The following is a 72089-nucleotide window of genomic DNA, read 5'->3' on the forward strand; positions in this document are numbered from 1 at the left end:
GCACTGCTGTGATTTTCAAAGTTTGTGATTTATCTTTAGCATGCAAAAAAGATATACTTATAAATTACAGGACAAACCAGCACTGTTTGTTGCTCAATATGTCAGATTTAAAACATCATGTTCACCTCTTTAAAAGAATATTTACTTCCTCAGTATATACTAATTAGGGCTGCCTTGTATAAACCACTGCCACTGTAATATGTTAAAGACCTGACAAGACTCAATTCTACAATCTAAGTTCTCTATGCTTTCTTAACATGTCTACAATTCCAGCACTCAAAATGGAAGCTGCAGACCCTACAAGTTCCACCCACATGATTCTGTTTACATCCTTGCTGGTAGGCAGTGGAGTCCCTGTAATAGGCGTGTCCTTTTAATCCTCATGGCCTGCCTTTCGAGGAAGAGTCTTGCTTATAACTGTATCTAAGGAGAAGAAAAGAGAGAGTTGTGTGGATTATATAGATCCAAAAGGTATGGTGTGTAGCTTTCAGATCCAGTATGTAATCTACAGATTAAATGTGTCTATGATAATGTATGATCTTCACATGAGGCTGCAACTGGTGCAGCATGACCGAGTTTAGAGCTCAGTGTACATTTGTATGTATGTATAACTTTATTTATAAAGCGCCACAAGGGTACGCAGCACTGTACAATCTTACAATATACAGAATTACACACAGGGAGGATAAGTGTTATAATAAATAAATACAATATAGGTTTATCTTTATTTATAAAGTGCTACTTATGTATGCAGCACTGTACAGTAGAATAGATTAATACAACAGGGGGTTATTAAAATAATAATATATAAATACAAAGTATGAAAATAAATACAGGGTACAGTTGCAATAAGTTAAGAATCAAAGAGACAAGAGGATTGAGGCTCCTGCCCTGTAGAGTTTACAATCTAAATGGGAGGGTAACTGACTGACACAAATAAGAGAATATATTGCTGTTTTTTCAGTGTCCATTTCTGTAAAGAGTCTCTAACATCAAAGCAAAGTATGTGTTTCTACCTGTACAGTAGGTGCAATAACCATGTAAACAATACTGAGACAGATGACAGTCCGCAAATAAGGGCAAGGGGGGCACTGCCCACCCACCATTGAATTTAGCCCTCAAACAGGGGAAGCAGAACAAGAAGCAGACTCCAGGAGTGCAGGGGGCTGGGAGCATAGGAGGCCAGGAAAGAATGTCATCTACTATGTGCCCAAGCAGTACTATTTTATTTTTCTTTTTACGGCAGTGTGTTACTCTGCCTGTGAAATGAAAGCAGTGTAGGGAACAGAGCAGGGGGGTGGGACTCCATGCTGCTTCATTTGCTGCACAGTCTCTCTCCCCCCTCCCCCTGGCAACTGTCGAATTAATACAGGAGTGGGTGGTTCTTACAGTGAGTGCAGACCCACGGGACGTGTTAGTATATGTAATGCTTAAAGGCAGTCTGTACAAAATGGCAAGTACTTTCATTTATACCCAGGGAAGCAGCTCTAGCCATGGTGCCTGACATTGTCATGGGAAAGTACACACAGGAGCGATGGCTCTTTTTGCAGTTATGTGCAGGAAAGCAGCACAGAGTAGGTCAGTTTCTCCCTGCACAGAAATGAGAGTGGTACTGTGGTTTAGAAAAAACAATATTCCTTTTCCTAAACCACAGTAACACACTGTTATGCTTTTATTCTTGAGTGTCTTTAAATAGTGTTTATCAGAACTAGGGGTAGGCCCTGACCTAACCTAACTTTACCTAACTCTAGTGCCGTACCCCTTTCCCCCACTGCAGCGGCCCCGGCAACCCCGCCATCCTGTGTGCGCGCATTGTGCGCTCGTTTGTGTATGCGCGCGTGCGCACACTGGGGGGCTGGTTGTGGTGGGCCAAACCGACCAGTTTACCTAGGGCCCAGCACTGGTGTTTATGTATTGTCAGTGCAGCAGCATTATTGGTGAGGACAGCATAATGCTGTAGGGGGCTATTTAAAAAAAAGAAAAACCTTTTATTTCCACCAACAGGAGTGCAGGCTTTATTAGCCTGTACCTCTGGTGAGGGAAGCAAATTTAGGCTGATAAGTTCCCTTTAGCAAATGCATGCTGCTCATTTGTTTTCAGGTTCTGTATCAGCCCAAGGCAACCACAGTCCTTTAGCAGGGAAGATCTGTGCCCCCGAAGATGCCCCAAGTAGCGCCCCATCTTCTTTTCTGCTGGTTCACTGCACATGCTCTGTGCTTCTGTAAGTTACTGAGCTTAGGGACCGACTCAGTATGCTGTATATAGAGAATATAAATGTCACAATACAAGGCTGATTAGTAATTTATTAAAGGAGAAGGAAAGGCTAAGTCACTTGGGGGTGCCAAAATGTTAGGCACCCCCAAGTGACTTAAATCGCTTACCTTCTACCCCGGGCTGGTGCCCCTGTACGGAGAGAACAGCACCAGCCCGGGGTAGCAGCGAACGCTTCCTTGGTCGCTGCGCGCGCATGCGCAGTAGAGTGAAAAGCCGAACTTTAAACAGAGAAGTCTGCGTTTCACTCAACTGCGCATGCACCTGTCCTGGACATTTGCCAGCAGCGCGAATAGGGAAGAAGGAAGCGCTCGCTGCAGGTACCCCGGGCTGGTGCTGTTTTCTCCTAACAGGGGCACCAGCTCGGGGTACAAGGTAAGCGATTTAAGTCACTTGGGGGTGCCTAACATTTTGGCACCCCCAAGTGACTTAGATTTTCTTTGTCCTTTAAATTGCTTACCTTTTACCCCGGGCTGGTGCCCCTGTTAGGAGAAAACAGCACCAGCCCGGGGTACCTGTAGCAAGCGCTTCCTTCTTCCTCTTTCTTCTGCCGGAGAAATCCCTGGGCTGGAGCATGCGCAGTAGAGTGAAAAGCCGACTTTGTTGTTTAATTTCAGCTTTTCATTCTACTGCGCCTGCGCAAGTGCGCGAAACAGGAAGAGGAAGCGCTCGCTACTACCCCGGGCTGGTGCTGTTCTTTCCTAGCAGGGGCACCAGCCCGGGGTGCAAGGTAGGTGATTTAAGTCACTTGGGGGTGCCTAACATTTTGGCACCCCCAAGTGACTTAGCCTTTCCTTCTCCTTTAAGATTCTCATTACATGGCAGTTACAAAACCAGTGCAATTTTGCAAATCAAACTATTAACTCTTCATTGTCCAAGACAGATGTTAATGGTACAGGAATAAATCAATACTCACAGAGACATGCAGATATAGCAGAACCCACTGAGGATAGCAAAGGAGGGAACCACCGGTTTATTCCACCTCTTGGTAGAGTCTGGGCAGGGTAAAGTACCTGTCAGCTTGGCACCACTTTGGAAGGCAGTCTGGATAGTGAAGTCAATCCCCAGGTTGATAACCTTTAACTATTGTGGGTCCTACGGCTGGGCAGAGATCAGGGTTTATTCTAACCTGTATCCTGTCACTAGCCCGTGGCCCTGAGCTAAGGCAACATTGCCTAGTGGAAGAAATACTTCCAGCTGTCTTTTAGTTGGGGCTGAGCTGCCCTAACTATATAGACCTGACTGAACTCACTCCTCCTGGAGGGTGGTATAACAGGGACTGCTATTCTGTCTATGCCTCGTTCACGGGGCCCTGTCCCCGACTTCTCCAGATAGGATGTTGGTATCTGGGGTGATATTGCTGTACTGGGGCCTATTTCTGCCTCCAGGCTCAGTGGAGCTGTTGTTGGATAGCAGACAGGCAGCCAAAGAGGAAGCCACACCTCCTTGCTAAACACTATATGAGGCTGCAAGGGATGTGGACAACCATATGGGCCAATAAAGGATAAGGTATAACTATAAACTATTACAAAGGCTTCTGCCCAGTAACAAGGGAATGTGTGAAGGGGTAGGGATATCACGCCATAGGGCATTTAACCCTATGGGTCCCTACAACTGTTTAAACTTGAATAATATGCATAATTGCATACATAGAAATTGTTTTTTGCCAGATGTAATTTAGTGGGAAAAAATTTATTATCAGATTTTCTTATAGACTTCAAAGTATCACCTGGATAAGTTTTCCTCATTGAACTGAATCAGGAACAATGTCTGTGCCTCATGTCACTTCCCATTTTTTATTTAATTACAGGCATCTTTAAAGCAGAATAACACTTGATGTTTTTGAAATAGTTATCTAGTGATCTACACTGGAAGAAAATAGTTCTTTCTGTTTTCCTGCTATGTGTAGAAATGAGTACTAAAGGGACCAAAACAATTAGATTATACTTAGCTTTTATTGGTGAATAAATGGTTACAAAAAAATTGTGACAGTATATGGGAAATAAAATTTGTACACTTGCATTAGAAAACCCACAAGTCTACTAGTCCCTTAGGGGATACCCACAAAATTAAAAATTAAAAGTGTGTAAGTTAAAGGGGACATGAAAAGCTAAATAATAAAAGTCCTTTTCAAGTTAAACATGAAACTCAAATTCCTTTTTTTTAATAACACATCCATACCCATTATAAAGGCATTTAAAAATCCCAGCTGTCAATCATATATTGCCTGCCCCGCCTCTATGCCTAGGCATAGAGGCGGTACAGACAATACCTTTAGCTTTCCATTCAGCACTTCCTAGATGTTACTGCACTTCTCACTTTTCCCCTCCCTCCCCATCACCTAATTATGTAGCAGTGTCCACAAAATGGCAGCTACCTGCTTGCTGTAATTGAATAGTTCCAAGACTGAAGGAAACAAGATTTATACTATCTATATAGTGTAAATGAAGTTTATTTTGCTCAACTAACATGTTATTTCTTATGGTAACAGGTCTCCTTTAAATTAATCAAAATGTTACTCAATATATGCAATATCTATTTCCTTTATTGCCCTTTTAATTCATACACACACTTCCCTGTATTTAAAAACCAATTGGTTTTAATACTTAAAAGATCACCAATCACAGCTTAAAGGAACAGTAACACCAAAAAATTAAATAGCTTTAAAGTAATTAAAACATAAAGTACTGTTGTCCTGCACTGTGTTTGCTACAGAAAGACTAATAAAGTTTATAAAATTACCCTGCTGTGTAGCCATGGGGACAGCCATGCAAGCTGGAGAAAAGGCACAGGTTACATAGCAGATAAGCTCTGTAGAATATAATGGTGTTTTATCTGTTAGCTGCTAAGTAACCTGTGCCTTTTCTCGTTTGAATGGCTGCACCCATGGCTACACAGCAGTTTTGTTTATATAAAATATAGTCTTTGTGAGGCAAACACACAAGTCATACCAGTGCAGGGCAACAACATATTATATTGTAATTACTTTCATACAATTTCGTTTTTTAGGGATTCTGTCATGATTTTTAAGATATACTTTTTATTTCTAAATTACACTGTTTACATAGCAAATAATTCACTCTACCATCAGCCATCTCAGTGCATTGTGCCTGATTCTGAGCTTTCAGAAGGAGACAGTGCTACACATTAGAACTGATTTCAGATAACCTATAGTTTCTCCTACTCCCATGTAACTGGAGGAGTCCCAAGCCAGACTTACTATTGAGTGCTATTCCGATAGCAGCTCCCTGTAGATATCTTGCTACCTTCCTATTGTCCCCCTCTACTCTCCTTTTACATTTACATTCTACATACAAAGTATAGAGGAATACTACAAAGGGTACCAGCTGAATATTTTGCATATTCCTTGCTTGGGCAGAGTTGCCTCCTCTAAGGCTATGCTATCCTCATATACTCATGTAAAGAAGAATGAAAGTAAGTGCTTTTGGACAGGGCCCTCCCTGCCTCAATTGGTGGTTTCTTGAATGCAATCTGTTTAATGTATACGCCCATTTTTTAAAGGGCTGTGGAGTAAATTGGCTGGTTGGGTGCAGGTCATAAAATGGCAATATTCTGTGCATTAGGGATGGGTGTGGGTTAAGGTTTTGCAGGTTAGGGTCAGGTGTAGGTTGAGTTTTTTGTGACCAGCACATTACTGCTGCATATGCTCAGTGTACTCTGGACTGTTTTTAAGAATCCAAGCTGATGGGTCTTATTTTTCATAGAAGCTAATGCTGCTGATTAGTAATGAATTTTGATATTAAATGTACTTTTTGCTATTATTTAATGTAAATCTAAATTAACTGCTAATAAGCCTTTCATTGTAAATTTTATACTGCACTATAATATTCTTTTATATAAGTTGGTCCTTAAGCTCAGACACATATCTTCACTGCTTAAGGGTTGTGGTTACCTTGTGCTGCTGCAGAAACCCAAGACATATGACAGTCATTTCAGAACGTAACCACAAGTACAGTCATGCAAAGTTGTGTATGTTTGTTAGCATTCATTATAGGTACAATCATGCTGCTTGCATTGTCATAAAGCATGCACCATTGCATCTCTTCTACCTTTTCCTAATTCCAGGGATCTCACAGTGGGTTGTGTCAATAGGTACAGCCGACAGAAACTGATGCAATAGCCAAGTGTTGTTAGCCGCAGCTTACATCTAATTTGCTACCATACAATTGTGTTCATTTTGATGTGGCAGGCATAGTGCTGGAATTATGGGGAACATGCTGCATTATGGGTAAAATTTTGAGTCCAAAATTGCACATTACACTCTATGCATGTGGTTGTAAATGGATCACATAAGCCCTGGAAATTGCCTTGTCCTGCATTTTCTGATGCTTATGCATTTTTTTTTACTAGCAGAGAGTGGGAAACAGAGAGCCAGTGTAAAGGAATATTCTAACAGTTTGTTGGCTGTGCTGGAGGAGATTTACACCAATAAACTCTTCAGTGTCCAGCCTAATGTGTAAGATTGTATGCACTGCTTTGTTAACTTGAGTGAGTCTCTGTACCTTCCACATCGACCCACAGGGAGGAGTTAAATATACAGCTATTGCATTAGCCTTATTATGAACACATACAACCCAGGACTACTTCTGTGGGTTTCTGGATTTTGATGCCTCTTTTTACAGTAGATTTAGGTAAGCTTTCTGCTTTATGACTGAAACAATTAGTAATGACATACCCTGTCACATAACAGTAATGATGCTGATCAAGTATTTTATTAGGCAAAGCCATTTGTGCAAAAATTAGTGTTTCTGGCCTTTTGGTAACCTAGTTTTAGTCTTATAATTAATACTAATAATTATAATAGTATTTTCCTCTTCAAACAGTAAAATACTATTTTAAAACACATTGCCTATTACCAGCTTCCTTGATCCTAGAACAGGCTTAGAAGAAGTTTCTTATAATGTGCTGCTTTTTTAGGGTGTACCAGGCCATTGGGAGAGTTATCAGAACCCCTGTTGTTGGTTGCAGACCCAGTCTCTCTGCATTGCTGCACATGTCTCCTCTTGTGGGAAAAAATGCCAGTGCTGCCTAAAACTGACAATTTTGGCAGTATTAGTATTTTTCGTCTGGCAGATAAAGTGTGACATTAGCCTGAGTTGTTTGCCTTATTTCTGACCATTTATACAGCTAAAACCTCAGGTTAAACTTTTTCTCTCTATTTTTGCTGTACTTTATAAAGCTCGCCTTTCACTCCTAATTGCAAGTTAGATGCCTGTATCACACTGTGCACCTTTGGTGAGTTAATCAAGGTTGGCCTTATTGCCCTTGGCTAGTGATGAGCAAATCTGTTCACCGAAAATGTAGCAAAATGGCAAAAATTTGCAAAAAACATTGAATTCAATAGGACAAAACATTGCTCATCACTACCCTTGGTACCTCTGGCTACCTTAGCCATGTAATTTATGGTAAAGGTTTTTTTACCCCTCTGCCTTCCAATGCTCGTACCTGCAGTCTCATTGGGCCCAAATGTCCCAATAAATGGGCAGTTTAAACCTCCCTCATCCTCCTTCCTCTGCTGGATAATTGATTATCCCTATGATTTGGTAGTTGTAACAAAGATCCAGAGCAGATTCTTTAGTTCTGTTGAGTCCTTTCCTAGCCAAGATTCTAATATCCTGGTTAAAATAAAGTCAGGTAAAAAATAGGTTGTGCAAAATAAAAATGCTTTCAATTTAATTGTAATCTATACAGGCTGGACTGAATGGATGTCTAACATAATAGCCAAAACACAACTTCCTGCTTTGCATCTGTCTAACTCATTAGTCAGTCTGCGACTAGAATGGGGGGGGGGGGTCGCATGGGACATAACTGTTCGGTTAGCTAGACCTGTGTGCTCAGGATTAAAGCCAAGCAACTGAACAATTATGTCTCATGTTGCGGCCTCCCTTCAAGTCACTAACTAGTCAAAAGTTGTGTTCTAGCATTAACATTAAACATTCCCACTGGCCTTTATAGATTACGTTTTTGGCTAACAAACAATGTTCAAATGATTTATTTGGCACTGCCTATATATTTATCCACTAAAGAGTTCCTTTAATCACTGGCCTGAACCTTTCACCGTATTTCATTCTATATGTCCTGACCTTTGGCTTGTTCAGGATGAACAGTAGCTTTATTCTTGGTTCTAATCATGTTCGTAACCCATATGCAGATGGTAAATGGCACATAGCCTTTGAAAAACACTAATAATCCTTCTGTATGGTGGACTCTAACTACTGGTAATCTACAACACAAAGACGTTGCAGGATCTAAACATGGAGTATGTTACATTTACATTTGCCCTGTTTAGCTCAAGAAAAAAAACCCAGAAATGGTTTGTTAGTAAAACAACAGGCAATAACCTTAGATTTGGTAGTGGTATCTGATGCGTATAACGATTAGGGAATAGGGATTCACTGAACTCATGTTAATCAAGGGGTATTCTGCCCCCTTAAAGGCAAAGTTTCAAAAGATGGCTGGCTCTTTTAATGTTTTCAAGCAAAACCATTGCCCATTAGATGCCTCTACCAAATCTGAGGGGGTTAGCAAGAAAAACAATAGAAGGCATTGGATTTCACACTGAGAAGGGCGCTGCCTGTGTTCATTGAAATGAGGGCAAAATAACAGAAAAATCTATGGATCAACTTTGCATCAAGTGTTAAATTTAGTACCTTTGTAATTTCTCACTTAAACAGCATCCAACCCTTTACTGAAACTAATGTATCTGCCAGTACAATTGCTTAGGTTAATGGCACCCAATGCGCAGCCTTCCACTCCCTAAATGTGCATGTGCTGACAGGCATGGAAACAGCCTATCAGCTCACATGTTCAGGATGCAGAATGCAGTGGATTGTCAGACATTAGCCTTAGGGGAGAGAATTCTAGAGCTTCTCAGCCCCCCCCCCCCCCCGAACAAAAAAATATTTGCACATCCTAATATAAAAACCTTCTGCTTCTTTCTTCTAATCTAAATGGATGCTCATATTTTATACACAATTTAGGATCGCCTAGTGAATAATGCATAAGAGGGTTTATTGTATGTCCACTGTATATTTTTGTTCCATTCTATCCCTTGAAGTAATGGATTTAACATTGTTTTCCAACATATATTAGCCACACATTTTTTCCTGAAGCTCCTGCTTGCTCCATACATGGTAATTCAGAGCTGTCCTTCTCTAAAATCTTCGTTAGGTATGCACTGAATTCGGGATTTGGGCAAGATTCTGCCTTTTTCAACAGGATTCGGATTCCAAGCTCCTGGCGGAACCGAATCCTTAAAATCAAGTGACATTTTGTCACATTAACACGGAAGTTGAAATTTTTTTTGCTGTGCTGACAGTTATGTTTGGCACTTCCTTATCATTATTTGCATATGAAAATTCTAATTCCTTTCAGTATTCAGGCAAATTTGGGGTTCGGCCTAAAATAGTGGATTCGGAAGCACCAATAAACACATTAAAAGTTAAACCAGTTACATAGTTCTGTACACTATTCCTATACAAATGCAGGGGAAATAGTATGTGCCACAACTTGCCTGCAATTTACCAAAATTGATGCCCTGTTTAGCTTAAGAAACCAAGATTTTTTTGTAATTAAAACACAAAAAAGTACAGCATAAGTCTCATGTTGAGCAAATGGGCATACTGCCCCTTTAACTATTCAAGATAAACTGCAAACAAGGTTATATCATTATCCATAAACTTATTGTCAATTATTCCTTTTTAAGACAGATGCAATATTCTGATTCTATCATGAAATTGTTTTTCTCTACAGAATGGTTATCAACTTTTGTCCTCAATGTGGGCAGAAAGCAGAAGAATCATTTAAATTTTGCCCAGCCTGTGGTTTCAAACTACCAAAGGAAGAAGTTGTCTCACATCATCAAACTTCCCCTGACAATGTTGCCCCAAAAGTGACAGGTATCTTTTATATGTATCATGAATTTTCTGATGTCCTCAATTCTGTTAACATAAACAAGGCCAGAACTAGGGGTAGGCAGAAGAGGCATGTGCCTACGGCACAGCAGTGGGGGCAGCCTCTTACCTCTTCTGTCTGCCTACCGCTGTTTGGGGCCTTTGTTCCCCAAATGCCCGCTCCACAACTAACCTTGTTCCCACTCTGCCATCACCAGGAGAGGGTGTGAGATGGCTGGCTGGGTTGCCTGGGGAGCTTGGCTAGCTTGGCCCTGCACTGAACATAAAAGCTGCATTGTAAAATGTAAAAAAACATAAACTATTTAAAAAAAAAAAAAATTATAGTATTTTATCTTATAGTTCCCGCAGCTGACTTCAACACAAAGAAATATTTTCTTTTGGTTAGATTTAAGGTCAGAGGATCTCCAAGTAGGCCCTAGCCAAAGACAATTACCAGTGTTGTGCCTAAACATATTCATTTAGACCTTCAATGGTTAAACTGGAGAAACAAATTAATAAACATTCTGCCAGTGCTAGAAAACCTTACAGGATTCTGTTCTCCAAGGTCTTGAATTAGCCATGTGATGCCCTGCTCTAAACCCTGGCTAATAACAGACTGATAAGTGCCATGTGGGGGAGTGGAAGGCCATGTAGGTTTTCCACCTTTTCTGGAATAAAAAATACTGGCATCATTTTTACTGGTCAGGCCGGTAAAATACCAGCCAGCTGGCAACCCTAAGGCCATGTAGGAGTGACTTAGAGTTCACATCATAGGTGATGTGGAGGTCACAGTTATCTGATGCCTCTGAAATATGTGATAAATAGTCAGCTCTTCTGCCTATGCTTTGGATTTACTTTGGAGGACCAATTTCGGTTAGGAATTTATTCTGTTTTTTTCCCCTTACCTCCAGGGCCAAGAAAATTTTATATTGGGTACAGTGCGTTTTTTCCTTTTATTTTAAAAACTGTTTGTAATTATTTTACTGTATGTCCTTTTTGTAATATCTTTTTCTATCTATGCAGGGTTATGCCCTTTATAATATTACATGTAATAAGTTTTGTTTTTGATGCTGTAAAAGAACCCTAGCCTAAAAGTGTGTAACTGTGTGCCTGAACCCTTTGCATTCTGTTTGTTTAATAAACACTTAAAGGAGAATGCAAGTCAAAATTTAAAAAGCATACTGCCCAATAATCCTCTATTTTTTAGTAAAAACGCCACACTTTTGGCTCACCTAATCAAATATTTACTCAGTCACACTTACTTCACATTTTCTAGAACAGGCAGCCATCTCTAAAAAGGTATTCTCCCTTCCTTTCCCTCCTTGCTTCATACTGCACATGTGTTTCATTCCCTCCCCCCCGTCCCCTCTGCCAGATCCGCTTCTGATTGGCTGGTGGGCATGTGTAGCACAGAACAGGAGACAGGATCAAGTTACACACATGCTCAGAGAATAGGAAGGCTGCCGCTGGCAGCCTACAGGAAGGACAGAGAGATTTCAGTGATGTCACTGGAGTCTTCACACTGCTGTAGGCTGCCAGCACCATATCTCAGAGAAGCAAGCAGGGATCTGGGAATTTAGATATGCAGTAAGTACTTAAAAAGAATGCCTTTATACTTACTTTTAAATTATATTAACCTTCAATTGTCCTTTAACGGCTGGTATTAAGAGTGTGTGTTTTATTCACATAAAACCACATGAGAGTGCTGGCAGTGAGTAGTGTGGCTTTTGGTTGGTTGTTGGGGTGTTGTTATGCTAGTCTAACCTGTGTGCAAATTGAGTTAAAGGAGGACTATACCCCCAGGAGCTAAAAGCCCCCTTAACTATCATTGCCTTGACCACCCTCACCTCTCCCTTATCGCATAGTTTGTAAGTTTAACAACTGTCCCTATTGCTAACCCCTAGCTAAAACAGCAGAGTAGCACAGCAGTGTACCCAGCCCACATCTTCTTTGCAACTGAAGACACTTCTGGTCTCACCGATGACACGGACCCTGCTTGCGCATGCACAGTTTAAGCAGATTTCCTGCTACCACCAACTGTGCAAGCAGGGTTCGTATCGGCGGAGAGACCTGAAGTGTCTTCAGTTGCTAAGAAGATGTCGGTCAGGTACACTGCTGTGCTACTCTGCTGTTTTAGCTAGGGGTTAGTGATAGGGACAGTTGTTGTTATACTTTTATGAATCTTACTAACAAGTGCCCTGGCCAGGGTGGGGAGTTTACGGTTAGTAATGTCATATATGTAGCCTTTACAAGAGCTATACCTTAACACAGGAACATAGGAACAATGCAGATGCCAAATAGCTTCAGATGGAATATGTGCCATGTAATCTTGTACACTAGATGATTAATTGCCACTATAAATCTCCTCTACTGCGGCCTACTAATCTCCTGCAAATACTTTCCCACCTGCAATAATGTAAATCGGCAGTGGGAAAACACTGCAAAACTGAAAGCATTGCTTCAGTTTACCATGCAAGCATGAAGTTGCTTCACGAGGAAACCATCCTCTCCCTTCCCACAGCTACAGTACGTTGCAGGCTTAGAGATAAGGAGGGTAAATTTGTTAATGTGCTTCTACTCCTCCTGGAATTTCTCTGAAGCACCATGATGTTGGAAAATAAAAGTACAAAAACATAGGCATTTGTTAATTAAAACTATAGTTAAAAAAACATTTTAAAGAAGTATATGAAGCATGAGCCCTGTTCATTTAACTTGTGTAAACTGCTCCCTTTTAGAGTGGCTGGCCATGGGAAAGCTTTACCTGCCATTGAAGTAGTGTTATACATTCATTTGGAGGCAAATGTAGTTACATCTTATTTTCATTTTTCCTTTAAGAGACCACTTTAAAACAGTCACCAGCAACTCGAAAGACTTCTACAAGAAAACGTGCATTTGAAGAATCTGCTGTGAGTGGGGCTGGCACCCCAGAGAAGCTGAAAATAAAGCCAGTTACTTCTCCACTTAGTGGACATGGACAGAAAAGTAAAATTTGTATTTAATAGCACTATTTCCAAAATTTAATACTGTTATGTAAGTGCCTTTTTTGCTAGTGTAAACTGCCTTTTTGCTAGTCGTATGCAACCTGTGGTTCCCACTATTCATCTGTTGCTAAATACTGTTACGTAGTAACAGTAAGTACTACACATAACCTTACATTCATAGGAGAAGGGTGACTTTTTTGTTTGGGGAGGCTAAAGATGGACCATACACATAGACTGACCTAAAACTGTGAGTGGATTCGCTGCTGGCATAAAAAATGGACCTCCCTCTACCTCTTGCAGTTCCCACTGACTTCCAGTGATACTGTGCAAAAATGCATATTGAAGTGCTTTTTTTACCCTAAAATGCTTAGGATGTAAAAGTATTTATACATGCACTTCTGTGGGGGGGTTCTCCATCCATTAGTGTGTGATCAGTTAGCTTAAATGTGTTTTACAGTCAAATGCAGTCTATATTTACAAAACCAGCACATTATATGCAGTGGGTACTAGCACCCCAGACACATTATATGCAGTAAAAGGCAGTGGGTACTGATACCAGATATTCAGACATGCCCTCGCACCACTGGCATAACTATAGAGGAAGCAGACCTGGGGGACAGGGGGGCCGAGACCGCAGGGTCTGCTTCCTCTATAGTTAAAAAAAATCCCCCCTCCCCAGCTGCACACGGCAGAAGGGGAGGGAGGAAACAGGCAGAAGGGGGCAGGCAGGATGCGGTCATAAGGGCTCTACTGTAACAAACTAAAAATGAACAAAACAATGACAAAAGTAAGAAAAAAAAGTAAGTGCAAAAAACAACAACGAAATATAAATAAAGTTTTTTATGGGCAAAGAGTTAATTTAGGATTGGAGCAAAGGTGATAGGTATATTATAGATGCCAGGTGAAAAAAAACTATTTCAAAAAAATTCAGCTAGCGATTTAGCCTTTACAACATATACAGTATAGTACCTGTAGGAGTAGGATAAAATCTGCAGCAAAAATTGGCGAGGTTCATATGTAAAGTTTACAGCCTGCAGATCCTTCTTATCACTCTTAAAGGAACAGTAACACCAAAAAATGAAAGTGTATAAAAGTAACTAAAATCTAATGTGCTGCTGCCCTGCACTGGTAAAAGTTGTGTGTTAACTTCAGAAAGTCTACTATAATTTATATAAATAAGCTGCTACGTAGCCATGGAGGCAGCCATTCAAAGGAGAAAAGGCACAGGCACATAGCAGAAAACAGATAAAACACTATTGTATTCTACAGAACTTATCTGTTATCTGCTATGTAACCTGTGCCTTTTCTCCTTTTTTCCAGCTTGAATGGCTGCCCCCGTGGCTACACAGCAGCTTATTATATAAATAATAGTAGTGTTACTGTAGCAAACACACCAGTTTTACCAGTGCAGGGCAACAGTGCATTATATATTTATTACTTTAAAGCTCTTTCATTTTTTAGTGTTACTGTTCCTTTAATTTCTGCAGTACTTTCAGTTTGTTATATCTCCCCAGCCCGGCCTACATCTGTGCCTTGATTGGTCAGTTTTACTGTCTGTCAAGAGAGCTGTGCTCTGATTGCCACAAGAAGAAAGATCCTGTCAGAGCACAGCTGATTACAACAGAACAGTCGCTTGCAGGAATGCAAGATTTCCCAATGTTAAAGGTTCCAGAGCAGTTCAGAAATAGCGTGAGGTTTTTTTTTCTTCTTTATTAAGATGCCAAGCAGTATTGGGGAGGCTTAGCCTCCCCTATCCTTATTGAAAATCCATTTCAGGGATTCCCAACCTTTTTTCCTGTGAGTTACACTCAAATGTAAAAAGAGTTTGAGAGCAACACAAGCATAAATAAGTTCCTTGGGTTCCAAATAAGGGCCATTATTGGTTATTTATAATTATAATATACAAAGGCTATATTTACTTTAGGCTCTGGCTGCCCCTTCAAGAATATTGTACATTCATTTAAAGGCAATAATATTTTTATGTATTGTTTGTTTTTTAGAACATGCACACACATCTCGAAACCAATCAGTGAAAGTGGACAGTACCCCAGAAAAACAGGAAATAAATGAACTGAATTCTTCACTGTCTAGTTTAGATGTATCTAAAAGTAAGATAAAATAATATTGTTTAATATGTGTTATGTAGAAAAAGATCTATGAACAACTATAGATTTGTTTCTGTAAAACAATTTTCTAAAAAACACATCAAAGTTATATCTTATTTCAGAGTGTATCCTCATTCAGGATGTTAACTGCTCTTCTATTTTGTATGGAAAAGGATAGTCCATGAAATATATGGGAGTTGCAGCCAAGACAACAGTCGGATATTCATCCAGACTAGGTCTATCACTTAAAATTGCCAATCTGAAAGGCTTTGCACAGGTTGGGTGAAATTACGTGGTGAAGTAAACCAGGTTTAAACAGGAGTTCTTAAAGGGGTTGTTCACCTTTAATGTTCAAATCTTATCAAACCACTAACAATGCTTTTAGTGTGTTCAAAAATCAACTTTCCATAAAAAAAAGTAAAAAGGACACTGTCTCTGTGATCAATTTTCTGAGTGGATGGAAGTGGCCTATTTTGAACCCGACACTGAGAACTTCCTATATGCTTACATCATCACGTCCAGGCTTTGCCCTTACTTTTTTTCCTGTTGAACCAATTCATTGGTTGCTTGTGCACTCAAACCAGTTGCATACATTGAATAGTCATTGGTTAAGACTCAGCATATCACAGATCTAACATACTGTTTTGCAGCTGATTTGCAGCACTTTGTCACAGGCACAGGAAGCAGTGTCAGAGTGAGAGGAGACACAGCCAATAGGAGTTGGTCTGCTGCCAGTACTATGTGTAACATTATATAAGGAAGTAAATAAGTTACTGTGTCTGTACAGAAGTGAAGGATCAGCAGAGGGATGATTCTGAGATGACAAAGATTGGCAAAGATTGTTCTATTAATGTGAACTGTTAGATTTGTGAATGTTATACAAAGGTGAACAACCCCTATAAGTGCATGGGGTGGTAATGTTAGTCCTACGTAAATTCACATCTATTTTAATATACACGTCACGTTACTGGCACAACTGGGTATGTATTAAATAAATACAACCCTGTTATATGTTTATGTATCTCTTCTATTTTTGTTACCTTTTAGGTCAGCATCTAACCTCTGTTTGGTATTGTTTTGTGTCCTATATTATGATTGGAGGATGTGGGAGGAAGAATGTATTATGAGTAAACGTTGCAAATTTAGAGAATAGCATTCCAAATATCAAAGGGTTTAGCTTTCAGAGCTTCCTATTCCCCAACTTTCCTTTAGTGTTTAGATTATATATATATATATACACCACCTATGGCTGGAGTAACAGCTGCGGGTTTTTTCAGGATTTCACACCTGGATCCTGAAGTTGTTGTGCCTTGTTCATGGCAGAACTATTCAAGATCTGTTAGGCTCGATGCATGTTGTTGACAGCAATGGTTTACCGCATATTTTCAGTTGTATTGAGGCCTGGGCAAACTCCAAACAGACTCTGAAATGTTTTTTTTGTGATGACTTTCTTCTTGCCACTCATTTTGAGTTCTTCCACAGAGGGGGACTCTTCAACTAAATATGTGACTTCTAAAGGCAGTTGGTCTCATCAGAGCTATGGTTGTCACAGCTCTGGATGTGCTTGTAAATCATTTTGCAATTAAGACTGTTCAGTTTCTTATTTGTAATAATTATGAAACAATTTTGAAGAAAATGTTTTTAATTCCAGGTTGTAACACTGCAAAAGGGGGAAAACACAAGGGGATGAATACTTATGCAAGGCACTGTAAACCTATGCCTGGTTGTTAAGGGAATTTGTTCCCTAGCAACCAGATAACTACTTAAATTCCAAACTGGAGAGTTGCTCAGTAAAAAGCAAAATAATTACAAAACCACAAATAATAAAAGATGAAGACCAATTGCATTTTGTTTCAGAAAATTGCTCTCTACATCATACTAAAAGGTAACACAAAGGTGAACATCCCCTTTAAGTTTAAGACTTGTGTTTTTTCACACTGATGAAAAAATAATATAACTTCATGCCGAAGTAAGAATGTCTGCAGAGTGATTTAAATTAATAAAAAGAAAAACACAAAACAATTGATTGCATAAGTGTATATCACCTATTACTTGATACACTGAAATCATTACTGGTGCAGGCAATTCCTTTACAAAGTCACATAATTTGTTAAATGTGGAATCAGTATAGTGGTAAACCTATGCTATAAAGACAAATGAACATTCCAGACAACCTTGTGAAGAGGTGACTGAAAAGCACAAGTCAGGGGGTGTGTGTGTATATATATATATATATATATATATATATATAAATTCCAGAAAGAAGGTACCGCTCGCTCAGGTCTTAGAAATCCATTGTAGAAATTTTATTAAGGAAACATGACGACTGACGTTTCGGCTGTAACACCAGCCTTTGTCAAAGTTACATACAGAACTGTGAATAAACCTTATATACAGTGTTTGGCGGGAAACCAACCGACAGTAACGTATATGTGAAGGACACTCCCCACATCGAAACGTGATGACATCAAACCACCCTGTGTAAATAAACCCACCCATCACTACACCCAAATAAGTGGAAATTCCAAATAAAACACAAATAAATAATACAATAAAATTGAATAAGCCATATGCTACAGCACAACACAAGGGAACATGGGCTAATTTCGTGAATAAAATAAGATATGCGAATAAACAAACTGATCAGACAGACAAAGGACAAACAGAAAAGGAAAAGGGTACTAAGGTAAATCTCCGAGAATATCTAAATTTCTAAACATAATTTAGAGTTGCCGTGATAGCTAATTTTCAATCACAGGGTTACTGGTTAAGCTAGCACAAAATAAAATCAAATCCAGTAACCCTGTGATTGAAAATTAGCTATCACGGCAACTCTAAATTATGTTTAGAAATTTAGATATTCTCGGAGATTTACCTTAGTACCCTTTTCCTTTTCTGTTTGTCCTTTGTCTGTCTGATCAGTTTGTTTATTCGCATATCTTATTTTATTCACGAAATTAGCCCATGTTCCCTTGTGTTGTGCTGTAGCATATGGCTTATTCAATTTTATTGTATTATTTATTTGTGTTTTATTTGGAATTTCCACTTATTTGGGTGTAGTGATGGGTGGGTTTATTTACACAGGGTGGTTTGATGTCATCACGTTTCGATGTGGGGAGTGTCCTTCACATATACGTTACTGTCGGTTGGTTTCCCGCCAAACACTGTATATAAGGTTTATTCACAGTTCTGTATGTAACTTTGACAAAGGCTGGTGTTACAGCCGAAACGTCAGTCGTCATGTTTCCTTAATAAAATTTCTACAATGGATTTCTAAGACCTGAGCGAGCGGTACCTTCTTTCTGGAATTCGTATACCTTATTTTGGGACTGCACCCAGGCATACTAATTGACTTTTTACGTGAGTGCCGGTTTCAATGAAGTATATATATATATATATACAAACCTTTTTTAAACCACTAAATATTACCATTAATCATTAAATCATCAAAGAAGTGGAAAGACTACAATCAGTAAAGATCTGCCAAAATCAGGCCCTCCACCAGAGGCTAGTGAAGGTGCAAGAAGACTACTGAGGGAGTCCACTAAGAGACTTATGACAAGTCTGAAGAAGTGACAAAAGATTGTAGAGACTATGCATACACTAGCTGTTGCAAGGTTGCTTCACCTGCCAGAGCTTTATGCGCTATTAATGTGCTAAATCTCACAAAAAGTGTGAGTGTGTTTTAGTGTAAAAAGTATGTGTGTATTTGTATGTGCCACACGGGTTCAGACAGTATGGCAAACAAAAGGTACAAGAGGACTTAAGGTGTAGCAGGAGGCTGTCATGTAGGTCAAAAGGATGGATGTGTGGTGTTTGTGTGCTCTAGATGTAAGGAAAAAAAGCATATGTTGTTCCTGATTCTGCTTATTGCTTAGGATCAGGGAAACTGAGCATATTAGATTTAACTTTGCAGCTGGAGCCCTGCAAATTGTATAATCTGTGATCTGTGACAGGCTTCTGTTTCTTTATCCACATATTGTAGATTTTATAATATGTTTCACTTCAAGGGTTGATGCTATACCCCATTAAAATCCATGCTGTTTACATATTATTTACAATTTCTCCTTTAGGAAGCATGTTGGAACATACACCAACTCGAAGAAAATCTGCAAGAAACCTTTCTGTTGCAGAGTCTGCTCTGAGTGTGGGAAGTACCCCAGAAAATAAGGGAAAACAAGATTTGGCTTCTTCACCAGCTAGTTTACATGGTTCAAAAAGTAAGGAACTAAAAGGCTTTGGTTACCCATAAGTGAATAATCGGTGTGAAGTCTGGTGGATGGTGCATGTGGCTTCCGCACCATTTGTATAAGTTCCTTTGTGAGTCAGGATTGAGGATAAATGTAACTTTTAAAGGAGAAGGAAAGGTAAGGTGCCTCCAGGGATTTTAATCGCTTCCTTTTACCCCAGAGAGAAAAGCGCACCAGCCCAGGGTAGCTGCAGCAAGTGTTTCCTCTTCCTTCTGTCTTCTGAATCCCCAGGCCGGTGCATGCGCAGTAGAGTGAAAAAGCCAATTTTTTTTTTTTTAAAGTTCGGCTTTTTACTCTGCTGAGCATACACATGCACGTGTGAAGGCAGAAGAAGGAAGAGGAGACACTAGTTTGCAGGTACCCCGGCTGGTGTGGTTTTCTTCACAGGAGCAACAGCCCAGGGTAAAAGGTAAGTGACTAAAGTCACTGGGGGGTGCCTAATATTTTGGCACCTCCCAGTGGCTTTGCCTTTCCATCTCCTTTAATATGTAGGAAACACTGCTTTTGTTTGGAGTTGGGCTTTTCACATCTGTCTTTTGTTTAAAATGGGCATTATTCCAGCTTTCCCTGTTAAGGTTATGGTGGTCCCTTTCTGGGCCTATGCTTAGAATGTTATGTTAATTTTTCTGTTTGCAGTTAGTTGCCATATATAAATTTGAATGGGCAATTTACATGAAGACATATTGTACCTGGGTAGGTGGCTAGGTAGCTGGCCATACACAGGCTGATAAAAGCTGCTGGCAGTTTGAGTATTGGGCCCTTAGATGGGCCGACCTGACTGATATCTTGCTGAAAATTTGTAGATGTCAATCAGCAGGTTTAGATCCAGTTGGGAACAAGGAGCACATCAGCACATTGATATATTCCTCGTCCCAATGGCCTGTATCCATCAATGTAATCCGGCCCAAACGATCAGATTGATCAATCCAATATTGCCCACCTCAAAGTGGGCATGTTGGAGAAAGATCTACTTGTTTGGATCTTTTGTTGTATGGTCAGCTTAAGATATCAGTTCTGACTGCATGTTAGATTTTACATATATCTAACGTATTATCTCCCTGAAGTTAAATCTATAGAGGAATTGCTTGGGTGGTGATGTGGCTGGTTTGTGCTTACTAAGGTAGCCATGTACTTATTAAGTAATTGTCCTTTCTATAGCTGGATATAGTTTAGAATCACCCACTCACCTAGGTTCCAGTTAAACTGGCCTATATTAGTGCTTTCTGCTGAATTATTAAAATGTCAAATTATATTTTATTCTCTAATTTTCTAGTATGGAGTACTCTAGTATTGATGCTTGGTTCTTGTGATTTGTTCCTGATTATGACAAAACGAAAACCAGAGAAACTCTAAACACACCAGATGAAGAAGTCTGTTAAAGGCCGGTCTTTATTAATCCATTTAAAAACAAGCGCCTAACGCGTTTCGTGCGCATGCGCACTTAATCATAGGCAAAAACACATTATCATAGGGAGGTTTAAATAGTGAAAGGCATTGATTGACATATTGTGAAAAAGCAAAAACACACCCACCCTCCAAAATAAAAATGGAAAATAAGCCGAATAAGCATAAATGCCCAAAACAGACAGGCCTTTCTCTGCTCTTGGAGGACAGTTTTTGCAATATTTAGGTTGCACAGCGCATCGGTGTCTCACTTTTTTCTAATCTCTATGACATGTAGTCTATTCTGTTGAATATGGAGTTGTGTGTCCCTTGCTTGCTGCATTGTTCTAAGCAGGCCTTAGTAGTGTTTTCTTGCTTATAGAAAGTGCTTTTTTGAAAGTGCATTTCCATCTTCTGTTATTCTGTCTTTTTTATCTTAAAATACTAGGGATGCACCGAATCCTGGATTCGTTTTGGGTTTCGGCCCGAATCCAGCCTTTATCAAAGTATTCGGTTTCGGCCAAATCCTTGCTCTGCTCCAAACCAAATCCTAATCTGAATTAGTATAAATTTGCATGTGCTAGTCAGCATTTGAAAGGGTTAAATGTTAGTGGGTAAAATAATGTTGCTACGCATGTGTCGATTTTTAACCCTTTGCAATCCTAATTAGCATATGCTAATTAGCATAAACTAATGAGGATTCGGTTCAGTATTTAGCCGAATCCGTCAGAGTGGGTTCGGGGGTTCAGCAGTTTCCCAGTCCCTCCCAGGGCCACGCCTGCACGACTTTGAACCTTGTCTAAAGCACCAGTATGCATCAGGATACCAGGGGTGCCAAAGCTGTCTAGGGTGCCATTAAGAACTGAATTTCTGCTTTTCAAAATGGAAATTTGCCAATCAAAGCAAAAGATTTAATTGTGCTCTCTTCACTAGACCTGCTTCAATGCAAAAGTGCAGGGTGGGTAAGTGGGGTGACATTGGGGCTACTGTCTAAGGTGGTAGCATTTCAGTTCTGTTATTGGTTTTTTTTTTTATAGGTAAAAACAGCCCCAAAGTTCGGGGAGTTAAATCAGTCAAAATCGAACTGCTCCCAGAAAATGAAATACTAACTGACACCCAAAGTGTAAAATGGAGGCTTGCTGAGTTCTTGTCGGCATGGAATACAGGAATGCTCTATAAAGGTACAAGCGTTTCTTAGATCATGTTATAAAAAATTTTAGTTGTATTTTTTTTAGTTGTAATATTGGTGTGTAGGCAGCCATCTCAGTTGTAATGTGTAGCGCTGGCTCTTTCTGAAAGTTCAGACTCAGGCACAATGCACTGCTTTCAGATAACCTATTGTTTATTCTACTCCCTTGTAACGAGTCGCAAGCCAGACTTAGATTTCTTACTATTGAGTGCTATTGTCATATCTGTTGGGAACTGCTATTTTGCTACCTTTCCATTGTTCTGCTGATCGTCTGCAGGGGGTTGGGGGAAACGGAGGGGGGAATATCACTCCAACTTGCAGCTCAGCAGTAAAGTGTGACTGAGGTTTATCAGAGCACAGTCACATGGCTGTAGCACCTTGGGAAATGAAGAATATGGCTAGCCCCATGTGAAATTTCAAAACTAAATATAGAAAAATCTGTTTGTGTTTTTGAAAAACCGATTTCAATGCAGGATTCTCCATGGAAAAGCTCTATTAACTGTTAAAAAGTTTTCCCATGACAGTATTCCTTTAAAGGAGAAGGAAAGGCTAAGTCACTTGGGGGTGCCAAAATGTTAGGCACCCCCAAGTGACTTAGATCGCTCACCTCATACCTCGGGCTGGTGCCCCTGTACGGAGAGAACAGCACCAGCCCGGGGTAGCAGCGATTGCTTCCTCCTTCCTGTAGCGCGCGCATGCGCAGTAGAGTGAAAAGCCGAACTTAAAAAACAAAGTCGGCTTTTTACTCTACTGCGCATGCGCCGGCCGACGGATTTCGCCCGGAGAAGAGAGAGGAAGGAGGAAGCGCTCGCTACAGGTACCCTGGGCTGGTGCTTTTTTCTCCTAACAGGGGCACCAGCCCAGGGTACAAGGTAAGCGATCTAAGTCATTTGGGGGTGCTTAACATTTTGGCACTCCCAAGTGACTTAGCCTTTCCTTCTCCTTTAAGGGCTCAGTTACAACTGCATTTGCAGTTGTAGTTGCAAAAAACATTTGCAGTTGTTGTGTGTATTGACACTTATTATTACTACTGTCCAAAAAGGCTCTTTGGTTTTCCATATAGTTGCTTTTGGCACCAGTGCATCTGTTCCACTTCTGTTCCGAATCACATGCATGTGCAAGACACTGGGTCCAGGTCTGGATTTATAGGAAGGCCACAAAGTCCAGAGGCCTAGGGGTGGCAGAAATCTTGTGATGCCATGCTGCCATAGCTGCACTGGGGACTGGGCAGAAGATTCTGACAGGTATTTAAATTTTCCTGCCCACCCAGTGAAGAAGATTGCATAGGAGCAATTGGCGGCAGCGTGGGATGGGTGATGTGCAACAGCGGTTGAAGGGTGGTGAAAGCAGCCGGGGGAAAGTGCGGGCTGAGGGGCAGGTGGGGTGCGAGCAGCCAGGGGAGCCTAGGAGAGCACAATTTTTAAATCCAGTCTTTGCAGGGCAACTGTGGAACCTCCACTACCTTCAGGAACGGACATCATTTCGATGCAGAGCACTGAAAATGACAGCAATAATCTTTGCAATTGCATCTGATTCATGGCAAATTGCTTGTGTAATTGCACATGTTTTGAGGCATCAAGGGCAGTTGCTGTGTCGCAAATCCTCCTCAAGGCTGCAGTAATGTTGGATATCTGGGAAAAATGAGGCAAATTGGGTCAGAAATTGCAATTTGCACACTGTGCTTGCAATGGTAAATATTGACACTCCCTCCCTTCCTAGTAAATAAGGGTTTCCTTGTCCTTTAATTAGCAGTTTATTATAGGTGTAGTTCAAAATTAAGTTAAATATTTTCAGAACCAAAAGTACATAAAGTATTCTCTAAATTGCATTGAATACTGTGGAGAGCATTGGTTACAGCTGGAGAGGGTAAAAGAATCACCTGAAAGAGTTTGGGTGAAAAAACAGTTAAAAAAAATCTTTAAGGAAAGTAGATGTATTAAATATTCTTATTTTTCTTTCTTTGCTTTCCTTAGCATATAAAACATCTAGCGCTGCAGAAGAACAGCATTATATCGCTAAACTGGTGAGTGAGGTGTTTAACATTTACACATTATATTGACCAAATATTGATTCTGAAACAGTGTTTTTTGTGGACGTTCTAGCTTCTTCAATATTTATCTAATATTTCCTTTTCCAGAGAACACGCAATACAGCAACATCCAATCCCAGTGGAGAAACTATAGAGGAAGCAGACCCTGTGGTTGTGGGGGGGGCAGGGGGCCCTGGAGCATGGGGTCTGCTTCTTCTATAGCAATTTAGTCCTGGAAAATTTGCATCATGCACTTGAGTGAGTGGGTGGGGAGGGGGGTGGCAGGTAGTTAGCTGTGTGTGCTGGGATTTTTTTCATGTTTTTTTCATGGTTTTCGTTAACTTCCACAAATAAGTCGGAGTGAGGAAACACTCGCTGCAGTTACCCCGGGCTGGTGTGGTTTTCTCCTAACAGGAGCACCAGCCCGGGGTAAAGGGTAAGCGATTAAAGTCACTGGGGGGTGCCTAACATTTTGGCACCCCCAAGTGACTTAGCCTTTCCTTCTCCTTTAAGCTCTTTCATTATCTGTGATTTATTATTATTTCATTATCTATGTTGTAGGATGCAAAAGATGGAAGAATTTTTACTGAACAGAACTTTTTCCAACGTGCAGCAAAAAAAAATATTGGTCAGTATTGATGTCAACCCTAAACACGTTGGATTATTCCCTATTTCTTATACAGTAAGCCAATTTCTGGAACACTGCATCTTGCCTGGTTTTGGAAAACCTTTCCCTATAGAGTTTCTTAGCTTTTCTTAGCTATGGTACCAATACAGAGGGCCTAGGCTAACTTTGTAGTTCTAGGGCTGAAAAAAGAGGTAGTGGTACAATACTTAGATTTGTTTAAGTGTGAAATTAGAGCTCACCACAGAACAACTCACTTTCTATTTATTCTTACGGGATTTTTAGAACCATGTTTATCAATAATTAAAAGATAGAGTTCACCATTTTATAAATATGGTAAAAACCCATAGGAATTAATAGAAAGTGGGTAACAGAGAGAAAAGAAAAAAAATATGCAGATACAAAAGAGAGAAAACAATGAGTAATATTGTATATTTTACACAAAATTCAAGTCAGTGCTCTCCAACATCTGAGGTACTGAGAGCTGAATTTTTTCTGGCCTACATGGAGGAGGGCCAATAATGGAAGCCAATTTTGAACACTACCTTTTTTTAAACTGCACCCACTTCAAACTACACCCATGTTATTGCAAGAGCTTTTAAGACCATACCCAAGTTAATGGTGGTAGCGCAGCAAATACTCAAATGGTTGGTGCTCACTATAGGGATATCACCCTTCATTCATATGTGAAAGAAGTTTATTAAATCCTTAAATCCATATGCCTCCCCTGTGGATAGCACAGCAACCCCCAGCACATAATTACACACCTTAGGGGCCATATAATGACTATTTCCAAATGCTAACAAACTCCCTGAATAAACCCCTGCCAGGTTCACCTCCCACAGGCAGCATAGGGCAGACAGAATATGGCACACACAGGCAGCGTAGGGCAGGCAGAGTATGGCACACACAGGCAGGGTAGGGCAGGCAGGGTAGGGCACACACAGGCAGCGTAGGGCAGGCAGAGTATGGCACACACAGACAGCATAGGGCAGGCATAGTATGGCACACACAGGCACAGTATGGCACACACAGGCAGGGTAGGGCAAGCAGAGTATGGCACACACAGGCAGCGTAGGGCAGGCAGAGTATGGTACACACAGGCAGGGTAGGGCAGGCAGAGTATGACACACACAGACAGGGTAGGGCAGGCAGAGTATGGCACACACAGACAGGTTAGGGCTGGCATTGATTGGCACACACAGGCAGCATAGGGCAGGCAGAATATGGCACTCACAGGGCAAGGTAGGGCAGACATAGTATGGCACACAGAGGCAGCATAGGACAGACAAAGTATGGCACAAAGGAAGCATAGGGCAGGCAGAGTTTGGCACATACAAGCAGGGTAGGGTAGGGCAGGCATAGTATGGCACACACAGGAAGCATAGGGCAGGCAGAGTATGGCACACACAGGCAGGATAGGGCATGCAGTACATACAGTGACACAATGCTGTGTCTAAGGTGTGAACAATGTGGGCGCTTACATTCTGAGCCTGAGTTGTGAACAATACAGGAGATTAGAGATGTACCGTATTTTTAAAGGAGGAAAATCTAGAAAAAAAAAATTCTGAACCAAATACTGTAGTAAAATATTTTATATCAACTGTATAAAGTTAATTGTCTCTGGGCTCGCACATAATGAGGCTTCCCCCAGGGCCCCCCCCAAGCATCCTTCAGCTTCCCCCAGGGCCCCCCCAAGTATCCTTCAGCTTCCCCCAGGGTCCCCCCAAGTATCCTTCAGCTTCCCCCAGGGCCCCCCCAAGTATCCTTCAGCTTCCCCCAGGGCCCCCCCCCAAGTATCCTTCAGCGTCCCCCAGGGCCTCCAAGCATCCTCCAGCTCCCCCACGGCACCCCCAGCATTCTTCAGCTTCCCCCAGGGCCCCCAAGCACCTTCCATTTCCCCCCTAACCTCCCCCCAGCGGCCTCCAGATCCCTTGATGTCTTCCTCTCTGTGCCGCGGCTCCCAGCTGCTTCTGTGCTTTTATAAGGTTGTGCCCTTTGCGTGTGACGTCAGTACGCACGGGCGCAACCTTATAAAAGCGAGGATGTAGCAGAGAGCCGCGGCGCATAGAGGAAGGCGCAGTTCGCCGTATAAGACGCACAAACTTTTCCCTCCAAGTTTTGGGGAAGAAAAAGTGCGTCTTATATGGCGAAAAATACAGTAAACCATACAATAATTGTTAATCTCAGTACTGATACCATTTAAAGCTTACACAAAGGTAAGCAGTCACAGCAGTCAGACAGGTGGGGGGCCAGACGGTGGGACTGCAAGCCGCATGTTGGACAGCACTGACCTAAGGGAAAGGGATACAGTGAGGCTTGGATTACAAATTGAATATAAAAATTGTAAAGCAGCCTATGTTAAGGGGACTTGTCACTAAGTAATTAAAATATGTATAATAAAAGTCCTTTATTATATTAACATAAAAACCCAGTTATGATTTTTTTTTAATTAACTCAGGAGAAAGGCAGCATATTTACAATTAACTAGGGATAAGTGAATCTGGTCCGTTTTGGTTCACTGAAAAATTAATGAAACTCCTAAAAAATGAGCAAAACTTTTTTATGCATGTGACTTTTTAACACGTAAAACTTTTTTTATGCATACAACTTTTTTTTCTTAATCCAAAAACACTAAGGGGCAGATTTATTAGGCTGTGTAAAAAACAGTGACACAATTTGCCACACATCGCCAGACTTTGCCATGTAAAAAAACGGCATAAAATTGGGGTAATTTTTTACTTCTGCCGGAACTTACGTTAAATAATGTTGTAAAATCTGGTGTTCCGACAGCTAACCTCTCCATTTATTTTACACAGCTTTTGGCACCGTTTTTTTCATTTAATTTTACACATAACAATAAATGTATGCAACTTTTTTCATCACTACAATTAATTACTACATTCCTTCTTACTAAATGTATGCATTGTTTCTTTTTTTCTCAAGTTGATAAGTGGAAGAAGTCCCATTCTTGCCCATTAATTGGAATCCCAGACTGTGTTGGCTTTGGAGTACATGAAAGCTACAGGTATTACTATTTAATAATTGACAGTTAAGTGCAAGCATATTCTAAAGCGCTGTTCAGTAGAAGAAGGGCAGATGCATTACAACATACAGGTTACATACTCATACAGACTGCTTGTTAGAGCTTACAACCTGAGAGGAGAAGAAGGTGAGATATAGAAGGTGTGGGTTTGAGCAACAAATAAATGACAGTATGAAAGAGACTGATAAGTAATGAATTAATATTCCCTACAACAAAGGGCCAGAATCAATTCAGTGAGATAAAGGTTTAACAAATAAGACTCATGAACGAGATTCAATTTGACATTCAATTCAGAAAACTGTATTTCACAGTTTATCATGTGAAAACTCTATTGAAGACTAGGGGGAAAACACTGGAACTGAATTCTCCCGAATTGAATCTCATCTAAAAGTTTTCACATGTTAAACCATGAGATAATGTTTTCTCACTGAACAGAATCTGGCACAAAGTTGGGTATATCTCTGGTCTTATGTACACAAACCCCCATATGTAATAAAAGGCACTAAGTTTGCCCAGGAGCAGTAAAGCTATAGCAACCAATAAGATGTTTGCTTTAAAACAGGTTATCGCCCACCCGTAGGTGGGGATATTGGGTAAAGATCCGCTCGCTTGGCGACATCGCCAAGCGAGCGGATCTGCTCGTGTATGGGGACCTTTACCCAAGACCTGAGTGGATGCTCCAACCACTATTTGTAGATATGGGGCATTCTATTTGAATGCAGGTAGGTGGCAGCAGTTTATAGTCTATTACAAAAATTAATTAATAGAGTAAATGCTTTTCCTTAACAACAGAAAAAGCCACAGCCACAAAGTTCACTTTAAAACTGACTTTTATGGGACCAGCAAAGTTAAAAGCATTGGTTTAATCAACCCCAATCAGAAAGTTATGTAATAGTATAACACTTGCAACATGTGGTCAGAAATAGAAAATAGGGAATTACATAAACATAAACTAATGGCTTAGAAAACATGGAAAGTATTTGCTACAAATGTTTCTGTGAATGCAAATATGCAACATTTATTTTTTTATATTTATTTTTAAAGCACTGCAAAGGTGACTTTTTGTGGTGTAACCGCTAAACAGTGTCATGGGCATGCATGCTGTTGCTATTGCGCACACACACAGACACACATATTTATTTAAGTCATTTTTTAAATAATAGATTATGTGAAAAACGTGCCTATTTGTTCCTGCAGATTTTTAATATTCTCTGCTCTTGGACAAAACCTGCAGTCTGTCATTGATGATGATGATGATGGTAAACTGCCTGAAAAAGCCATTTTTCACATTTCATATAGAATTGTAAGTGGTTTTTTTTTAATTTCCTTATGAGGGTATGGTACAGATGTGGCAATTTCATTTGAGATGTGAACTTGTTTTTAATACAGAAATCTGTTTTATAAAAAGCATTATTTATTTTTGTGTGACGTGTAGCCTTGCTTTTACTTAGTAATTTAATTTGTTAGATATCCATTACTTCCATGCCACATCTTACTCAGGGTTTGAGGTGCATGAGCCTTGAAGCCACATTTAGAATACAGTGGTGTTCATTAACAAACACTGTGCAAATTTCCACCTGGGCAGTAACCCATAGCAACCAATCAGCGATTTACTTTTCTCAGCCGACTGCAGGTATAATAGTGAAAACAAACATCTGTTTTCGTATTATGTTTCCATAATATAAATGACCCCCAATATATTTAAAAGTAGAATTTTTTTGTTTGCTTCATGAAACTTAATTCATTTTGCAGTCATCTGAGAGAGAAGCCTTTATAGCTTTTTAGTTTCAGGGCCAGCTTTCCAATTTGGTAATTTCATATTCTCTATGTTTTACTACAGATTAATACACTGGAATATATTCATGAAAATGAATATGTACATGGAGATATCACAGCTGAAAATATCTTTGTAAACCGTAATGATCCTTCTGAGGTAGGAAACCATCATTACAGTTCAGATGGACAGCGTACAGATAATTTATAATAAACAAAAACTGACATAATTACAATAAAACTTAGAGGCAGATTGTTTAAATATTAAAGCAGTTTAATATTTTTCCCATTTATCAAACCTTTACCGACTGTCAGGAAAACGTAATTAATTGATTAGTAGATTTATCCATGTGTTAATTTGTCAAAATGTGTTTATCTGCTTGGAACAGCCAAACAATTTCTGCTCTATGGGGTGTTGGAGCTCAGTATCAACACTGAACTGTAACACCTTTCCTGTTCCGAGAGTTCACCATTGTTACTGATTATTAAAAATATTGAAGCCTCATAAGTCTGCCACTCATATTTACAGTAGGGTGACCAGATAGCTTGAAAATTCAGGGATACATGTTAAACATCCAGCTGCAAAATGATTGCAGTTTATATTAAATGCAATCAGCACCGCCTTGCAACATGTCTTTATAAGATATTCCCTGAATTTTTTCACCCTAATTTACAAAAAAAAGCACGCATCATCAGTTACACTATTTTAGGTACTGCAGACTACAAAATCCACCCTTTTCAAAGAAATATCATAGAGCTTTATATATTTTAGGGGTAAACCTAAAATGTCAAAAAACATCAGGTTATTTGATAAATGTAATCATTTTTTAAAATAATTCCCCATATGTATTCAAATACAGTGGGGGTCATTACTACAACAGTTGGCAGGAAAAGGATTAAAATAACTGAAAAATAATTTGCTAAACTGTACTGGGTAGTTGCTTAGGGGCCTATTATTTAATAAAATGCAAGATCATGTGTTTTGCACATGATTCAAGAAAATGAAACAATGCTTTGAGTGTTTTCTGAACTCAAATTTTTAAAATGTATCATTAAAAAAAAGCATGAAAAAAATTATAAGCTGAAACCTGGTGAGCTTCTCTATAATTACTCTGTACAGCCAGAATAACATATCTTTCTCCCTGCATCCAGATTAAGTTTGTTCCTCTATTACAGCCAGTTTAACTACAGCTCTTTTTGTTACTACCTTGTCTAGCATGAAGCTCCGCCCCTTTTGCTTTTTGAGCCCTCCTTGTGTCTCCGACTATAAGGGCTCTGGCACACGGGGAGATTAGTCGCCCGAGACAAATCTCCCTGTTCGCGGGCAACTAATCTCCCCGAGTTGCCATCAGTTGCCATCCCACCGGGGAAAATGTAAGTCGCCGGTGGGATGGCAATTCGGGGAGATTAGTCTCCCGCGAACGGGGAGATTTGTCGCGGGCGACTAATCTCCCCATGTACCAGAGCCCTAATAACCTCAAAGAGGTGCCTACTGCGCATGCCTGATTGATTTAATTGGAGCAGAGGCAGTGAGCATGCCCAGTAGGTCCCTCTTTGACGTATTCATAGTCGGAGAGAGAAAGAGTGCTCAGAAAGCAAAAGAGGTGGCGGGTCACCCTAGACAAGGAAGTGAGAAAAAGAGCTGCAGTTCAGCTGCTTGCAATAGATCTGCATGCAGGGAAAAGGGTATGTTATTCTGTTTAGAATAATTTTAAGGGATTTTAAAATAAAAGGCTTACTTATCCTTTAAAAGACACATGTCCATGTTTATGCTTATATAAAACACGCCTTACTGCTAGTTGATCCAAAGGAAGGCAAAAACCCCCTCTGAATCCTCTCCAAAATTCCTGACTCCAAGATGGCAATCACATCAGTCCCTGGATGGATCAGCTTATACTAAGAGATATTCTTAATAACCCTGGATTTTCTCTCTTGCTAAAAAGCCTTCCAACCCCTTCTTGAAGCTATCTAATGTATCAGCCAGTACAACTGATTCAGGGAGATTTACACAATTCACAGCTTTCACTGTAAAAAAAAAAACCCTTTCAGAATGTTAAGATGTAACCTCCTTTCTTCTAATCAGAATGAATGCCCTCGTGTCTACTTGAAGGACCTAGTGGTAAATAAAGTTAGAGAAATTATTATAATAAGAGATTATTATATGATGCCCTTACATATTTATACATAGTTATTATATTCCCCTTATTATCTGCAAAGATTCCAAGGTTCTTCATTATGGAATTGCCTATGCCAGTCCCATTAAAGGAAAAGGAAAGGTAAAAACTAAGTAAGCTTTATCAGAAAGTTCTATGTAAATACAGCCATAAGCACTCACAGAAACGCTTCTCCGAGTTCTCTCTCAAAAGAAACAGGATTTCTTGTCTGTTTATTTTTCTGTGCCAGAGACACGCAGCTCTCCCCTCTCTCCTGCTCCCCCTCCCTCAAGAATGCTAAGAACTCCCTCCCCCCCGTGTGATTTAAGCCAATCAGCAGAAAGATTCCTCATATTCTTACAAACTGCGCATGTACATCGGTCTTTGTCTTGGTGCAGGAGCAAGGCATTATGGGAACTTTCTTTACACAGCTCAGCATTTTTTTTTTGCTATGAGAGAACTGAAAGTATGCCTGCAGATTGAGATTAACTTATTATTAGCCTTTCCTTCTCCTTTAAGGGTATAAGTGGCTTGCATATTTTTACATCCCAGGTTCCTGACCTTACATTTATCGACATTAAATTTCATCTGCCACTTAGCCGCCCAGATTACTAGTTTGTCAAGATCCTGCTGCAAGGATGCAACATCCTGGGCAGATTAAATTGGGCTTTATTGTTTTGTTTCATCTGCAAACTGGTGCATTACTTATAATACTCCCCTAAGTCTTTAATAAATAAGTTAAATAAAAGTTGACTCAATACAGAAAGGAACAAATAATGTACCGTTAACAACCCACCCTCTGTACCCGATACTGTAGCCAGTTTCCTATCCATGTAGAAACAACTTTACTTAGCCCAACAGACCTTACTTTAGAGAGCAGTCATTTGTGGGGCACTTTATCAGACGCTTTGGTAAAATCCAAATAGATCTCATCTACTGCACCCCCACTGTACAGCTTCTTACTAACCTCATCAAAAAAGCTGACACCTTTGTGTCAGCTGGCTTCTGTTACATTGTTTCAGAAGTAAACTCGCTCTTACCACATTTTTCATCTTTAACCTTTGTTAAATTATTGAAAGACCTATATTTGTAAAATAATGCAAAGTGCTGCATAACGTGCTGGCACTATATAAATAATGAGCAATAACTAGTATGGTAGAGAATATAAATAGCCAGACAGATCCTGCTTTCAACTGTAATTATATATACACTTAGATTTAAAAACAATTTAAAAATTGTAAATAATGTATAATGAAAAATTGCTTAGAATTAAATGTATTAACGAGTTATTATAACACTAGCAATACTGGTGACATTGGGTTCGCTTGAAGCACCACTACCCTTGTCAGCTGTTTGCTGTTAGAAAGTGCTCTAATGGGTGTTAGGAGAGGTGGTGGGAAAAATGCCTGAAATTTGTGCAGTGTGCTATAAGCCTAAACAAATGCTTAATTTTTTAGGTTTATTTGGCTGGCTACTATTTTGCCTTCCGTTATTGTCCTTGTGGAAAACATGTTACATACCGAGAGGGCGGCAGAAGCCCTCATGAAGGCACAGCTGAGTTTATCAGTGAGGACATCCACAAAGGAGCAGGTAAGATAACCTTGCAAATGTCAGGGCTATTTAAAGGGCCAGGTAGATTGGTGCTCCCAGTGTTGCTAAATATTGAGGGTAATCAGTTTTAAATTGATGTATTAAATGTATTTGTTATCTTTATTATGTTTTATTATTTTAATTATGCACCAAGACTTTGGTGGTAATATTTTCTTTACTGACTTTACACTTTGCTAGTGTTCAGACTTTTCTTAGCTCTAAGCACTAGGTCCACTTCCCTGTAAGGTGTTACTGGAGGTTTAAACCTTCTGTGTAATGAAAGTCATTTGTGATAACCTGACAGGAAATATAGTTTTGGGACTATTTATATAGGGTATTATGTGAAATATGTTTTGTCCTGTTCAAAAGGGCTGCTGGATTGAAATGTGGGACATCAAGCATTTTTATAGATTGGTCTACAATATTCAAAATTGGCATTTTTAATAAGAAACTTTCAAAATGAGAAGACAATTTAATATGTAATATGTAAATTTGTCTTTTTTTTACATTGTATAAGCGCCTTCACGCCGCAGTGACTTGGAGTCACTAGGATATTGCATGCTGAAATGGCTGTGTGGATCTCTACCATGGAGTGAGCAAACCAATCCCAACACAATAATGGAGCAGAAAAAGAGGTTGGACTTACGTTTTTTTTGATACAACACCAGGAATAACTTCACAAAATTATATATATGTCCATTCTATTACATGCCTTTATTGGTTTACTAACTAATGTTATTTTCAGAGTGAGTAGGCAAAATTAATTTTCTTCAGTAAGCAGATACTGTATGTCATCCACTTCACTTCAGTGTTGCTAACCATTTGTACTCCCCACAATTTATTTCTATAATTAATTGACATATAAACCATTTTATTTGAGATTGTCCCTTTTATGAGGGGGAAGAAAAATGCTACCAAATTTCTGGGAAAAGTGTAGACTTTTGGGGACAAAATGCTTGGAAATATATGATGAAAGTGAACGGAAGTTCTCTGAAATTATATACCAAAAAGAATGTAGATTTCTTCTGATTTTCTTTGTCTGTGCTAATCTTTACAGCAGTTTATAAAAATGCAAGTATTAGCCAGTGTTATAAAGTTACCTAATCTTTATTAATAGACTCCATAAGTCTTTTTTTAAGCAGAAATGTATATTTGGAATTGATATACTTCTTCATTTAGCCAGTACCCTCTTTGAAAAATCTACATTTTCACAGGTTTAAAACAAACATAGCAGAATTTCTTGGACAGTCTTTCAAGCAAAGGAAATTTCCAGGTAGGTACCATTATTATGCTATATACAAAAAGATAGGCTTTAACACTACATTCTCAATAAAACAGTGCACTATATCACCCTATTTTAAAGGGTACATAAGGGTGGGCTTTTGCATTATGTTGTGTACACACAATTACCTTTATAAATAGTGCATAATTTATAGTATTGTTGGTAGTCTTAATGAACCAAATTGACAGTCTTTGTGTTTGTGGTATAATGAAGTATTTATTTCCACAACAGAAGCCCTTTGAAGGCATATTCTCTTATTTATGCTATAATTAGTGATGAGTGAATTTTTTTTTGCCAATGGCAATTTTTTTTTATGAAACTGCCATTAAAATTCAAATTTGCTGAGTGAGTCACTTCCATGTAAAAAAAAATGTTGTGTGCGTCAAAAAGTCATGTGGTAGTTATGATCAACCCCCACCTGCCTATCTTTCCTATGTGATAGAAAACCTGGAAAATACTTTGAAGAAGGTCTAAAAATTCAACCCAGTCCCCCCTTTCATTGTCTGACACATTTTTTCTTGCTTACAAGAGTTGCTAACAAGCACATAAAACATAATTTTTTGGTTAATAACTGTATGAGAAAAACATGAAAGAAGCCACATATCACTTGCTTTTTTGAGCAGCAGCAGTTAAGTTATTTAGCATAAAGGCCCAGCAATTTGAAACCTACATGCCAAGTGAGCTGGCAGGTGATGCTAGGAGTTGTAGTAAATAATAAGTTTAGGTCATCCACTTTTACAATAAATGTAGGAATAGTAACGTGTGCTACTGTTTCTGCAGTAATGTTGCTTTTTTTATATGTATGCAATCTAGGGTTGCCATCTCTCCTGGTTCTCGGTAGGGCTGTCCGGGTCAAAACTTCCTGCCCGGTTTTCCCAATTTGGAAAAATGGGCAGAATTCTCTAAGATTAATGCAGCAATTGGCCAATTGCAGATCACCGTGTCATAGCCCTGCCCCTGTGATGGCACGGCCCATCTTCGTGATGTCACGCCCCGTCCCTGTGACATCACGCCGTGCCTGGAGTTCCAGAGCAGGAGAGGTGGCAACCCCAATGCAAGCTATTGATAGCAGAATATATAGCCAACATGGACTGACTATTGCAAAGTTAATGTTACAGACTGACCAGGTTGTCCTGATTAGACTCAGCTGACCAATCAAGAAGCCTGAAAGCCTGGCTAGTCAGTCTACATGAGAGCTCTGACTGAGATACATAGAGAGGTGTCTGTGAAGCCAACATACAGGAATCTATGTGCCTGTACACACACAGTTGCATGTGCAGAGGTCTGTAATATTGCTGCAGTTCATGTGTCACTGTTACTCTTTTATGCACTCTTTTGTTACACTTTTAACTGGCTATTGAATTAAGATATATATCTACAAGTGTAAATTGCAGGAGGGTGACTGGCAGCTGATGTAAGCCTGCTGGTGAGCAGCACAAAAAACATTGTACATTAAAATTATATGTACAAATGCAGCTTCATCAGCACCCAGCCCAGCTCCATTCCTTTACTTTCCCTTTGCACATGTTTGCTATGGAGGGGTGTGGCCTCATGACATGCCACAGCAAATCAGCTTTCACTTTGTTCTGTCACACATTTCTGCGTTACTGATGTAGACCAGGGAGCCAGAGATTCTGGTGGGTGGGGGATGGGAGGCTGCTTCAATTATTAGATATAACTTTGTAATGGTGCAAAATTTCTAAAGCTTTATATTTTCAGTAACATAAAACCATTTTTTATGATTGTTCCCCTTTAATTCAAAATTCAGTTACAAAGCAATATTGTTAATAAATTCAAAATAAAACTTTAAAATGTAAATTTCAGTTTAATCAATATGAAACTTTTAGTTCAAATTACAAATCAATGGAGGAGAATCAAATTTAAAATATAATGCATAATATAATCACACAGCAAAACCTATTCAAAATTTATATTCAAATTTTTAAAAAATCCAATTCATTCAATTTTCAACTTGCTTGAAAATCCCATTGAAACCATGCCATTTTTAGATTCACAATTTTATTTAGATTTTTTATTTGGAATTATAATTTAATTTTTAGTTGAAATTGGATTTTGATGTAGATTTAAGTTGTTGGAATTAAGTTATGGTTTTATTTCAAAATGGAATTGTATTCTGAATTTTTATGCCAGATTTGACTTTGTGAATTGGATTTTGATTCTAATTTTGATTCTGATTTAAAGTTATTTTCTTTAATAAGAATTTCATTTTTATTCTGGTTTTGAATTTTACATGTTCTGTTAAGCTTATTTGGCTACACTGTAAGTGTAGCTAAACTTTTTAAGCAGGAAGTCCCTCAGACTGTTGGGGGGCCGGACTAAAGTCCTCCCAGCATGTCCTCCCCCTGATTTCTCTGCCTCCCCCTGCTCTCCTCTGTTTCTTCCTGCTCTCTACTGTGTCCTCCGGCTCCCCCCTACTTCCTCCAGCTCCTCACTGTGTCCTCATGTCAGATCATAGTGGGGGCAGCCTAAATGACCTTGGGGGCCGTTTCCAGCTCGCGGCCCGAAGTTTGAGGATGCCTGCTGTAAGGCTTTTTAGCATAAACTCTATTTAAAAGTACATTTTTCTTCTTTATTTTCATAGTGACTATGGACACAAAGTTGATAACTTTTAATATTAAGACCCAGCATCATTCATGGTATGGATGGCAGTATTTTTTCCCCAAACTGATTAATAAAATCCACCCAGCAAACTAGTAAAAGTCCGTGTGTGTATAAGGTTGCATGGTACGCACACAGACTTTCAATACCTTTTGTCCCATCAGATCAGGGTCGGACTGGGCCGGCGGGACACCGGGAAAAATCCCGATGGGCCCCGGCGGCCCAGACCTGACCCTCGCCGGCGCTCCCCCTGCCCAACTGTTCCTCCCCTGTTGTGTTAAATTTCCGTGCTCGGGGGAGGACGTCGAGTGGGGGGCCCTGCGAGGGGGGTTAGGGGGGCCCCTGCTGGGTGGGGGGGGGCACGGGCACCTGCAGGGCCCCAGTGGTCCCTTCACCCTCCAGTCCGACCCTGCGTCAGATAGATGTCTTGCAGGTACAGAAACTTCCCAGGAAATCAACATCAATAAGAGTTTATGTGGAAAGGTAAGAGTGAAGGAACTGACTAGGGGAAAAGACAACATTCCTTTAACCCTTTCTGCCAACGTTCAGTATTTTTATTTGAACCTGTATTCTTTTGGAATTGTTCAGCTTTTTATTCATACAGACATTAATATTAATAAATGCTTCATTTTAACTCTTTATCTTCCCCTTTTAGATGGACTGAGAAAATATTTGGAATATGTGATGAACCTGAGCTATGAGGAAAAACCTGATTATACAGTACTTCGTAATACCTTATCCTGTGCATTGGCCAAAATGGGTATCTTCCCAGATGATCCAGTTCATATTTAGATTAGGTAAAGCATGTGTTAAAGACTGTAGATTATTCTGATAAGCCGTGCCACGTATCAATAGTTGGATGTTACTTTTCAAATTATGTTTAAAATTACATTGTGATTTTTTAAAGTAACAGCCAGTTCAATAATTTGTAAATACATTTTAGTTACCATTAAATATGGAGCAATATATGTGGAACAGTGATACTTAATTAAAAAAAAAAAAATTACAGTAATACCCATACCAGGTGCCTTTGTTAAACAGTTAAAACAGTTAACCTAGTCATCTGTTAATGGGACTTTGCAACATACCATTCATGTTTTAATTTAATATGTGTGTTTTACACAGAAATTCCTTCCTCACCCCAAAACTGGTATTGCACCTTGAACATTGTATTAAAAAAATTAAAATCAGTTATTTTGTATTTTCATAATACAGGTATAGGACCCCTTATCCAGAATGCTCGGGGCCAAGGGTATTCCGGGTAAGGGGTCTTTACGTAATTTGGATCTCCATACCTTTAGTCTACTAAAAAATTAATAAAACAGTAATTAAACCCAATAGGATTGTTTTGTATCCAATAAGGATTATTTATATCTTAGTTGGGATCAAGTACAGGTACTGTTTTATTTCTACAGAGAAAAAGGGAATTATTTTTAAAAATTAGAATTATTTGCTTATAATGGAGTCTATGGAAGACTTTCCATAATTCGGAGCTTTCTGGATAACGGGTTTCCGGATAAGGGATCCCATACCTGCTCAACACTTTCTTGGAGAGGCACTAGAAACAGAATATTAAGGTCCTCATATATCTAATCAAACTGCCTCTCTTGAATGTAAGCAGTCCATTTTTTTAACTCATAGTGGGACCTGACCAGTTCTTTGTAATGACAAATAATTGTCATCCTTCATCCCGATAACCCACGAGGATAATGAATGTACGAAAAATAACCAGTCCCGATCTTCTTTGTTTGGAGTAAGACTGTGGTTTATTTTATGTATGAATAATCAATCATAGGTTGTGAACTACTTTACAGCTGCTTTTAAACCACAAATTTTTCTAGAAAAAATTAATGTAAATAATATTTCTATGCTTCAGACTAAATTAGCAGTTTAAGGTAGTGCCCTGACTGATGCAAAATGTCAATATTTGTGTGCACAGCAGGGATTGGAGTACTTTGGTTCCAAAAAAGACTTTGCTTTGTTACCTGGTAACTTATAGTCAAACTAGTTGGCCTAACTAGAATTGTAAAATATATTGTAATTTTGTTTTGTTTTTCAGATTGGCTATTCATTTTACAGACAGACAACCCCAAGAAATATTTTTCTCTGGATAACAAATATAATGTGAAGTGGCTTTACTACTAATGTATGCTTTTAAAGTTTTAACATTGTTGTTTAACTGTTTTAGTTACATTCATCGTTAAATTAATGAACAAACTTGCCTTCAATTTTGGTAATCATTAAATGCATTGAGAAATATATTTTACTTTATAGCTTATCCCACCATTGAATACTAGACAGAACATTACTTTTCATAAAGTTATTTTACTGTGAATTATTTTAGATTGTTTGTAGGGTGTGACCTTTTTTCAGTTTTTGTGAAATTGCTCTCTGTGCTTTTAACAATGTCAGAAAATGCTTATATTGCTACTCGTCTTAGTGGCAAGAACAACGCCCATTACTCATTGCTGGACCATTATTGTATTAAACACCTTAATGCAGAATACTGAAAAGGAATTCCAAAATCAGTATTTGGACATTCTGTACTGCAAACTTGCCATGTTTTATCTTACAGAATTTGGTGTTCATTTCTATATGTTATGTTAATCTCACATCTGGAATAAAATGTTTTTATATCTTTGAAAAAAGTTTTATGTGAAACATGTTGGTGCTGATTTGTTAGTAAAAAATCAATACAATAAAGATGTGAATGACTGAACTAGTTTCTTTCTTAATTGTTTTTAAAAGTGAACTCATTCATTAATCTAGGCTATTTAAAGAAGCACGAAGTTGAGGATTTTTTTTCAAGTATGTATTCAGTCATTAATATATATGCAAAACAATTAAAGGAGAAGAAAAAGTAAAATCACTAGGGGTGTCTAAATGTTAGGTCCCCCCACAGTGATTGTAATTACTTACCTTATACCCTGGGCTGGTGATTCTGAGACAGCGCTCTTCTTCCGTCTGTCTTAGTTCTTCTGTATTCGAGGCCAGCGCATACGCAGTAGGGTAAATATGCCGACTTTCTAGTTAAAGTTCATTTTTTTACTCTACTGCACATGCACAAGCGTCGCAAAGACAGAAATGGAAGAAGATCGCTGTCTCACGAGTACCCATGGCTGGTGTGGTTTTCTCCTAGCAGGAACACCAGCCCAGGGTACAAGGTAAGCGATTACAATTACTGGGGGGGTGCGTAACATTTTTACAGTATTAATACACTGATATATATAATTAGATTTTGAGAATACTACAGCCCTAGATGATATGTTTGTCTAAAGACGTCAACCAAGCCACTCTTAATGGTATTATTATCATTACAACATCATCTGGCAGGGCATTCCATAACTTCAATGTCCTTAGTGTGAAGTACCATTTGCGTTACTTCAAGTGTAAATTATGTTTCTCAAGTATAAAGCAGTGGCCTCTTGTTTTTTGTTCTTTTCTATGTGGAAAAAAAAGATTTCCTTCTATTTGCTCTATGTCCTCTAAAATATAGCAAAAAAGAAATACTGTGCTCACCACTAAATTTTAAACCATTCTGTGGGAGGCTGTGGCCACAAAATTTAGTGATCCCCAACCAGTGGCTCGTGAGCAACATGTAGCTCTCAGTGCCCCCAAAGAAGGTAGTAATTTTTGAATTCCTGACTTGGTGGCAAGTTTTGGTTGACTAAAAACAAGATTAACTACCAAACAAAGCCCCCTGTAAGATGATAGTGTGCATAGAGGCTGCCTAATAGCCAATCTTAGCCCTTATTTGGCTCCTCCATTAACTTTTATGGTGCTTGTGTTGCTCTCCCAAGTCTTTTTACATTTGACTGTGGCTCACGAGTAAGAAAGGTTGGGGATCCCTGATTTATATAGACAGAAAAAAGAGGTCCTCTGCACTCACCCACTATCAATATATTTATATATTAAGCCACTGTGCCCCTTAGTGCTTATTCTAAGAGCTCTTGCATCCAGGGTCTGGCTGCACTCTGCACTCATATGTCGTGGTGGGCCATCTGTATATTCACCTTTTGCTCATTAAATAAATTCATCTTGGCTTTATAGTAGAATGGGTTAATATAAACAGATAACTCTTTACACTCATCCCATTAGTCAATTACATGCCCCTCATTTTTTTTTTTTCAAGTATTTATTTATTTTATTAAACAAACATTTAGTAACATTAATTGTTCAGTAAACGGAGTCGTCAATATACAGAGAATGCCAATACAGTCTGTATATCAAGAAAAAGAAATTACAGCATACAAAAAATAAAGATGAAGATTTTTGAAAAGAAAATATTGTTGGTTATTATTTGAGAGCCTATACTTTATGGAATGGAGTCTATCTTAAGCTTATAATAGTTGTAGTTGCCGGTTGTGCTTAAGGTAGGGGATAGATATCTACCAATGGTCCCCAGACCCTGTCAGACTTATCCGGGATTCCGCTGGCTTTGTAAGTAAGTTTAATCATTGGTAGCATTTTATTAACTAAATTGATCCATTGAGAAACAGTAGGAGTAGCAGGTTTTAGCCATTGCAGGATTATAGTTTTTTTGGCATTAATTGGAATGATCTGCACAGTATACGAGACTTATTAAGTTGTATTATTTCATCCATAACTCCAAATAGACAGAATTCAACCGCTATAATGTGAGGCATGGCTAGATTATAGTTTAGGCACTTCATAATCCCATTCCAGTATTTTTTGGATTTGGGGAAAGGACCACATGATATGATAGAAGTCAGCTTAAGTAGCCTGGCATCTGGGGTACGCGGAGGTTCTATCAGGGTAGATTCTGTTCAGTCTGGTATAGTAGAATTGGTGAAATATTTTAAAGTTTATCAATCTATCCCTGGTAGATATTAATAATCTATATGCAAATTCTGTGGCCTCTTCCCATTGTTCCTCGGTCATAACAGGCCCCTCATTTTTAAGTCAAGAGGGTAAGGGTCAGTGTCATCCAGTAGGGGTCTCATGCCTTATACCCTTACATGATAGTAGTATGGAAATCCTAAAATAAAAATTAAATGGTTAGTTTGGCACATCTTTTACCCAGTGCAGGCTAGAAGTGTTACTACTTTTTCATCACAGGTGCATACTAGAAGTAGGAAACTCTTTAGTGGGGCTAGAATTAATGGCGAGCTACAATCAAATCCCTGTCATTTTGGGGAGAGCATGGCAGTGCAATGCAGACAGCAAAGCATTAGAGCCATACATTTAGGACACAATATACTATCATAGTTGACCAATTTCTGTAAGCTGTGGGAAAGCAAAGCAATACAATACAAAGGCTGCTATAGTTTTAATATAATCTGGACAAAAAAATTAAGTGCCAAACCCAGGATATTGCCTTTTGCATAAGTTATAGTCTTGATATTCATTAAACAAATCAAACACATGCACCATTGATCTTATTCAAATTATATATAATTTTGAGACCAATAAAAATTCATTTTAGAAGCAAATTTAATAAGCTTACCCATTTAGCCATTTTTTGTGCTCACAAATTATTTTCCTTCTTTCCTGGACAAAATATAACAAACTTTCTCTCTTCAACTTAGATAAACTACTGTCTTTGCTCATCTGGTGGGTCACAAGCTATGTCAGACAAGTACTTGACTGATAGCAGGAGTAATGGAAGAGGAAACAGGAAAATGATTTTTAACATACAGGAAGATCCTAACAGAAAATAGCCATTTCCTCTGTTTTAGAAGCAATGTATTGCCTTTGAACAAATTATACTTATTTACATTTCTGTGTACATCCTGGTAATGGGTTTTATGTTATAACCAAAGTACAAGATTTTTAAAACATAGGATGTTGGGATTTATCCCCAGATAAAAAAGGCAAGAAAGTTATGTATCAGAATTCTTCCTTATATTGAAAAGAGCAGATCAGCCTTTTCTAGTGGTTGCTTTATTATTTGTTTTTAGACATTTTTTTCTCTATAACAAAAGTTTTACAAAACTGCTTAATGTTGTTTTATTGCATGTTAAATTGTCTGTTCACCTGCATTTCTAAAATTTTATGGTTGTGGTACAACTGGCTCTGCTGACAGTTCTGGTTCAAATTTTACTAAATAGCAAAAATCTATATTTTACCTGAAGTTTCAAAGGCAGTGAATTAGATACTGCACATCTGATGACTAGAGAAGAGATTTGCTGCCAGCAGGTGGTAAAAAGTGAATACAGCTTTTAACAGAACTCCAAACTGCAGAGCTGCTGGACAAGAACTAAAAAAAACTACAAATAATGAAAAATGAAGACCAACTGCAAATTGTCTCATAATATTACTCTCAACACCATAGTACAAGTACAAGTTAACTCAAAGGTGAACAACCCCTTTACTGTTGCTTGGTGTAAATACTATTCAAAAAAGTGTCTGGGTTGATTGTGGGAGGATGACACAGTGATCCCAGGTTCCTGCGCAGTGTTTAACATTTGTGTGTGGAATTCTTAGGCCCACAGAAATGTGTGTCTGTGTAAGTGATGTATAATTAATTAATTACCAGCAACAAAATCATATTTCTTTCACCCTTACCATCAAAAGGGTTAGTGCAAGATAAATAAAACTGTAGGAACAAAAGCAGGCTCAGCAGCGGGACCCCTTTGTCCCGTGTAACTGTACTCACATGATTTTTGCGTTTAAATGCTGAAAGACCTGCCCCTTCATTAAATCATCGACAAGAGTCCCAATCTATTCATTCAGCCCTTAATATTACCATCAAAGCGTGAAAACTACATAACCCATCAGCCCCAGTGGAGAACAATAATGATAAAGTATAGGAAATATTAAAGTCTAAAAAGTTCATAATTGAAAGGGAGCTCTATACAGCAGTTATGCCACTTTCTGGAACAAACGGAAAGAGGGTTTTATTTCACTTATCAGACTGTTCAAGACACAGCTCAGGTCTTTGATTTTTGCTTTAGGGTGACGACACACGGAGCGACTAGTAGCAGTTACTTGTCACGGCTACAACAAAAAGACAATGTTGATCATTTACTGATAATCGTTTCTATGTGTGTTTTAGCAATTCTCAGTATTGTCTGGGATTTTCTGTTTTTTAGTAGCCATGACAAGTAGCTGCTACTAGTAGCTCTGTTTGTCTTTACCCTTAAGCAGAACAGTAGTTGTTGCTCCTGAGCTACCCATTAGGGCAGGGGCACACGGGAAGTCGTTTGAGATAAATCTTCACTACCGCAGGCGACTAATCTCCCCGATATGCCATCCCACCGGCAAGAATGTAAATCGTTGGTGGGATGGCATACATATCGCTTCGGTTGCCCAAAGTTGTCCCATAATGAAACTTCGGGAGACCGAAGCAATGCGTATGCCATCCCACCTGTGATTTATATTCTTGCTGGTGGGATATTGGGGAGAATAGTCGCCCGCTGTACTGAAGATTTATCGCGGGCGACTAATCTCCCAGTGTGCCACTGCCTTTAAGAATGATAGTATTGGCAGTGTCAAATTACCTTCCATCCCACACGTGGTGGGAATTCTGCTACTGGGAGGAGACCTAAAAACTAACTTTATTATTGCTGTTACACTGTATAAACCACCAATTGTCTTTAAACAGGTTAAGCTTATTTTAAAGACTCTAGCGACCCCAACACGTTAATTTTTGTGAAGCACGGTTTTTGACACTTTATTTTTCATCACAGGAAAAAATAGAATGAATAACAATAAAGTTACTACATATAGAATCACTATTGACCACAAATCATATTGATTGTTGCTAAATTCATGATTAACACCATCCCTATAATAACTCTTTTTTTAACAGGACTTAATAGGTACCACTCCTTGCAGCATTGTTCATTGTGCCAACATGCATTTCTATTAACTTCTCTAGCCATCAGATGTGCAAATTTGTAGAAAAGAGATTTGCTGCCAGCAGGTGGTGAAAAGTGGATACAGCTATTAAAGGAGAAGGAAAGGTAAACACATGATATCTGGTCTTTCTTTGTGTAAACATATTCTTCGGTATCTGACTTCCTCTCTCAGAAAAATCCTTCATTCCCGGGGCCAGAGTCTGTTCAGCTCTTTTCTGCTCCCCGCCACCCATCAGAGCGTGTGATCTATATGCTACCAGCACCGAGAGCTGCAACACGGAAGCTACTGAGATCAAGCTAAAATGGCAGCTGCTATCATAAACAAACAGAGGGAGCTTCTAGGGCTGTTTACTCAGGTATGGTAAAACTTTCTGCAGAATAAATATAGCGTTCTAGCTTGCACTAATGTGGCTAATCTATTGGCAGTATTGCCATAATGCCTTTCCTTCTCCGTTAACAGTTATGTTTGCATTACAATACAATTAATGTTGCTTGGTGCTAATGCTATTGAAAAAAAGTGTCTGATTGTAAAAGGATGAAACAATGGTCCCAGGTTCCTGCACAGTGTTAAACATTGATGTGCGGAATACTTAGGCCCATGAAAATGTGTCTGTGCAAGTCATGTATATAGGAGCCCCAGCAGCCTGAATTTTGAGACTTTGTTTTTTTTCCTTCCTACAGATTTTCCGTTATATGTTTAGGGATGGTGTAGCATTTTGGTTAGTGTCTTGTGCTGCAAGGTCCTTAAATACTATACCCTGAAGTTGTAGTTCTAACCACTTAGGCTAATGCCACATGTACCTGTGCCTGCACCAGGAAGCATTGAATACGCTCCAGTGCAGGCACATATCCGCCAAAAACCACAAGACTTTGCATCTTTAGTGAATATAGGCTACACGTGCCTGAACCTGAGCCTATTCAGTGCTTTCAGGGGCAGGCACAGGTAGGAGGATTTTACAGTAGCTGTGAGTATTGTCAGCAAGAATTGTTTTGGCTTGCCTAGAATATGCTCCATGTGACATTAGCCTAAGGAACAAATGCCATCACCCTGCATTTCATGACTAGGGTTGCCACCTTACCCTTTTAACACTGGCCACATATTGAATCCACATCCTACATGACTATGTAGAAATTAATTTAGATGCATGCTGCAGACTGAGCTAATTTATGTGCAGCCATGCAGCAAGCATCTAAATTAATTTCTAACGAGCCATGCAGGATTTACTATGTGGCTGGTATTAAGAGGAGTGAGGTGGCAACCTGTCCTGCTGTTATATATAGTGAACTGGCAAGTGGTTAAAAAAACTATTGAAAACAATTGAAAACAGAATAAATCAAATAGGGGCTTGCATAACGACTACTTTGCACATCTCTAGTGCACAATTTTGAAATAACTCATAATAGGGTGGTAGATTTCTAATATCTTAAAAAAAAATCTAACAAATGGTGTAGAAGCTCTAAAATACACCTAAGTCATAAGAAACAGTTATTTATATAGTTATCACAGCAGGAACTAATAGCCCAAAATGTCTGCTATATATAAGAAAAGTGTTTGTAGAAGGCTGGCCAGCCAGTAATATATATACAGTATATGTTTGATTAATAAATGTCTATATTGAGAGACATTGGGATGCATAAGAAGCAGGACTGGCAAATAGGTAAAGAACTGCAGTTCAATGAGCAGAAGTAAGGATGCACCAAATCCAGGATTTGGTTCGGTATTCGGCCTTTTTCGGCAGGGTTTGGATTCAGCCAAATCCATAGTCCTGGGCAGAACGAATCCAAATTAGCATAAATTAGCATATACTAATTAGGATTTGGAAGGGTTTAATGTCTGTGGGAACTCGGAAGCGTACCGACTTTTACTCCTTCCCGATCCTAATTAACATATGCGGATTCGGTTCGGTATTCGGCCGAATCCCTTGGGATGGATTTGGGCGTTTGGCGGAACCCAAAAAACTGGGTTCAGTGCATCCCTAGGCAGAAGTGCCAATCTATGGGAAGAGCAATCTGAAGCATAACAGATGTTATGGGAAATAATTTACAAACATTAAGCGTACCTTCTCCTAAAAGAGGTTCCCAAAGAAGCCCAAAGTTGCCTTGCGAGAAAACTTTGGCTACTTCACAACACATAGATTTACATTACTGCTGGTGGGAAGGAAAGTAGGAGTGTTTTTTCACCCATGGTAGAGCCGGTTTAGCACTGGCAACAAAATGCCCCATGTACCAAGGCCATTAGCCTCTCTTCCCCACACTAAAGAAGAACCATTCTCTCTCACTCAGACTATATTCTCCCTCAGGGGTGTGACTATAGAGGGCAGGCAACCATGGTATGCTTGGAATCATGGGCGCAGAGTGTTTTGCATGCTTTACAGGAAACCCATGATGACCTCCTAATTTCAGTCTTGCTCTCTTACCATCTTGTGCTATGCCTGTGGCTCAGTCTCTTGATAAAAGGAAACAGAGTAACAAGAAACAGGCTGCAGCAGCTGCTGACACATAGACTTTAAAGGGTTATCAAAAAAGGCAGAAAATTAGCAGTTGTTCAGATCTTGAAAAAAAATGCTGGGGACCTGGGGCTCTTGCCCTGGCTGGGGGGGGCTTTGACCCCTCTTCCCAGCAGGGGATGCCTATGAGCCCATCTTTTCCACCAATCCATAAAGCCTAAAAGTGAGAACTGATAAAACATTCCCCTAGCAGCACACGCAATGTTAGAAGTCACAGGAAGAGAGTTACTAAATCCATACCCCTCCCCCCACGTTATTCCCTCACTTCATCCCTCCCTCTTTTCTCTCCTGCAACAAACTGATCCCAGAGCTGATTCGAATGTAGGGTCTGCGCTAATAAAATCCGGATTCTCTGTATGAAACGCAGGACCCTACGAGCAGGATGTTAACTCACTAGCCTGTTTGGGCTCCAGCATCTGTTATGTGGGAAACGACTGCTGTATTTTATTGAGGAGGAATTTGGAAATCCCTGCTGTTGGCTGTACAGCACTGCGAGATAAAGCAACAAGGAGAAGGAGTTTAATGTGATTCAAAGCGGCAGAGTCTGGGGTTATTGAAGCGGGAAGCTGCCCTTTCCACAACTGTGTGGAAGTAAAGGACATCTGCAGCCATGTAAGTGCCCCTTTCTCTGTGTAGCGCTGCGTGTGACAGACAGGGAGGGACTGTGCCATGGAAATCACATCTTGGGAGTTTCTTTAAGCAGCTTGTGAAGGCTCAGCTGGGAGATGTGCGTGCGGTGCTACAGCGCCTGGGGTTATTGTATGATGGAATAAAGCGAGTCCTCTTGCTATTTACCGTTTTATATAAGTACAAACTGGCTGTCACGCTTTTGTCTGAAACGCCTCTATTTATGTGGAATATTTATGTGCTGGCGTGTGTGTGCCACCCCTCTCTGTTCTACATGGTCCGTCTCTTAGTAATGTGCCCACGTATGGTTGCTCCCATACAAAATACTTCGCGTCTGTTCCGATCACATTCTTCTACGTTTGTGTATAAAATCAATGAATTACGGGCTGTATTTAATTAGTGTCATCCGTTCAGTGGGAAGTGAACGGGTTAATCTGTCACGTGTTTAAGAGAGAAACTCGCATCTTGAAATTCATTTCATAATTCTATTCGGGCCTTCTCCGTGGAATTTCTGTTTTTCCTGTCAGCCCCCTTCCTGTTTGCTGTGGGGCATATACCGTGCTTATTCTTTATTTGCAGTATATAGCGCCATTTCTCTTCAGAGGGATTTTACTTTACATCAGTATTTGTCCAAGTGGAGCGTCTATGTTTCAGTATTTGGTGTTTTTCTTTTCTGTTTTAGCCCTACAGTAATGAAAATATACATTCTCTTGTGGTTAGTAGAACTGACATTTCAAGAGTTGATGTTTTTCTTTGTGGTTATGTTAAAGGGGAACTTATCTTTCCCTGTCTCTTCCTCAGTTTGCATGTGGCATGAATTGTATTTGGCTGCCTTACCCCATGTCCAATATACATTACATTAGCATAGAGGGGAAAGGGGGTCATTGGCCTCCATATCCAGGCGATGATAATTGCTTATTCAAATATAGTGAAATAATTGCAAAAATATGTATTTAGCCACATCCTTTTGTAGTGAATGGACTTCCCTTTAAAGGAGAAGGAAAGGCTAAGTCACATGGGAGTGCCAAAATGTTAGGCACCCCTCAGTGACTTTAATCGCTTACCTTGTACCCCTGGCTGGTGCCGCTGTTAGGAGAAAACCGCACCAGCCCGGGGTACCTGCAGCGAGCGTTTCCTTCTCAGTGTTTGCTCTGCCGGCAAAATCCCGGGGCCAACTTTTTTGTTAAAGTTCGGTTTTTCACTCTACTACACAAGCGCAAACAAGGAAGAAGGAGGCGCTCGCTACAGTTACCCCGGGCTGGTGCGGTTCTCTCCGAACAGGGGCACCAGCCCGGGGTACATGGTAAGCGATTAAAGTCACTTGGGGGTGCCTAACATTTTGGCACCCCCAAGTGACTTTGCCTTTCCTTCTCCACTTGGCTTCTTGAAGCAGCACTGCAAACTGGTAGGGATGCACCAAATCCAGGATTCTGTTTGGGATTCCACCTTTTTCAGCTGGATATTCAGATTCAGCCGAATCTACGCTCCTGGCCGAACTAAATCGTTTCAAATCAGGTGACTTTTTGTCACATAAACACAGAAGTTGAAATTTTTTGCTTCCCACAGCCCTCTTTGACCCTTCCGTATCCTAATTTACATATGTGGATTCGGTTCTGTATTCATCCGAATCTGAAAATAGTGGATTCGGTGTATCCCTGGTAACTTGCATTTAAAACTTTGTATGATAATTATGTAGCAGCAAAAGTCTTAAACAGGGTTGGACTGGGCCAGTGGGATACCAGGAAAAAAAACCTTGTGGGGCCGCTGACCCAGTCCCGATCCCTGCCAGAAAGCATTGGCACTTCCCCACTAACCTTCTTTTCTTGATCATGACATGGGAAGTATGAGGTATGTGTGCTTAAGGGGAGGGGGCAAATGGGCTTCAGGGGTGTGGGAAACCCCTGGGTCCTAGCCCAGCCCTAGAGGACCCGCAGACCCCAGTCCCAACCATGGTGTAAACCTTGTAAAGATGAGCCGATAACATGTCACGAGCAAATGCAAAAGAACTACAGAGAGTAAGGGTTCTTGCACATGAGCATTTTTTTAATGCGGTAACAAATGCATGCTGAGTGTAAACATATATATTGGATTTATGAGTTTGTTTTTAATGCAACGAGTTTTATTTTATTGTCTTTTAAACATATATCAAGCGCAAGAAAATGTAGCATGTTGCATCTAAAAAATCTATAAAAAATCCACCTGTGTAAGAGTCCTAATACCCTAGTTAAAATTTTCTTTCAGCGCTCATTCGGAGGACATTAAAGGTTTTGTTTTTTCAATTCCTGTGACCCTTCTGCTGTTAGAGAATTCCCAGCATTGGAAATAATATAGAAAGAGTGATTTGAGGTTAGAATCTATAATATATATAATATCTTGATGCTGCATCATAATGAACCAAGCAGGTAGTAAGAATGAATACAGGGATCATACGGATAATAACAGTAAAAATCTACTGTTGTGGTTGTTGAACTGAGTATTTTAAGTTTCATGGTTGAAAGTGGCAGAATAGAGAACACCACAGAGAGGCCCATCTCAACTAAAATTTCACCTTCAGATATAACTGCTAAATTCTATATTGAAATGCAGTAGTAGATCATATTTATCTACTACATTATATCATTATAATATACAATATCTTGTAAATTATATCCTTATAAACAGCTTAGTGATTGGTTATAATCAGTGCTTAGTGATGTCATTTCTGTCGCATGACTCCCTGAAACATGTGTATTATAATAAGTAATGCACCCCCTGTTGTAAAATTTGAGAATATTAGAAGTCACCTCGGAATTCCATGACCTTTCTAAAATATAGTTATTGACAACCCTTAGCGACTTTTAATATTCCTATATTTTACAACAGGGGGTACATTATTTACTATATATTGGCCTAGGTTTCCAGTGGTGATGATACCTATATTCATGTTCTGCCTTTATTGTGCTACACCTTTGTGGTTTTGTGGTCACATGAGGCATCATAGGGAAGCAGGGGCATGTGTAATATGAAACACGTGAATATGCACCAAAAGAAAAGATACTGCAGGCAGCTTTCAAGTAGGAGGTTGGTAAAGGGACCACTATAGTTTGTATACTATTTTACAAATGATCAGTGGCCACCCACTGTATTCTCTTTTTTAGGGAGCTATTTATACAAAGGCTGACCCTGAATGCATTTCTGGATTGGCATATGTCACCATCCAGTAACTGATCTGGTTAATTGTCAGACCAATTTGACCCTCTGGTCAACAGATATAATTGATCAAAGTTTAGTTTGTTGTTGTGAAGCCTATTAAAGGACAAGGGAAGTTATTCACAGGGGTTGCCAAAATATTTGAACCCCCCCCCCCCCCAAGTGAATGAAATGGCTAACGGTGTTCTCCCCCTGATGCTTTTAGCCGGGTGCTTCATTTGATACTTTTTGTAAGTGGCCTGACTTTGTTTCCACCTCTCTAGACTCTAAGCCTGCTTTAATAGAACACTGTTTGCAGAAGCTGATAGGACTTCGTACTTCTGCAATTTCACCACAAGCTCCTTTTTGTAAAAGCACTCTGTCCTACAGACTTCTGTTAAAGAGTTTTATAGTTTACACTGCAGCCACGCTTAGGTGTGATTCATGCTATTGTTAAGCCATTGCTGATGTACTGTAGACATGTCAGGTTTAAACATCATGAAGTGTCAAATCAAGTGTTTTATCTAAAATTAAAAACATTGTATTTTTTTTGGCCCAGCTGGTGAAAATTATACTCTGTGCCAGTATTAAGAGGTCTTAATGATAGGACCACCCCCCCCCCCTTTTTTGTGTTAGGCTAATGCCCCAACGGAGAGATTAGTCACCCACATTAAGTCTCTGCTACCGAGGGCGAATGGTCTTTCCAGCAACAAAGAGAATCAGCTGTGTAAAAGCATATGCGCCGCTTCGTTTTTTTCGAAGTTACATGAAGTTTCCTCCTGCAGGCAACTTTGGGGGAAAAAAAAGTGATGTGTAGGCCCAGTGATCCTCTAAAGGTGGCAGCTTATTGGCCCATGTAGGGGCAGAAATGAGGGGCATGCCTGACCGATATCTGGCCTCAAATTGGCCAGATATCGATCGGTCAGGTTAAAAGATTTAGTCGGATCGGGGACCACATCGGCTCGTTGATTTGGTCCCCGAACCGACTGCCCCATTGCCGCCATTATAATTCAATCTCTATAAAATTGACAAAATTTCTTGTTGCTTTTGAAAACTGCTGGATAGCACTGAACCCCCCTGTACTTTTAAGACAGTTAATATAGAATGGTTTGAAACACTGAGCACCTGTTTAATAGTGAAGTGACCTTGGGCCCTGAAAAGTAGGATGAAGGAGTAGATATGGATGCTGATAATCCTTTAACCTCAGAGTCAGCCTGTGCATGTCTGCTGTTAATCAGGTGGAAGAGTTTTCTTAACTGCATGTGATGCTTTCTGCTGCAGCTTTCCATTCTGAACTTAATTTATATGCGTTGGCATGCTCTCACTCCGAAATATATAGGCTTCTTGGCTTCAAATGAAACTAACCCTAGTGTGTGGCCACATAAGGTAACTTTAATTATAAGCGCTACTTGAGACTAATGAAAATTAGCCATCTCTTTTAAGTTGGATGTAATATATTGGCACAGTATAAATAAATTAATATAATAGCTTATTTTAAGAAGTGTTAGAGTGTATGTTTTAACTTGTTTTAATTAGTAACACAGATCTTAGTTCTGAAAGTGTGCATTTCGCTCTACGATGAGGAAGATGGGGCTTCCTTTCTCCGCACAGGCTGATGGCACACATTGTGTTTTCATACACTGGCATGAAACACTTTTGTAGAAAGAGTTAATGTGGTCACACTCTGATCAGTGTGTATGAGCACTGAGAGGACTCTTAGGGCTCTGACACACGGGGAGATTAGTCGCCCGCGGCAAAACTCCCTGTCCCTGTTTTTTTCCAAACTGGAGCACCAGCCGGGGGTTTCAGGTATGGTTACAATCACTGGGGGGGCGGCTAACATTTGGCACCGCCTAGTGATTTAGCCTTTCCTTCTCCTTTAATGCAAACAGTTGTTTACTTTTGCAATAAATGCTTTTACAGCAATAATTTTTCTACAGCAGGGCGCATTTCTAGAAGAGACAGAGGAAAATGCTGTGACACAGAGCATTCCTCAGTCTGGTCCCCCTTTCGGATACCAAAACCACATTTGTTGCTGGAGTCTGGAGGGGGTGGTGGGATGAAATATCTGCATATTTTGAAAAGTTTATGCAGTAAGAACACTGTAACATGTCACTGGCAAGCTGTTTGTTAGTCATAGGTTTGGCAGGGAAGAAAGAGAGTGTGTGTGTGTCTATGGGAGTGGTGCTGAGAAGGATGAAGGCCAAGACAGCTGGTGGAAAGTTTAGCGCTGCATGCACTGGATATCTTTTATACTTCTTGAAAAGACAGTGCATACTAGTAATCCTGTTTAATAAGAATTATTATTATTAATAACTCATATTTCTATAAAGAACCTCCTTATTCCACAGGACTGTACAATAGAAATTATGAATTCTGTGGTGACAAAGTGTTACAATTTCACTTCAATGAAATAAAGTATATATGCAATAGGGATGCTATGCTCTGTTTCTTGTATTTCTTATAAATACTATTAAAAACACAGCAACATTCTACTGTGCCTGACCCCCTCAACACTAAAGAAGCTGTACTTTTCTTGCTTGTGGTAAAGGACCGATTTGCAGTAGCTTAATTGACTGTTACATTCCAATGTTAAGGCTGATCGGGTATAATCAGCTGTATAGGGTCACTCATCTAGAAAATACCAGCCTTTCTATCTTTTTTTTTTTTTTTTTAGGATTCTTCCCTGTTTATAAAAATGGGGTAAAGCATCCTTTTTACTGGAGAGACTGATATAATATTGGCCAGATGGAACCCTACATTTGTCTTAAAAAGTGCCTGAAATTTCCCATACTACCTGACTTAAATGGGAAACTACTGAAAGCACCGGTACTAGCACTAGACCAAAAATTCCTGGGGCAGTGCTGGTTATTTTAGGTATTTGCTGCTTCTTGACTTCCTGAATGGTAAAGTTTGATTTCAGGTGCTTTTCAGCTAGGCACACTAAGGTAATATAATATTCTGAGTGGGTTACTTTAGTCATATCTCAAGCAATAATGACATTTTCCAATTATTTTTGGGAGAAAGGTTTTTCTGTGTACTGGCAAGTAGTAAACTATATACAAATTAATATGTATAAGTTATTGTTTAGGTTAAATTAAAATAACTAAATGCACTAAATGGTATTTTTTTTTCAAATTGAAAATGCAGTCTAAATTTTAAGGATGCACAAAATCAAAGATTATTTCAGTAATTGCAAACAAGTTGTTCATAATATCTAGCAAGGAAGGGTTAAGCCACTACCTACATTTTTAGATGCCTGAAAAAGCAGTATGTGTCTTTCAAAAAACAGTATCGCACTGATAGGTTTACTTCACCCACTCAGCCTCTGTCACACACTCAAATACACTATAATCTGGCAATCCCTACTGAGTCTGTCACACTGAAATAAACTTTTGCTACCCAGTGGCTGCTCTGTACAGATGATTATTATGTAACTATTAAATAAAAAAATGTTATAAATTAGTTAAAAATCTAAATTGTTTTATGGGAGGACAAGACTCCTAGAACTCAGCTCTTCAGGAGGCCCTCCAGAATGGACCATTTAGAGAGATGTAACTTTTAAATACCTTTCTTTTGAAAGGCAATAGGTGTCATTTAAGTCCATAATTGCAGTGAGCTGTGCATGTACTTTTCCCACAATGCAGTTTTTCCTAGAATTCCAGCATTATTCAGTTACTAGGGGCTTTGCGTCTGATGTAACTGTGTCAGTAACGTAACTATGCATGTATTTTGTTGCAAAATGGATGCAGTTGTGTGGGAATCATTATAGTGTCATTTCTGGTGTTCAGGGTTAGAGCGATGTCTATGGCGCCTATTAATGCTTGGCATGTAGGGAACCGTGGAGCTATGACCTTTTCAGGCAATGGCAGTAGCTCCAGGGTTCCCCTGCACAGAAGCGCTCCGTTTGGAACTGAAGGTAGGAAGGACAGAGTGGTGTTGAGTGTAACTATACAGATTTCCAAATAGCACATTTTGACACAACCTTTAAAGGGGTGGGTTAACTTCTAATATGTTATAGAATGTCCTATTCCTAGCAACTTTCCAATTACCTTTTATAGTTTTTGAATTATTTGCTGTTCTCTACTATGTTTTCAGCTTTCAAATGGGGGGCACTGACTACAACAGCCAAAAAGCTATTGCTCAGTGAGGCTGCAATTTCATTATTATTGTTACTTTTTATTCCCTATCTTTCTATTTGGGCCCTCTCCTATTTATATTCTTGTCTCTCATTCAAACCACTTCCTGGTTGCTAAGGTAAACAAGGCTCTAGAACCAGCTACTGTAATTCCAAACTGGAGAGCTGTGGAACAAAAAGCTAAATAACTGAATACAAAATAAAAAATGTTAAAGTCATACGAAAAGAACAACCCCTTTAATCAATGGGGTATAATGTGCAACTAACTGCAGGGAAAATTGTGTGCAACTGCGCTTGCATCCACGAATGACTTCTAAGTCAAAGTATATAAGAAGTCCCAGCTCATTCATTTGTGTCCAGAAACAGTAGGGTGCATATTCATACCATTTTTAAAAAGTTAACATCTGCCTTTGCTTGTTCATTTATAATTTTAGGGCTGGTGCATTTAATTCTAAAAGCAGCACTGACCCGGGGGAAAAAACTTACTAATTGGATTTATTGGGGGTAAAAAACAGTTTGCCACACCCCACAGAATCAGGGTTTTCTCTCTAGCTTGTTCTCTGCGGAGGAGTTATGCATAAACCAAATGGCAGCTTCAGCAGTTGTGCCGTATTGTGCCTTTTTCTCTGCACTGTTGAAAATTCTGCTGGCAACTGTTTGCATAAAGCTTATGTAATCTTGTGGGCTACAGATGGTTTATATTTAGCAGCATGAGGTTAGCATTATCAACATGTCATAACTACTATATCCCCAGCCCACCTACTGTTTGAGTAAGGGAAGCACAGCACACTTCTGCCAGGCAGCACTAGGGTCCAGAGTTTGATTCTGCACATACAGGTAGGTTTTTTGGCCTTTGATGCAACTGACCCAAGCCTATGTGATTGTGATAGGGAATGTAAGTTCCACGGGGGCTGGGACCAATGTGAATAATAAACAATCTATATAAAGTGCTATATAAACAGGTCACCACAGTATCAATAAGGTCTGTGACAGACGGGGAGATTAGTTGCCGTGTGACAGGCGTGTCAAGGCGATTTCGCCAAATCAGCGCACCACGTATGCCATCCCACCAGCTATTTACATTCTAGCCGGTGATATGGCATTTCGGGGAGATTAGTCACCCACGACAAGGGAGATTTGTTGTGTGGCGACTAATCTCCAAGTCTGTCACAGCCCTAAGAGATGATTCTGTTGGTTCCCAGTGTATAACCCAGTATCCCACACCATCCTAACAAGTTCACGTAACACACTGTGGGATGAATGACACACAAGATGGGATCAATGTAACTTCTCTGTTTTTACCACTATAATTATCATGTTGGTTGTGGTCTGGGAAGAGAATAAAACTGCAGTTTATTGATATTCAGCCTAACAAACTGCTCATTGTAAGTGTCAATCTGAGACCAGTGATAAGTCAATAATTTCACAATCATGTCCCGAGTTTGAGAGAGAGAGCACACACAATCGACACAAATGTCTGTGTTACTTAATAACGGAGTCCATTTTCAGAAAATATCTGGTTTACAAAATCACAAGTTACCCAGAGGAATTTCTTCTAACAGAATATTGGACTGAAAACACAACTAATTCCTTACCTAAATCTTAAAGAGATTCTGACAGCAGAAATGAAACTTTTGTGTTTTTTTACATCTTATCTGTATGGGGCACTCCGACTGGCCTATCTGGCCGTAAATTAGGCAGATATCAATCGGGCAAGTTTAAAAATCTTGTCACCTCGCCAAATGCCCAGGGTGCTAGCAAAAAAATATAAAGCAAGAGAATGAGCTGCACACACCAGGACTTGGCAGAAATATAATAAGTTTATTTAAGAAAAGAGATCCAACGTTTCGAGCACTAACTGTGCTCTTCCTCAGGGAAATAACTGAGGCAACAAAGCAAAAAAAGCATGTGCAAATGTGCAACAGTTTGCCGGCACTGCTCATCAATATGGCAGATCCCCTTCTCTCCACTCCGCAAGGAAGAATGCAGCACCTACGCCAGTACTAAGAGCACACAAAGTACCAACCCCCTGACGCCCCCAGGAGGGCCACCACATCCCTTTCTAATGCAGCTTCTGAACTTCAGGGATCACAATTAAATTCTGCAGGGCCACAGTACCCCTAAAACTCACGTGATAAATCTGGATTAGCCCAACAAATGTTCATGATTTGAAATACTATTTGAAAAGGTACCTTAAAGCAGACTGCTCCACAATTAAACAGTTTACAGTGGAGTCATAGGCCTCCATACCCCAGGTGGCACCGCAGCACTTGCATGGCTTGGAGCTTCTCCACAACTAATATTAATTGGAAGCTGAAAACCTGGGAAGTGGGGAGGATGATCTTCCTTCCCAAATATTTGTACATACTACACAACTTGTCCGGGAAATGGATTATATTGCTTGGTGGTTCACACCAGACCCCAACAACCCCAACTTACAGCTTCGGCAACTTTTACCGGTTCAGTGGAAACACAAAAATTTATACAATACCAGAAAATATCTGATTAGACATCCAGTCCTTGAAACGCCCCACAAAGTTTTGAATGCTGCACTACAAATAGGGCGACACCGGAATCCCTTACTTACCACGGATTTAATTTTATTGGGTAATTCCCATCTGCCCCATTTCCACCAACTTCTAACGTATATAAGGTGGCTTGAGGTTAGAATTAAAACATTAGGGGATGCTGCTCCGGAAGGTCGGTTTATAACTAGGGAACAACTACAAAGAGGTAACCCTACTGTGCAAATTATTCATTTTGTTTATATGAAACTCAGGCATGCCTTTGTGTCGCAGTTCGCTATATCCGAAATAAACTTTGTTGATATACAACGCATCCCCCAAAAAGAGGGTCACAAAACTATATGGGGACTTGCTTGCTACCCTCCCTTCTAAAGGTCATTACTAGACAGGCACTCAGATATACCATCCCTTACTACAGACTGGGAGGAGAGCACACCGAAAGCCCATCAATTTATTATAGAGACAGACTGATACAGTTCCAAAGTTAACAAATACTGGGATAAAATAATTCCCCAAAATAATGAACCCAGCGGTCTGTCTACTACTAGGTGAAATAGATGACCTCATCCCGCAAAGGAAATTATAGTGGTCCTTGCAGTTTTATGCTTACGAAATGGCTACTACCCCCCTCAAATATGGGCGGGAAATCATCTTTAAGAATTTGCCACTTATACAATTAGCTTATATGGTCTGGGATTGCCCAGATAAATATGATAAACCCTGGGATTGGATTACCGCTTTTATGTGCCTACAGCATGAAACATAAGATTGACTATGATGGTGTGTCTCATGTAATTTCGCGATTGACAGCAAAGGCCTAATTTGACTCTATATCATTAATAAAGGTGTGCCAGTGTACCTGATACCCCTCCCCCTTTCTTTTCTGTACCCCTTCCTAGTTAAAATGATAGATAAAAACTGTTGATATAAATAAATAAAACATGATTTGAGAACAAACCTAACATTTAGGGGCATATTTACTAATCCACTAATCCGAATCACGAATGGGAAAAAATCGTACTGGAAACGAAAATTTCGGAAGATCGCACATATCACGAAAATGGTTAAGAAAAAATCGTATTAGTCACGATAATATCGTATTGGCGATCCGAAATTCACTAAATTTTCGTACCGAACAATTGTAAACAATGGTAAAACCTTTCCGATTTTTTCGTGCAAACGTCCGAAAAAGTCGTGCGCTGTACGAAAAAGTCGTGCGCCGTACGAAAAAGTCATGCGGACGCCCAAAAAATTTGGCGAAAATACGCTCGGAGCGTTCGTGCTTTTGTAAATGTGCCCCTTAGGCTTGCTATATGCTTTTATATAGCATGTGAGTGACATCCCAGTAAGACACCCACCACAACACATGCAGGTGTGTGACATAATTAAAAAATGTAACTCGTTAATGCACTATAGAACTAAAATGTTACACCAAACAATACACTAGAGACATAATTATAATATAAATATAGTATCACAATTATAAAATGTGAAAATTTTCTGTGCTCAAAATGCAAAAGACACAAGTGTATGAAAGTATATAGAATATAACTTACTGCTTCCCTGCACTGGTACAACTGGTGTGTTTGCTTCAGAAAGTTTATATAAACAAAGCTGCTGTGTAGCCATGGGGGCAGCCATTCAAAGGAGAAAAGGCACAGGTTACATAGCAGCTAACAGATAAAATACTATTGTATTCTGCAGAGCTTATCTGTTATCTGCTGTGTAACCTCTCCTTTTTCTAGCTTAAATGGCTGCCCTCATGGCTACTCAGCAGCTTATTTATATAAATTATAGTAATGCTTCTGTAGCAAATACACCAGTTATACCAGTGCAGGTTAACAGTACATGCAAGATAAAACTCCATTGTTATGTGAAATTTGTGTCACCATTGTGACACATGGTAATGATGGCACACGCCTGCATGAGTTGTGTTGGGTGTCTCTCTGGGATAATGTCTCTCACTTGCTAACTGAATGCTGTTTAGCCAAACACTGCATTTAAAGAATTCGCTTATCTTATTGCACACTAACACTTTGACAAAGGCTGGGGATCCAGTTGAAACATTAGGTTTATTCTTAAATAACCTGTGAGTGCAGCTTTCTACAGAGGTGGTAATATATGTATGTGTACATTGCCTATACAGTTCCTTTCATTGTGCAATCTTTTAATTTTTAAAATGCTGGGTTGGTGTTTTTCTTGTGGAAAGCATAAACTTCAAACAGAAGTTAATATAGTTTGTATACACTAGTGGTTACAGAACCTTAAACATGAGTTTTTGTAGCAATTTTTATAGGCTCAAACATAAGGGTAAAAGAAGAATTTATCAATACTTAAGTGTGTTCTACCAAAAAAAAAAATATTTTCTAGGTCTTCTGCCCCACCTACTGTGTAATTTAGGAATTACATTGCTAGTAGCTTTTGTTTTAATCTTAAAATTCCAGTACATCCTGATTTTACATACCCCATTTTACTTTATCCTTGACTTTACTTTTTTACAGCCTGCTGGAAAACCTAAAATTGGGGTTTGACTTTCTATTAATTTTTTGAGTGTTACAGCATCTTAAATTGTTTCATCCCAATATAAGTTAATGTTTAACTAACCAAATGAGCAAACCAGGCCAACATGTGGCATCTGTCTCTATTTATTATAATCCTATTTGTGGCAAGCAACCTTGTGTTAATGGTTGGAAAAGCGTGCAGAAGCCATAGCCCTAAAGGGGAAATTAAACCGTTAGGATCAGGGTCGGACAGGGCCAGTGGGACACTAGGGGAAAACCTGGTGGGCCCCGCCGACCCAGAGCTGATCCCCCACCTGCAAGTGTTATTTCTCCCCTGTTGCCATTGCTCCCCCACAGCCCCCTCCCCCCCCCCCCCCGATTGCGGTAAAGGTAGGGTATGCATGCAAAGGGAGGGGAAGGGGCTGGTGCTGGGTGAGTGAGTGAGCAGGTGGCCCGGGCCCCTGAGGGAATGTGGGGGCTCCTGGGGTAGCACACCCCAGTTCGACACTGGTTGGGATTAGTCCGTTTTCAAGCAAATCTGTTAGTCAGCTGGCTTTTTGCCAGAACCTGGAATGCAGAAACCAAATAATGCTGACCATTACAAATAACTTGAAGACCTTTGAAAATTGCATAGAATAAATGTTTCCTCATTACTAAGAGTTTGGGTTGACATCCCTTTCAATACAATTCATTAGCACAATGTTTGAAGGAAAACTAAACCCTAAAAAATCCTGGCTTTTCTATTGGTTGCCATTATTTCCCATTTATAAAATTAGCATTTGATATTGTTTTTGTTTAGCCCAAGGCGATGTATTCTTCTGTAATATAGAAATCTGGTAGGGTTGGATTTTTCATTTCGTTCATTTGTTTCGAGTCAGTACACTAGAAATAAAAACTTTTTCTTTTCTTTTACCAATTTTTTTTTTTTAAACTTTAATGTTGCTGTCTCTGGTATTTCAATTTGGTGACTTGGTAATCTGGGTTCAGACTCTAAACTGTTACAATTTGCAGTATATGTGGTTGTTAGGGTTCTACCGATTATTAGGACTTAGCAATTATTGTAGCAATTATAATAATAATAATAATGACCCCCCCTCTCCCAGATTTGCTTCGAGATCACCCCCACCCCCCCTGGGAACTGCTTACAGTAGACAAGAGAAGGTTAAAAATTACTTTAAAATTGTTTTCCATTTTGTATTTGAGACTGTTTTTCTAATACTGAAGTGAAGGAATCATAATTTCTGGTGTACTAGTTTTTTTTATATTTGATATGTCTTGTATTTGCTTTATCTCGGAGACTGACTTCTAGAGATTTATTTTGCTTATATATAACAAAACATAACATTCCAAAAATATAAACATATACATTTATTGTTTTAAATCCTCATTATAAGCTTTGCTTCTGCACATACCGTGTGAGTAGAACTACCCTACTGTTGTTTATTTTATAATTAGCACTTTGACTCATCAAAAGTAGGGTGATGTCAGGTTCTCTGGCAGGGGAAGTATTGGGAGGAGACCTGCCAGGCCCTTTCCTGCTTTTGGCATTCTGGACCAGGATCCTGATCAGTTTTTGGATGACACAAAGGGAGAAACATACAGCACTAAAAGTAGGATACATGCTTATTAACTTACCCAAATGAACAACAGACTTCAAGGTAATATTTTCTTTTTATGTCCCCTCTGCATGTTTTTATTAGCACTAACTTTTTGTTGCGTTTTGTAAAATGTAATGTGATAATAATGACTGCTCTGGTTAAGCTGCTAAATTAATGGCAATATCACTTATGTTTAACCCTGTATCTATTGATTTGTGACAGCTTCAAAATCAAATATGATTTTAGTGCCTTTAATAAATAACAAATAGTCAATACCAATTGTATAGACACTGATACCCAAATCAGAGGCATATTGGGTTCATAAATTAGGTCATGACAAAATACTGCCTTTCTGGTGTCATTTTTTCTAGATGTAAATTATTTTCGGTTTCATGTTTACCCTTTTTTCATGAGACATTATGTAATTAGTATATTTGTGGAGTTATTAGTTTTTTTTTTCTTTATAATTTTGTCACATTGCAATGCATTTCTAAGGGGGCTGTTTTTAAATAATATACTTTATCAGTCTGCACAAGAATATGTCATTTTGGAATGAGGGTGGGTGGTGTTTTTTTTGTTTCATGTTGCTCTTGCTTCCTAACCAAATGTTTGTAATGTTTTAATCAAGCGCTGGACTAGTACGTGTTTTCATTATTATGCATGTTAGTGCGGTAACTGTTACATTTTTATGTATATATAGACCATTAACTAGTTCTTTGTTTTTTGTTAGTCAAGCAAGTGATTGGGTTTTCATAAAACGATTTGTAGAAGTTCAGTTCTGCTTTATTTTATGTCTTATTCCAAATGTTGGTGGTTGGATGCTAAGCTTGGTAAATCATCTGACTGCAGAGTTATAACTTAAGCAATAACTTAAGCAAACATTGAACTGGTTGCCATTGGTTGCTAGACCTGGGCAAACATGCCCAGAATGTTTGTATCTAATTAGAGTCTATGGCTGCAAACTTTGGTCTAATTTGCATCCCTGTAGACCCTTACTGTGTATGGTTTTGATCTAAGTACTAAGGATCTGATCAGGCTAACCAAAACAGAGCTCAATCACATTAAAAAATAGCAATGTAAATAAGCATAAATCTGATTTTTGCATTTTATATCGATTTGAACATTGGCGTTGGGGGTGGGGGGGAACTAAACAATCAGATAATCCAAATTTGGCCAACAACTTAGGGAGCCTATATGGGCAAAGAGCTGCTTGCTTGGCAACCTCCCCACACAAGAGGAGCTGCCTTTTTTTGCCATTGTTAGTCTTATCCACTTTTTATTTTGCTGATAGTGTGTCTGCATTCATCTATTACTTGTTCAGATGTGCCAGCCTGCTTGTTTCTGGTGAATACCTGCTCCCTTAGCCAAAAGAACAGAGGCATGTGCACCTGAACCACAACATTTGTTCCCTCCAATCACTCACACGCTGCAATTATGTTTTGGTGGAAACTTATAGGGGCTTTAAGCACCAATACGGCAGCTATATGGTTATTAATAGAAGAAGTAGGGGTTGGAGGAATCAAAAGAGAGTAAAACTGAAGTTAAATATTTCTTTGATATCACTTGAAAATAAGGGCAGCGATAATCTGATATGTTAGAAAAAGTCATTTTTACTGTTCTCTTTTTGAAAGCATCCAGGCCCAGTATATGCTTTATGTAATGCACAATAAAAGAGCTAACTTCTATTTCAAAATAAAGCACTGCCACTTTAAAAGTATCTTAAGTCTTAAGTCTTCGAAAATGTGGTTTTATTCCATTTTCAAATTTGTTTAGAACAAGACTTTAATTTTTCCAAATTAAAAGAATGTTCAGTGCAATCCCTATTCACTGAACCACTGTTGAAAAAGAGTGTACTGTACTGTACCATTAAGGAGATATCCAAGTAAATGTGGTGGTACACGGGCAGATTTCAGATGCCGATTTGGGTCCTGCAGACTGATTCGGCAGCTTATCTGCCAGTGTATGGGGATTGGGCGCCTATGCCTGATCATTTGATTCAACAATTTGGCCCTAGGGCCAAACAATCAGATTAGCCCGATATCGCCCACCTTAGGTTGCAGGTGTATGGCCACCATAAATCATGTCTAGCCAGGTTTTTGGCTAATTGTAGATGTGGAGGAGGACGACAACAATTTTACCTATTTTACCTTTTTATTAGGTACAAGAAGCCAATCAAGTATACAAAAAAAGCAATCAGGCAATTTAAAATAGAAAATTAAAAGGGTTACTTGTACCAAATTATTAGTACTTTCTTCTATATTTACACAGCTGAGAAAGCAGCCTGATTAGATCAAGTAAAGGTGACTGGTTAACTGGTTGCCAAACCAGTTTACTTTTTACTAAACCTCACCTTTAGCTTTTTTACAGTCCCTAAATAGTGGCTTAATTAGAATTAGTTTTCCATATTTTTATTAAATAAATATGAAAATCTGTCAGTTACCACTCCAAACTCTGCTCTCAAAAAAGGTTTTAAAACATGCATTATTTAACAACCGAGCTACAGAAAGAGTCATACAGCAAACTTGCCCTTTTTTGTTCTGTTCTCTTATGGCTTATTATAACTGTCACTGATGACCCTCCATTCTGTTTTTAAAACAGTACAAGTGAGTTCCCCATAGCTTATCTTCTGATCTATAGGAGAATTTCTTGTTAATGTGTTGGAATAAAACTAGAGTTTCTATGCCAGTCTATAGTAACGCCACTGTGGAGCTCCTACTCCTTGTATACCTCACTCCACCCTTCACTATTCCTATTCCCACTGCCCCCTTCTTTAACACTCTCTTTCCCCCTCCCAACACACAACTTATTGTCGTTGGTATGCCATAATTTGTCACTGTGTTGTTTTTTGTTTTGATCCAGTCACCTTTGTATGCTAAATACCCTACACCATAATACAAAATGACTTCATCATATTATGCATTGCATAAACCACCTGAACTGCTGAACCTATAGCAGTTCTAGCTTACTGGATTTTTGTCACATACCTCACGTTATATTCCTCCTATATTCCAAATGCCCATCACCTCCCACCTCCTTACACACAGCTACTTGCCTACTTTCTCATACCATCTGCAGTACCTTGGGGTTGCAGTAGAGGGGGGGGGGCTGGGCTCTAGTTTTAAAATAATTTCTGAGCTTTGGCCATGAGTTGTGTTGACATTATCTTGTGATATGTTTGGTAAAATGTTACATTTTGGGCTATCAAACTTTTGTTTCGGTTCTGAGACAGCACTGGTTGGCAGCTGGAAACTTGCAATTGTGCTGAGAACAACTAGACCTAGAATACTTGTTACAGTTCTTAAAGGACAAATCAACCCAAAATATAATGTTATGCCTAATAAAAGAAAACATAATTTTAAGCAACTTTGCAATATACATTCATTACAAATTTGCTATGTTTTTTTATTTATTTGTGTGTGTGTGTGTGTGTGTATGTATATGTATATATATATATATATATATATATATATATATATATATATATATATATATAAATTGTGATTAGAAGTAGTGTTTGCCAATCCTTTTCTATACTCCGCCCTGGTGGCTCTGGCATTTGAAACAATATAACACAAGCCAGAAGATTGACAGACCTGTCTTGCTGGAGGAGACTGACCGTTACGTTTTAAACAATATTGCAACAACCAGGAGTTCAGCCAGTGCAGCTTTCAATAGCAATTACATTTACAAACAACTTTTAAAGCACTAAAAATGGTTTTCTTTCATTAGGTAAATTTTTTTTTGGGGGGGGGGGGTTGACATGTCCTTTAATAATAGCAATACCTCTTGTATTATGCAGTAGTAAAGGGCAACCAGCTGCCCTCCAGATGATGATGAACTAAAACTACCACTTTCCCCCAACAGTAGGGGTTGTAAATTAGCATTGATTGAGGTGGCATAGGTTTCCAGTTAGTAGTCAGGTGCCTCTTTACCTTTTGTATTGGTTGTTTTGTATGTTTTCTTGTATGTATACATCCAATTAAAGTACAACACTGCAGAATACATTGGCGTTATAAATGCAATTTCTAGGTCCCTGTTGGACAGCAGGAATATGGAAACTGCTAATCACTGCTTCCCGCTCATCACCTTCTTTCCCTTTCATCTCTTTTCCCTTAAGCGCAGAGTGCCAAAAACAACTATACAGGGAGCAGTGGTTCGGAGGGTGACAGATGGGAACTCTGGAACTCTGTTCTTGGGGGAAGGGAGTTGTTCCACTACTAGGTTTTTATTATTTATGTATTGGTTATGTTCTGCAACGCTTTACATCATTTACATCAATCCATGCCCACCGTGAATCCCACAATCTAAGGCCGCTATTGTACTCATATACTATGGGCGGTTTTAAGTACCAATTAACCTACTTGTATGTTCTAGACTTTTGCTTGTGTGGATATTTGTCCTGGTACTCAGCTTCCTACCCACACTCCTACCCAAGAAGAACAACGCACATACTGCTTGTAGATAGTGCCTTTTGTGAAACTGAACCTAGTCTGTAATGCTAATCATTAAACCGCTGTGCTGCACTTTACAATGTATTGTCCTGTCGTTCCTGTCAAAGGACAATGTGATAATGTTGGCAGAACTGTACCTGTACCGTATAGGCAGACCTATTACTAGATGTGTCTAAGTGTACCAGCCTGGGTGTTAGAGCTGAGGCCTTCCCATCCATACAAAAAGACTGCACGATGTTTAAAGGGATTCTGTCATGATTTTTATGTACTTTTTATTCTTAATGACACTGTTTAAATAGCAAATAATTCACTCTACCATTTAAATGGTTCTTCTTAAACCAACAAATGTGTGTGTGTGTGTGTGTGTGTGTATATATATATATATATATATATATATATATATATATATATATATATATATATATATATATATATATATATATATAATTTTTTTTTTTTTTTTTTTTTTCCTAATATTTATGTGCAGGTAGCCACCACAGTGCATTGTGCCTGATTCTGAGCTTTCAAAAGGAGCCAGTGCTACTTGCCAGAACTGCTTTCAAGCAGCTATTCAAACAAGCCATTGTTTTTCCTGCTCAGTGTAACTGAAGGAGTCATGAGCCAGACTTGGATTTTTTACTATTGAGTGCTCTTCTGACATCTACCACTTTTAGCAATATAGGTGTAAGGTATCTGCTATCTTGCTGCCTTCCTATTGTTCTGCTGATCAGCTTTGGGAGTGATATCAATTCAATTTGCAGTGCAGCAGTAAAGTGTACCTGGATTTTATTAGAGCACAGGACGACACATTGCTGTGGCACCCTGGAAAATGAAGAATATGGCTAGTCCCATGTGAAATTTCAAAATTTAAAAATCTGTTTGTGCTTTTAAAAAACGAATTTCAAAAACTGATGCGTTTTTAAAAAAAACATTTTATGTGCAGACAGATATAATCCAATGTAAATATGGTTTTGGGTATATTTAGAGAGGAGGTATCCCCATTCCAAATGATCAAAACACTTGTTATAATACCTTATAAAAGAGTGTAAACCCTGCCCAAATATTTACTTTCAGTTATTAACACAAAAAGTTTTACACAAAAAAGTTTTTCTTTCCATTGAGCATTACTATACTCGTATTATCATATATATACTACCCTTTTAAGTGATCAAGGCTGCTATTATGACATATTTCCATTGTAGAAGCAAAATTATTGTGATTCCTAGGAAACAAGGAATGTCCCTATGTCTCCAGCAAAACTCTTTACCTCTGTACTTTTGTGTTTGGAGACCTGCTTTTTATCAGACATTGTTGGCTGGTTGTTTGAGATGCTCCTGGGGGAAAACAAGCCATTTCCATGTATTCTTTGAAAACCCCACCCATTTCCCTTTCCTATGCATTCCCAATTCTTATGTATCTTTCTTTTTTTTTTTTATTCTTGCTGGATGCTGTTTTGTAAAAATGAAACATAGGACTAAAATGTCAGTAACCTTAAAAAGTTTGTAAAAGTTAGGGAAATTCCTTTTTCCCCTTATTCATCTTGCAAATAGAATTCAAATCACTTTAAAGCAGTATTTTCCAGACTGTGGGAATTGATCCCCAAGGGGCTTTCAAAGGCTGCTGGGGGGCTAGGCTGCAGGCTCTTAAAGGGGTTGTTCACCTTTGAGGTAACTTTTAGTATGATAATTTGACAATTTGAAGTTGGTCTTCATATTTTATTATTTGTTGTTTTTTAGTTATTTCTTTTTCAGTCCAGGAGCTCTCCAGTTTTGTTTTAGCAATTATTTGGTTGCTAGAGTCCAAGTTATCTTAGCAACCAGGGAGTGGTTGGAGAGGCTGATGTATGAATAGGAGAGGGACTGAATAGAAATGAAAGTTACAAAAAATAACAATTAAACTGTAGCCTCACAGAACAATAGTTTTTAGAGCCTGACCCACAAAATCTCCCATGTAGTTTAGCCCTTAGAAATCGTTTTCACGCCAATTCACATTTACCCCAGGGAAGGGTAGTTGCCTGTGGCTGACAGAGCACCCTGTGTGTCATCATTATAAATAATTGTTTGGGCAAGATTTCAACTATTCCTCTTACTGGTCTATTAGGGCTGCTATGACACTTCTTAATCAAAGATTAAAGGCAGCACCAAGAACTGTGACAAAAGAGCTCTTTTACACAGATGTTACTTGCTGGCCAGCTATCTAGTTACATATTTGTGTAGGTATCGCATCTAGTCAGGAAATTGTGTATGTACAATAATAGTTCAGACAGGGGAAGCAAGCATTGCAATAAATATACATAGATACACAAAGTTCTCTCTGTTAGGATACACAAGAAAAAGAAGCATCCTTCCGTAGTGCTAATAGTATAAAGTGGGTGGGTGACACTAATAGGTGGGTAATAAGTGCTGCTTTATGTAGTAGTTTTGGGGACATTGGCCATTTGTACCAAGACTGTATCAGATGCTGTGATAGTGCTCCCAAGAGGGTAGCTTTAGATTTAAACTTGAAGAGTCAAAAGTAAAGTTTTCATAAGGGAAGGTAGGGATGGAATTCCAATGGCAAGGTCCCAGATAGGAAGTTTGAGATGAAAGCTTCTTTGACTCTGATCATTGATATTTGGGCTAATGTACATTTTTGTTGCTGCCTTGCCTTGGGTTTACGTTTTACCATATTTGTTAGATTTGCCAGTGCACAGATAATCCCTCTGCCATAGGAGGAGGGTGACTTTGTTGTTTGGGAAGGCTAAAGATGGGCCATACATAGACTGACCAAAAGCTAATGTAAGACTTAGAGGATTTGCTTCTGGCATAAAACCAGATATCAGTTGGAATTCTGCCTGAATGTTGCTGAACAAGAAAAAAATATTTTAAAAACCACAAAAAAGTCCAGTTGCTGCTGCTTTCATTATTAAAGAAGCAATGGTGAACATAAATTCTGTTCTTGGGTTTTCTCTGTCCATCTGGCTGTTCGTGATTTTCCAATACATCATTGCCCCATCATTTTCCAATACATCATTGCCCATCATTGCCCCTCATTGGGGTTTGATTATGCAGAGGGGTTTTCAGTGGAGTTTTGATTTGTTTTGATTATTAATTAAAATAGTAGGCAAGACATATTGTCAGCACAAGCCCTGTTTATTGAACTCATTTTGAAAAGTGTTATACTGCCCTTATAAGTGAGACAGGACTACTCACCATAGGAAGATAAATGTAAAAGCTTTGTTATAAAAATAATACATTCTCCCCATCATGGCTGCTTGATGGTTATAGTTCAAATTTAAAATGGTTATATATTGATATCTGTAGTTAAGACTGCTCATTTTATCCCTTATAGCACACAGCCTTAATCCAGGCTTTGCTTTTTATTGCAAGATAATGCTTTGAGTTCATGTCTCGTAATTATAATTATATGGTTTTTTACTACTAGAAATCATTAATTGGCTACAGACAGTAAAATTCATTTGATTTTACATCAGCCAAAAAAACATAAATGCAGCTATCTTTTATTGTCTGTTTGAAATTTATTCTCTTTGTACAAAATAATCATTTTGTAGTATTCGCTGAAAAGTAGGTGCAAATAAATCTGTACAAATGATATATTTCCCATTTTGTGCAGTGCTTGGCACCTATTATAAGCCATGAAAACTAGCAATCAATGCAATATTTATATTGTTAGCAAATGCATCAGACAGTTCTAACATAAAACCATTTCCTAGTGGAATTGCTGCCATATCATGGGTTAACGCAGTGCATAGAGTCTTAAAGTGATACTGACACGAAAAAACTACTTTTCAAAATATGAATATACATATAAAGTTACCTATAGGTCGTGTTGACTGTTTTTCGCTGACAGGGTTGCTTTTGTAAATAATTGTTACTTGAAGTTCATGAACCTGACTGTTTTGCCAACCTGACTGTCCCTTCTCAGCCTGTCAGTTATAGCTTCTAATGCTAACAGACAAATATGGCCGCCCCCTCATAGAGGAACATGGGGGATCAGAGAGGTAATGTAAAAGCATCGGGCAAATACTTTTATGGCAAAATTATAAAGTTCTTGCAAAGACAGTGTTGTGAAAGATGTAAAATAAGATTTAATTTCTTGTGTCAGTATCTCCTTTAAAATTAGTTGATACAGTTGGTTAATAGAAACAATTTCCCAAGGGTTTTTGCTGGCATGTCTGGGACTAATGCAAGGCTAGTGGGCCTTTGCAACAGTGTTTTGCTGGGTAATCACTTCTTGCCCTCACCTCCTTTTTTTGGTCATTTGGGTGCAATAAACTTACAGAAATAATGTGCAAGGCCAGAGAGTTCATAGCACCACTAATTTAAAATGCTCCATACTCTCTTGCATAGTGATCTTTTACCATTGTTTTGATATACAGCTCCCACAGTTTTAAGGCAAGAAGAATGTTTTGATTAATCCATCATGGTTGCTGAGACAACAGCTTTTTTACATTCTAATTGCTACAGTCTTCTAAGAAGGCTGTCTCTCTCTCTCTCTCCTACTTTTTTCATAATATAGAGAAATATATCAGAATGATATTTTATTCAGCTTGCTATAATACAGCTGATTGGAGTAGAAATACACATTTATCCATTTTTGCATTCTTCTAAATGACCCAAACAACCAAACTGCAAAGCTTAGGTAAATTTAGTGCATTGTATGAAATCTTGAAATTGCCTCAAAATGTTTTATTTACAGCATTCTATCTTTTGTGGATTACGTTCCAAGAAACAACATTCGCAGTAGTAATGCCCAGGGGTCCTATAGATAGTTTAATTCCTAATAGGTGACAGCGAGGCCTCAAAATGAAGATAGCCATAAAATTAGGTATATTCTGACAGTTTGACTGATACCAAGCATAATGTCTACATTTTATATGTGGTAAAATGTACACTGTTCACTTATTCAATATTTAAATGATTTTTAGCAGACTTAATTTATGGAGATCCAATTTACGGAAAGATCCCTTATCCAGAAAACACCAGGTCCCGAGCATTTTGGATAACAGGTCCCATACCTGTATAAGCTTTAAAGAACAAAATGCGTTTTACATCCTGTATCAGCCAATACTTGTTTGTAATGTAATCTTTGTTTGAGTGTGTATACTGTAAGGAGGGCTGCAGGATCTGGAGGAGGGCCATGATATTACTGAAGATTGTGGGTTGTTCCACATGTTTTTATCTGTGACTGCTGAGGAGCAACAAAGGAACAGCTTTAAAATCTACCCTCACACTCCAAAGTGCTGTAGTTTGTACAATATACAATCTCTGACACTTTTGTGCTTAGACCAAGCAGTGTAACTATGGCCCAAGACTCTGTCAAAGATATGTTGTAATATTATATTTATGTTGTATATATTGACTGCCTGAGAGTGTCAGGTCATTGAAGGTGAGGCCCAAGTTTTACAAAAAAAAAAAAGTAAACTAAAATTGTAAATTTGAGCCTGTAGTTTTAACCCACTAATTCATGGCTAGGTTATCAGCTCAGCAGGCATAACCTGTATCACACTTTTGCATCTGGAGGGCAGATATGATTGGTATGG

The 72089-nt window shown here is 39.1% G+C and overlaps 2 protein-coding genes across 6 annotated transcripts in view; both read left to right on the forward strand.

Moving 5' to 3' along the window:
• The first annotated feature begins 329 nt into the window (after positions 1-329).
• On the forward strand, positions 330-39928 carry vrk3 (VRK serine/threonine kinase 3). Of its 2 annotated transcripts, NM_001044457.1 has the most exon segments (16): positions 435-471; positions 10045-10190; positions 13020-13166; positions 15166-15273; positions 19344-19490; positions 21941-22084; positions 24066-24115; positions 24683-24749; positions 27693-27774; positions 28990-29095; positions 29633-29725; positions 33176-33308; positions 33826-33943; positions 34523-34581; positions 37865-38006; positions 39269-39928. In NM_001044457.1, coding segments are annotated over 14 exon segments (1536 nt in total). In that variant the 5' UTR covers positions 435-471; position 10045; the 3' UTR covers positions 38002-38006; positions 39269-39928.
• Positions 39929-47784: 7856 nt separating this feature from the next.
• The window catches only part of ripor1 (RHO family interacting cell polarization regulator 1), a 76780-nt gene continuing 52475 nt past the window's right edge, over positions 47785-72089 (forward strand). For 3 of the 4 annotated variants that reach the window (XM_031900706.1, XM_031900705.1, XM_031900707.1), the window contains exon 1: positions 62123-62156. In XM_031900706.1, the coding sequence (XP_031756566.1) occupies positions 62138-62156 (19 nt within the window). In that variant the 5' untranslated portion in view covers positions 62123-62137. Of the gene's footprint in view, positions 48152-62122; positions 62157-72089 lie in introns of those variants that run through there. The other variant, XM_004913506.4, reaches the window with a different exon arrangement.

Source organism: Xenopus tropicalis, chromosome 4 (assembly GCF_000004195.4).
Source record: "Xenopus tropicalis strain Nigerian chromosome 4, UCB_Xtro_10.0, whole genome shotgun sequence".
NCBI classification, from domain to species: Eukaryota; Metazoa; Chordata; class Amphibia; order Anura; family Pipidae; genus Xenopus; species Xenopus tropicalis.

Coding starts and splice junctions, on each gene's coding strand:
- vrk3 (XM_012961239.3), top strand. CDS start 10,046: ATGGTTATCAACTTTTGTCCTCAATGTGGGCAGAAAGCAGAAGAATCA. Junction 19,491..21,940: donor TAGTTTACATGGTTCAAAAA/GTAAGGAACTAA, acceptor TTTTTTTTATAG/GTAAAAACAGCCCCAAAGTT. Junction 22,085..24,065: donor TACAGGAATGCTCTATAAAG/GTACAAGCGTTT, acceptor TGCTTTCCTTAG/CATATAAAACATCTAGCGCT.